The 67,165-nt window shown below is 31.5% G+C and overlaps 6 protein-coding genes across 10 annotated transcripts; 3 read left to right on the plus strand and 3 right to left on the minus strand.

Annotated features, from left to right (window-relative positions):
• The first annotated feature begins 13,538 nt into the window (after positions 1-13,538).
• Positions 13,539-24,653, plus strand: LOC129308328 (TNF receptor-associated factor homolog 1b-like). Of its 4 annotated transcripts, none has more exons than XM_054949409.1 (13): positions 13,539-13,666; positions 14,491-14,711; positions 15,360-15,471; positions 16,243-16,331; positions 16,435-16,503; positions 16,594-16,726; positions 17,723-17,881; positions 18,589-18,937; positions 20,157-20,269; positions 21,243-21,393; positions 21,492-21,970; positions 22,056-22,260; positions 23,097-24,653. In XM_054949409.1, exons 2-13 carry the CDS (start codon positions 14,534-14,536, stop codon positions 24,468-24,470), a joined length of 3,411 nt encoding a protein of 1,136 aa, XP_054805384.1. In that variant the 5' UTR covers positions 13,539-13,666; positions 14,491-14,533; the 3' UTR covers positions 24,471-24,653. The 4 variants fall into 4 exon arrangements, with proteins under 4 accessions (XP_054805384.1, XP_054805386.1, XP_054805383.1 ...); XM_054949411.1 differs by having other exon boundaries at positions 13,554-13,666; positions 14,531-14,711; XM_054949408.1 differs by having other exon boundaries at positions 13,573-13,666; positions 14,488-14,711.
• Positions 24,654-26,711: 2,058 nt separating this feature from the next.
• On the plus strand, positions 26,712-27,552 carry LOC129307645 (uncharacterized). Its single transcript, XM_054948498.1, has one exon. The coding sequence runs from the start codon at positions 26,789-26,791 to the stop codon at positions 27,119-27,121; it is 333 nt and encodes a 110-aa protein (XP_054804473.1). The 5' UTR covers positions 26,712-26,788; the 3' UTR covers positions 27,122-27,552.
• An 8,743-nt stretch (positions 27,553-36,295) lies between these two features.
• On the minus strand, positions 36,296-37,011 carry LOC129309977 (proteinase inhibitor-like). The gene is made up of 2 exons (XM_054951779.1): positions 36,854-37,011; positions 36,296-36,695 (listed from the first exon to the last, which is right to left on the minus strand). Exons 1-2 carry the CDS (start codon positions 36,870-36,872, stop codon positions 36,502-36,504), a joined length of 213 nt encoding a protein of 70 aa, XP_054807754.1. The 5' UTR covers positions 36,873-37,011; the 3' UTR covers positions 36,296-36,501.
• Positions 37,012-39,229: 2,218 nt separating this feature from the next.
• On the minus strand, positions 39,230-43,118 carry LOC129308754 (DNA repair protein XRCC4). 2 transcript variants are annotated; one of them, XM_054950097.1, is made up of 5 exons: positions 42,821-43,118; positions 42,585-42,727; positions 42,323-42,451; positions 40,053-40,175; positions 39,230-39,637 (listed from the first exon to the last, which is right to left on the minus strand). In XM_054950097.1, exons 1-5 carry the CDS (start codon positions 42,969-42,971, stop codon positions 39,419-39,421), a joined length of 765 nt encoding a protein of 254 aa, XP_054806072.1. In that variant the 5' UTR covers positions 42,972-43,118; the 3' UTR covers positions 39,230-39,418. The 2 variants fall into 2 exon arrangements, with proteins under 2 accessions (XP_054806072.1, XP_054806071.1); XM_054950096.1 differs by having other exon boundaries at positions 42,323-42,454.
• Positions 43,119-43,157: 39 nt separating this feature from the next.
• LOC129308753 (ureidoglycolate hydrolase) lies at positions 43,158-49,329 on the plus strand. Its single transcript, XM_054950095.1, has 12 exons — positions 43,158-43,477; positions 43,554-43,639; positions 43,990-44,064; positions 44,286-44,414; positions 45,369-45,455; positions 45,655-45,857; positions 45,939-46,041; positions 47,543-47,634; positions 47,722-47,784; positions 48,001-48,241; positions 48,646-48,686; positions 49,059-49,329. Exons 1-12 carry the CDS (start codon positions 43,286-43,288, stop codon positions 49,154-49,156), a joined length of 1,410 nt encoding a protein of 469 aa, XP_054806070.1. The 5' UTR covers positions 43,158-43,285; the 3' UTR covers positions 49,157-49,329.
• LOC129308755 (uncharacterized protein At2g34160-like) lies at positions 49,283-51,136 on the minus strand. The gene is made up of 5 exons (XM_054950099.1): positions 50,736-51,136; positions 50,273-50,321; positions 49,977-50,039; positions 49,820-49,884; positions 49,283-49,742 (listed from the first exon to the last, which is right to left on the minus strand). Exons 1-5 carry the CDS (start codon positions 50,946-50,948, stop codon positions 49,647-49,649), a joined length of 486 nt encoding a protein of 161 aa, XP_054806074.1. The 5' UTR covers positions 50,949-51,136; the 3' UTR covers positions 49,283-49,646.
• Between the last annotated feature and the right edge of the window lie 16,029 nt (positions 51,137-67,165).

Genomic DNA, 67,165 nt, shown 5'->3' on the forward strand with positions numbered 1-67,165 from the left:
CATGATGTTTTTAGGCATATCAATATAAAGAAAAGTCATCTTCTCAATAGAATTGAAGGGCTTAATAACTCAGTGAACTCGTGCTACAATGATGAATCCCTTGAGTTTCTTCAAAATAAGCTTTGGCAGGAATTTGAAGAAGTTATTCTCCAAGAAGATCTACTTTCAACTCAAAAAGCTAAATGTGAATGCTTTAATTTAGGGGATAGGACCTCTAAATATTTTTATGCTAGGGCTAATACTAGAAGGAAGAGGAACAGAATTGAGGCCATCCAAAATGACAATGGTGAGCAGACGCATGACTCTAAGGAGATTAAGGCTACTACTTTGTCTTTTTTCAAGAACCTTTTCTATGAAGATTCAATTCTCGTTATGGGTAATTCCACTCCTTGTTCTATCTCCTTCCCTTATATTGAAACTGGCTATTTACATAAGTTGGGTAGTAATTTTTATGATGAAGAAATTAAGAATGCTATTTTTAGTATGAATGCTTTCGGGTCTGGATAGTTTGAATGCGCTTTTCTTTTAAAGCCAATGGAAGTATATTGGTAATTCTATTATGAATACGGTTAAGTAAATTTTCAACAACCCATCTTTTGTCCATAACATTAATAGGACATTGCTTGTACTCATTTCGAAGAAGGACCATCCTGAGACCATTCGTGATTTTTGTTTTATCAACCTATGTAATGTCATATACAAAGTTGTGACTAAGGTTACTGCCAATAGAATTAAACCTCTTCTTCCTAGTATTATTGCTCCTAATCAGTATGGTTTTATTTTGGGAAGAACTAGCTCGGATAATATCATTATATCTCAGGAAGTTATTCATTCTATGCGTGATATGAAAGGGAAGAAAGGTTTTATGGTGATTAAGATCAATCTTGAAAAAGCTTATAACAGAGTTAATGGGGATTTTCTTATCTCATGCCTTTAGGAGATTAATTTGCCAACAAAGTTGATTGATGTTATTCAGCATTGTATAAGATCTTCTAGGATGTAAATTTTATAGGAAGGAAGTAAGATGGAAAAATTTAGACTTGCTAGAGGCATTGTCAAGGAGATCCTATTTCTCCTTATCTTTTTGTATTATGTATTGAGAAACTTGCTCATCTAATACAAGCAAAGATTGTTAAAGGTACTTGGAGGTCCATTCGCTTAAATAAAGATGATCCTCCTCTCTCCTATCTTTTCTTTTCTGATGATCTTGTTCTTTTTATGGAAGTGACTGTGGACCAAGTGTAGGTGATTAAATAGCATCTCGACCATTTCTGTGCAATGTCCAGATAGAAGGTAAGTCATTCTAAAATTGAGGTGTTTTTCTCTAAGAATGTGAATCATAATAGAGCTTAGCAGCTTAGTGACTTACTTGAATTTAATCATATGACGGATCTAGGTAAATATCTTAGGGTCCCTCTTTATCATAACCATGTGACCAAAAATACTTATCAATTTATAGTGGATAGAATGAAGCGGCGACTCTCTAGTTAAAAGGCTACTTTTATATCTTTTGCGAGACAAACAACTTGAATAAAGTCTATATTGAGTACCATTGCTTTATATTGTATGCAAATAACTCATCTTCCTGTGAGTACTTATGAGGAGATTGATAAATGTTCTCACAGTTTTCTTTTGGGTTCAACTAGGGAAAGAAAAAAGATTCATCTTGTTGCTTAGGATGAAATGTGTAAATCAAAAAGAAATGATGGCCTTAGATTGAGACACTCACAACTTTAAAACAAAGCCTTTATGATGAGAGTGGGATAGGGCCTTAGCCTTATACATAGCAAGGAAGCTTTATGAGCTAGAGTTATCAGGAGTAAGTATAAATGTGGGAGGGAGTTAATACCATAAGTAAATAGGATTCACCCTGCAATTCTTAAGAGGATTGAGAAATAATTGCGAGAAAGTCCAAGTTGGGGTGGAATTCATAACTAACCATGTGAATGAGGTGGCTGTTAGATGGAAACTTGAGAAACATGGTATGTTTACAATTCATTTTGCTCATAAGTTCTTGATAAATAGTTATGCTTGCCCTGATCAGATATAGACCAAGATTTGGAAACTTCAAGTGCCTTAGCATTGTAGATCTTTCCTTTGGCTCATGAGTCATGATTGTATCCTTACTAATAAATCTCATTTTGACCATTATTTGAGTAATCAACCATAGTGTGGTTGTTGCCTTAGGGAGGTTGAAGACACTTTACATGTGATGAGATAGTGTTCTAAAGATAAGGAAGTATGGATGAAACTAATACAGCCTTCTCAAAGACAAGCTTTCTTTGCTACAAACTTGAGTGAATGGTGTAAGATGAATCTTAAGATACAGGTGGAAGTTAAAAATTTCAAATGGTGTGATATGTTTGATGTTCTGTGTTGGGTGATATGAAAGCATAGAAATGATAGAGTTTTTAAGGGACGTAGATTGACATTAGCGAGTATCATTATTCAAACTACTGCTATACTTAACTGCATGAAAGGGGCTAACCTTCATTTACAAGATACATCTATTTCTAGCATTTATCCTATTATACAGGTAGATATGAATACTTTAGCTACTGGTGAGCTTTTTATTTATGTTAATGGGGCTTTTGTGGTTTCTATGGATGCTAAAGGTTGTGGAAGACTAGTTAAGGATACCAAAGGGAATACCATTGAAGCTTTCATGCTCCAATTAGAGAAGGTTGATAACTTGACAGTGAAATTATGGGCATGCTATATCGAACTGAAGCGTGCTTGGGATATTTAAACCAAGCATGTAAGACTTCATAGTGACTGTCGTGAAGCATTATCTCTGTTAAGAATGACTAATTACGATCTTTATGAGCATCGAGAAATTATAATAGAGATTTAACATTTACTTCAAAGAGACTAACAGATTGATATGATTTGCATTGGAAGGGAGTTCAACACAGAAGCTGATTCCTTAGCTTAATATGCCTTATCTCTCCCCATAGGTCTACACATAGTGGCTGGTGACTCTATTCCTTCATTCATGGAGGACTTTTAGTTTTCTATTTTGCTGCTTTGTTTTGTTTTTTTTTTCATTCTTATCATAAAAAAGTAGCTAGCAAACTAAGTGAGGTAGCCTAATTCGACTTGTTTTCCTATAGGTTACAACTCGATTTACTTTTTTAGAAGGTTAGACAAGCCGAATTGCAGAAATTGGCTCTACATTTTTAAAAAAAATTTAATTGTAAATAAATATATTTCCCAAAAAGATAATTATAAATAATAAAATTAAAGGTTAAATAATAATTTAAACCTTAAACTATAAGTTCAGGAATGATTTAAACTCTTAACTCCTATTTAATACATTTTAGACCCTAAAAATGAATTAAATTTGAGGCAGTCTTGCCCATGTTCATAATATATGTTGAAAGCAATAATAATAATAAGGAAAAATTATGAATGGCTTACATAAAGTATAATTATTTATAAGTAAGTCCTATAGAATTTAGAAATTACAATTAGATCCCTTAGAACTTAAGTGTAATTTAAAATTAAAGTGCAAAGACAATATTATTTTTACTTATAATGCATAATCAATTTAACTATTAAATATATGAAGTTATAGTTGTAAAAAAGTTAAAGTAATAATTATAACTTACTTATGAGTTAGTTGTAAATTACGTATGATTAGTTTAACTAAATATGTGAAGTTATAACTATAAAATATTGAGATGATCGTTATAATTACTAATGAAGTAGTTATAAATAATTAATGTTAAATTTTGTTAACAATGCATAATTGGCTTAATTATTAGATATATGAAGTTATAGTTGTAAAATGTTAAAATGATAGCTGTAAATTATTGATGAGATAGTTGTATATAATCAGTATTAAACTTGTAATACATGATTAGTTTAGCTATTGAGTATGTGTAAAGTTACAGTTGTAAAAAGTTGAAGTGATAGTTGTAAATTACAAATAAAGTAGTTGTAAATTACTTAATTGATGTAATGTATTTTTAATAGAGATATTATTATCTTTACACTTAATTTCAAATTATACTCAAGTTTTAAGATACCCAACTATGATTTTTGAATTTAGCTAGACTTATTTGTAAATAAGTTTATTCTACATAATCTATACATAATTTTCCCTAATAATACATGTCTATATTTACTTTCTGTTTGAACAAAGCTATCGTGTGTATGGAAATGTTGCATTTTAAGAGAAATGACACTTTAAATCCTAAAAGTTGTGTTTAATGACAATTAATTTTTAAAATATTTTTTATATTCAGAGTTTTAAAATATCTTATTAAAACAGACATAACAAATAGTTATTTAAATTCTTATAAACATGGCAATTTTTATTATAAATCATAGGAATGAGAAGGTTGTGAAAATGAGAATAGTTGCAAATCATGATTGTAAAATCTTTTTTTTTTTGCTAACAAATCATGATTGTAAAATCGAGAATTAATGAAATGGTTGAAATATTACTTAATTTGTCTATAAAAAAAGAAATATTACTTAAATTGGTTTAATTAATTTGACATAATCTCATCTAATAGGATTATATATTAGATTTTTAAAGGTTGAAATGTGCACCAAATCTAAAATTAAGCATAATCAGAAATCAACTTGATATCAAAATATCAAGCAAGATATTAAGATAAGTAAATGACTACAATGACTTGATGTAACTCTGAAACTACTCTTTCATGTATGATTGGGGTAAGATTAAACTCTGATATAATATCTTAGTTTAAAAGAATTTTTTTACCATCAATTTAAAAGGTTCAAATAAAAATTATCATAGTCATCTCTGTGTACAAAAATTATAAAAAAAGCTATTATTTACTCACTATGATGCTGGCACCTCTTAAGAATGGGAGTAAGTTCAAAAACAAAGAGAGATAACAAATAGACAAGAGTGGCAAAGTGAAGTTACATCTTTATGTCAAATACCAATACTCAATTTTACGTATTTTAACTTATTTATATAAAATATTAACTTTAATTATTAAATTAAGTAATACATATATATATATATATATATATAACCACAATGACGACATACCTGGTTCGATCAGCAGAGGCTCAACATCACTAGATACCTTATGGCTACTTTTTACGTCATTTCCCCCTCAAGAATAACAACCATTGTAGACCCTACCTGCATAGGGATAAGAGCTAACACTTCATTGCTGTTTCATGCAATGAGAACTCCCCATAGATCTAGATCCCTCTTCAAGGGCTAGGACTTATAACTATAGTAGCTCTAATACCATAACTGAAACAGTTGGCTATATACTACTACAGAATTTGACTGATAATGATCTGGGTTATGAAAGGTTCTTTGTCTTCTTTTGTATAGAGAATTACCAAGCTAAAAGTCTCTTAATCCAACACAAAATTTTTCCCTCCAAACCACCACAACACAGCCTTCCTTTGTTTCCTACTGGAGGCATAACTATGGCAATATATAACCAGTAATTCTCCTCATATGACCATTGTGGGATTATAATTTTGTTAAAGTTTAGATGATAATCCCTCCCTAATCTCTAAAAAAAAGTTGCTTGGCCATACCTAGGTTAATCTTCAAAATGCTTACAAAGATATAAATAATTGAAAAGATAATTTTATTGATAGTAAGAGGCAAATGTCAGAGGATTCTGATCTCAGATACCAGAGAGAGGATTTAGAAGAGGTGTTTTTTGCCTATGAAATTATAAGGCTTTATATAAAGTTGGCATACAAACCCTAGTTACATAACCAAAGTTAATTGAAGATAAAAACTAACCCTAATAATTATTAAAGACAAACATACTTTTAACTAGTTACAAAAGATAAAGAAATGATTACAAAAGACAGAATCTCTTTCGACGACTTTTCTTTTTGTCTTTTAGTTATTTAATCATGAGCTGACTACTTTTAATTTTGTCCGCTATCTTCAGCTGCTTTATTTTTGTCTTTATGTGTCGGTAGGTCTATTTCAGAATATTAAGGTTGGGTCTTCATAATCCTTTTCTGATTGTCTTCTTTCTTCATAGTATTTACACTTGTAATTTACATATTTTGACAATACTTGGCATATCTTCTTTCTAATGCTTTCTGAATTCTCCATTTGATTATTTTTAATCTTATCATACCATAGATTAAAATTCCTGACATTCTTGCTATTTTTTTCTACTGAGTAAATACATGTTGTTGGACTTGTAAAGTAAGCCTATCGGGCTTCATCTACTGCAATAGTCCTGTTTAATTCTTGAAAAATAATATTGAATTCTTATGCTCTTAGTGTTGAAACTTTATACTGAAAGTCTTCATCATTCTTAATGTCTTCCTTTTATCTTCTTCATATTCAAAAGGCTTCTTTGTTGTTCCAATTTGATAAGGTTAATAGGAGGATAAAATTTTTCTGAAGTTATTTCAACTATTGTTGAGTAATATCAAATATACACATGATATTGAGTTACAGTTTCAAAATAATGTTTAGTAGCTTCTTGGACTAACTTTAGAAGTTGGGATATTTCTGACATGTCATTAGAAGGATATAATGAGTGTAGAAGGCCATAACTAAATAAGGCTTTTACGAGTTCTGGAGATGTTCTTAGATAAACAGTTACTTTGTTGAAGGAATAATAAGAAACATATTTGATATTATTGGACTTGGGTAACAAGAAGTGATTAGTCTTATTGATGAGAAGTTTAAGGAAATTATACTAATTAAGGGTTTTAAATGATGGTGAGGATACTGGACTACTTCTTTTAGAAGAGGTTGAAGTAGAAGGACTATTATAAAGTGTTTGTACTTCTATTTGGGCTTGAGCTTTCTGGGCTTGTTTTGCTATTTTAGTGAAAGGTGTTATTGGACTAGATCTAGATAGGCTATGAGGTTGAAATAGAATTTTTGATGTTTGAGTTGAAACATCAACTACTGATCTTTTTGATGGTTCCTTTATAGAATCTACCCTATTTATCAAATTTTCCACCTTACTTGTTAAGATATTCAACTCATTAGAGAGTTGAGCTACTGAGTCAGCGAGATTATTAATATTTGTATTTACTTGTCCTGCCAGAAGAGTCATATTCATATCAAGAATATTTACCTTCATAATTACTTGTTCTAGTGGGGTCATTTCTCTTGGTGATTCGCTACTATTACTTGTCATACCTGTTAGTCCACTACTTGGCTCCATTTGGATAGATAATCATCAACCAAGTTATTCTTTCCTTTTATATACTCAATTTCATAATCATAATATGACATATTACTTTGTTATTTTATTAACATTTTATTACATAACTGAATAGTCTTTATTCCTTTATTTAACTAATGTTTTATTTAAGTATTATCAGTTCTTATAATAAATTTAATATTAACTATAAATAATTTAAGTTTTCATACTGCTTTAACTATTACTAAAAATTCCTTCCAATTAGAGTGATATTTAATTTGAAATTCATTAAATTTTTCACTTGCATATCTTGTTATTACTTCTTCCTCTTTTTCATTGATATGATGCAAAGTTGCTCTCCAATAATTTTCACTTGTATCGTTATAAATAATCCAAATTACATCATTATTAATTGGGATTGTTAATTTTTGTAATTTTTGACATAAATTTTTATTTGATTTATTATCTTTTCTTTTTCTTTATCACATATTCATATTGTTTTTTTCCTGTTAAATAACTTACTTTAGCTGTTAATTTTGCTAAATTAGGAATATAGTTTCTAACTTGATTTACTAACCTAGAGATGATTGTAATTCCTTCTCATTTTTTTATTTCATCAAATTCTAAATTTTTTTTACTAATATATTCTTATAATTCTATACCATTATTTGTTATATATTGTCCTGGGAATCCTATCCTTTCTTTTGTTAATTCAGCCTTTTTTGATGATATATTTAATTATTTTTCTTCTATTAAAGCTATAAATTTTTCTAAATGTTCTTTATGTTCTTTTTCATTTTTTAAAAATATTAAAATATCATCTATATAAATTACAGCAAAGTCTTTGATTGGTAATAATAACTTTGTTACATATTCTTAAAATATACTAAAGCTATTATGAAATTTTATAGGTAATATATTCTATTTATACAATCCTTCAGATGTACTAAAGGTAATATATTTTTTACTTTTTTCTTCTAATTTTATTTGAAAAAACTTGGATTTACAATCAAACTTGCTAAGTATATTTTTTCTCTTATTAAATTAAACACTAAGTCTATTTTTGGAATTAGATATCTATTTCTTATAACTAACCTAGATTTTTCTCTTTTTTCTTCATTATATTTAACTACTATTATAGCGGGTGATAAATATTCAGATCTACTTTCTCTTATAAATCCATATTATTTCATTTCATTTATATGCATAATAATTTTTTTTATCATTTTATGTCTATGGATAAGGTTTATAATTTATACTATAATCTCCTAGTTTTATTTTTGCTGAAGGTTTAGACTTTTCCCAATGAATTAAGGGTTTTTCACTATAATTATCTAATAATCTTTATTTAATAGTCTTCTTTTCTACAACTTTTGTAGTTCCTAACATGTTTATTATATTTATTACCTGATTTGTATATAAAGGTTTTTCATTGATTAAGAATTATACTTAATATTCTTCTATTTTCTTTTAAAAATTTTCATCTTTTCTACCATATGGTTTTGTTATTCTTAGTCTCCATGTTTCATGATTATACGGTGTTGTGAATATTAAAGCTTTTTGAAACATATGCAAGGGATAATATTATTCTATAAAATATATTCTTAATATTAAGTTACATGAGTTATCATTATATTGATTTAATTTTTTTATTTTTAACTCATATTCTCCTACTTGTATTAGAATATCTTTAGCTTATAATTCTATAATATTAATTTCCTTTCCTACTCCTTCTATTCTTAATATTTTATTCTTATTTTTTTATAATTTATTTAGTAATACATTTGCCTTTGCTACTGAAATATTAGCTCCTGTATCTACTAAAGCATGAGATTTTCTTGATATATATTTTTGGCAATTAAATTTTATAAGTATGTAATATAAATTTATCATTTATTTCAATTTTATTTTTGGAATTACTATAGCTTGGTAATTTATATTTATTATTATTCTATCTTGTTGTATTCTATAAGGTTTTACATTTTCTAAGAAATCTTTTTCTAATATTATTTTACACAGGTGGTTGTTGTTGTTGTTGTTATTATTATTATTATTATTATTTTCTACCCATAATATTATATTTATTATGTCTCTTTTATTTATTCTAATTAGTGAAGGTATTTTATTTCCTTCATTTGTTACTTGTAAATTGTCATCTGTTAATTCCATATGGATTGTGCTTTTTTTTAATTTCTAGGTCTACTAAGGATGTAACTTCCTTCCATGCTGCTTCTTGTTTTACTTCTTTCAATATATGATTATTATTTTCAATTACATCTATTTTAAGAGTTTCCAGTCTCACTGATGCTTGATTTGAATTTATTGGTATTTCTGCTAAATAATTTTGTGGTGTTCTTTTATTTTGTGATCTAGATATTTCTCTACTGGTTCTAGGTCTTTCTTCTAAACTTAAAATTCTTCTTGTAGGTTGATTAATATTAACATTTAATGTTGGAGTATTTATTTTTAATGATCTTTGTTCTATATTATCATTAATTATTAATCTTTGTATATCATTATTTTCAGAATATTGTATAGTTCTATCTAATTCTAAAAAAATTGTAATTGTTCACGTATTGTTATTTTTGTTGGGTCTAATTTAATTTCTTATAATACTGACATAAAATGCTTATCTATTGTTAATTTTTCCTTAGTTCTTTCATAAATTTTGTGTTTATTTGTAAATATTAATCCTATCATAGCAGTTATATTTATAGTTCTTGATCCTGGTAATAATTTATCTCCTAGTTTATGATATACTAAAAGTATTTTATTCATATTTTTATCTGCTCTTAATATACAAAACTTAGTATTAATTATAAATTTTAATTTTGATATATTAAGTTTTCAGTTAATATTTCAAAATGCTATTTTCAACACTACTTATTATTCTTCCATCAATTATTAACAATTCTATTGGGGTATTTCTTCATTCTTTTCTTTTATTAAAAGTTGTATTCCTATAATATATATTTCTGTTACTTCATCTTTAAATAATAATTTATTAATTTATGCATCTATTAATGCTTTACTAATTAAAGGTATTTTTAATATTCCTCCGTTAAAGTTCATTTTATAGGGTGTTTCGTTTCTAATACTACACATGCATATTTTTTTTAGTTTTTTTGGATTTTACTAACTTTCATGCTTTATTTATAAAACTTTTATTTTTTAATCCTTCAGGTTTTAAATTTAATCTGGTATCTCTTATTTTTTCATATTGTTTAAGCTTAAAAGTCATTTTTTTGCACTATACCTTCTTTTGCATTTATAACTTCTTTATATTCATCATATTCTTGTTAATTATTACTACTTTCAGCTTCTTTTACCCTATTCATCATATAATAATAATAATAATAATAATAATAATATTCATCTTCAGTTTCAATTTCACTACTACCATCTATATCACTTATTATTTTTAACTTATAAATTTTTATATCTGATTATTCTATTTTACTTTCTCTTTTAGATAGGTTTTCATCAAATTCTAATGGTTTCAAATTATTTTCATAAGCTTATTCTAATATTTTTATAGTTTTTTTGTCTTTACATTTTGGACAATTTGGTGAAATATGTCTTATTTCTTCACAATTATAACATTTATATTTCATAGGTTTTTTTTCTAATTTATTCTCCTTTTTCCTCTTTTTTTGAAAAATTTCCTTGATTTATATTTTTCATAAAATTTTTTTTGGTATTGTTTGAATTCATATTTAAATTTTCTTTTTTTTCCTTCTTTTATATTTTTGAGGTAGTTTACATCCCCATTTATGAGGTGTTTGAAATTCTCCATATTTTAATATTATCTTATTAATCTTATAATATTTTATATATCTCCATGCATTTTTACATTTTTCTGATAAATATTCTCTTAAAAATTCTTCTCTTCTTCCCATAGTATCTATTTTATTAAATACATTTATTAGTCCTCTAGTAAGATCATCTATAATTTCTTCTCCTTGTGATGTTGTCTTAAACATTTTATAATAATCTCCTAATATTGTATCAGCTATTAAAGGAGGTAATTTTCTATAAAATAAATTTAAATAGAATTTTTTTAGTCTCCTAATCTTACTTTATAATAATATTTTTTACATTCACAAATATTTGCACTTAAATATTTTGGTTCCAATAAGCATATTTCTCTTTCATATAACATTTTTATAGCATTAGTTTGTTTACTTATTTCATTAATTTCCTTACTCCTCCCTATAAATTCATTTCTGATAACTGTTTGATAATTTTTAATAATCATTGCATAATATTCTCTGTTATTAATATAACTTTTGTCTGGTTTTCTTCATTCATCTCTAAATTCTTGAGTTTTACTTCTCCACCAATTTTGTACATTTCTTAAAAATATTTCTTCTACTAATAAGGTAGCTTTTTGAGTATCTATATTTCTTCATATTAAAGATATTAAAGTTAATTTTTCCTATTCTTTTAATACTTTGTCATTATCTCTATTACAATCTAAATCTAACCATATTTCTGTATTTGGTATCTGTCTTAATTCATATTGTTTTAATGGTGTTGGTATAAATTTATTTCCTTTGGGTGTATTAAAAGTAACTTCAAAGGGTATACCATAATTTTCTTTATAATATTTATCAAATTTTATTACACATTCTTCTTCTCTTTCTTCTGGGTCTAACATGTTTTCGTCTATTATTCTACTTGATTCTGTGTTTATATTATTATATTCTTCACTTTCTAAATTTGGAGGATTAAAAGATTGTAATTGTGAACCTTGCATATTTATTATAGCGCTATTATATTGTTTTTAATAGATGACCATATTCTCTTTTTAATTCTTTTAATTTTTCTTTTTCTTCTATTTCCATTAATTCTTCTAATTTTAGTTGATTTGTTTCACTCACTTCATCATTTAATATTTTAGCCATATTTATGTTTCCTTTTTGATTTTTCTTCCTAGCAGAGAAACATTTAGAAGAGAATTATCTAGATTATAAAGTATAAGAACATCACAAAATTATTTAGCAAAAATATCAATAAATTCAAATCTAGCGTCATTAAGACTAAAAACCCTTAAAATAGAGGTAACTAAAAATAATAATTATATATTGATAAAAGTAAAACAAGAAGCAGTATAGAAGGAAGTTACATCCTTAGTAGACCCAAAAATAGAATAAAGTACAATACATATGGAATTAATAGATAATAATTTATAAGTAATAGATGAAGGAAATAAAACATCTTCACTAATAAGAATAAATAAAAGAGATATAATAAATATAATATTATGGGTAGGAAAAAATAATAATAATGTATTAGGAAAAGATTTCTTAAAAAATATAAAACCCTATAGAATACAACAAAATAGAATAATGATAGGTGATAAGCTCCAGGCCTAATAAAAATAAACCTAACTTGTTTGTCTAAATAAACTTGGTTAGTGAGCTTGAATCAAACATGACCTATTTATTAGATAAGTTTAACTGCAGGCTCTTATCATATCGTGTTTTAAGACTTGAATGGTTAAGTTGCCACGTTGAAACAAAAGTAGTTTGAGTTAATTTGTTAACTTTTTTTTTTTAAAGGAGTGGCTCACTTTAGACCGTTTTGAACCATATAGTTTTGATATAACTAAAATTAGTCTGAAGCTAAAAATAGATAGATTATTTTGAAACACTTTTTATTTTTATTATTATTTTTTGAAAATCTATTTCTACTATTATTTTAGTAATAAATATTTTTTATTCAATTTAAAAATATTAAGGCCAATTCACTTATGGGTTGCTGTAGCAAATTTTTGAATGCATGATTTGTTTATTAGAATTAGATAAATTAAAGTATAGAAAAAATTGAAAATTCATTTACTTTAAGAGTACAAATAAAATAAATAAAAAAATATACATATAAAAAATAAAATTTAATATATAATAACTGAACAGCTTAATATATATGCATTTAAATATTATTTTTTATTTAATTATTATGTTATTGATACACTGATTTAACTGTTTAAACTATATAAAAATTTTAAATAAATTTAGTGCATCATATCATTTGTAATTTATTCAATAAAAATAGATATTCTTAGATATAAATTAATTTTTTATAAAAATATAAATTAATTTTTATACTAATAATCGAAGAGAAATAAAAAAAATAATAAATTAAATAAGAATTTAATTATAAAAATAAAATTATTAAAAATAATAATAAATAAAATTTTATTTAATTGAATTGTTAAGATTTTATTGGATAAATATGAATCATCTAAAAATTTTTAAATAATAAATCTTTTCAATTTATAATCTGATTTGATTTTAAAAGCACTAACCGCAGCACCGTCCTCCTCCTGATTTCCCAACGAGAATCAGCTGATTTTATAAAACAAATAAAAATAAAAAGAGCTCTTTAGAATAAAAATAAATGCTATTTTCTTTTTCGGTTCCTTTGCCCTCTGCTGCTGCTGCTCACCTCGACCCCTTTTCCTCATCGTTTTTCTCTCCCTAAAATCTCAGGGTTGGCCCTTTGACAAAAGCTCTGGCCTTCGATTTTAGGTTTGTATGCCTAGTGGATCCGAGCGATGCCGTCTAAAATCCCGTACTCCGTCATAATTATATTCTGTTTATTCCTAGGCCTTCTTTTGCGTCATTCGGCGGATTTTGATCAATGGTTTTTCTGGGTATTATTGCCCAAAATCTTTTTCCTTTTTGGCATAGATTGTTTCGGGGTTTATCGTGTTTTTGGATTTCTTTAATTGCGCTCGTTGGACTGGGAACGTAATCTCGTGGTTTTATAGGTTTAATTGGGGGCTGTTTTTAATCCATTTGATTGATTTTGAACTTAATTTCTCATTATTTTGCATACCCATTTTAGGGCTTTATTGATACCATTTTTCTTCTCGATGTGGGTTTTTGGTTTTGGTTGGTGAAAATGTGGGGGATATTTTGTTGTCAGTAATAATCAGGAGGGGCATCAGAAACTGAAGTCTTTCACTTTTCTCCTTCACCTGGACATGTTGTGTGTTGAGTTTTGATAAATGAGAAAGCTGGCCTCCCACTAGGACACATTGGTTCCGTGGAGGATGTCAGGGTTTCTTGAGTCCTGATTGTTACAATTTCTCTATGGGCTTTTATATCTGTTCTGCTTTCTATAATTTGGAACGATATATGCTAATGACTTTTGAGGCTGTTATGTAAAACTGACAGGAAGTTAGTGGTAAGGGACTATAATTGACTTTTTATATTTATTATATTATAAGATATTTTGATGCAATTAAGCAATGATAATGGAAATGCTAGATTGGTTCACGATCTTATAAAGCAAAGTGGGGTTTAAGAGCTTATTTTGGCTATTTGTCTCTGTGCTTATTACCTAGCAGGTGTTACCAAAGAAGTGTTAGTGAAATACTTTCTGAGCAGGGAATGGCTGGGGTTGTGATTGAAGACGCTGGAGTTGGAAAGTCTGTTGAAGGAATTTCAAGTGGGCAGAGCTGTCAATCTGGCGAAGCATTGGCGGAACGGAGGTATTCCGAGCAGGTTGAAAATGGAACTCCATCTACTTCACCCTCGTACTGGGATACTGATGACGATGACGATGGTGGTAAATTTCTTTTTCTGTTTATGCTTTATCTAGTTTTGTAATTTGAATTGTTACATTGCAGAAAAATGTGTATTTTGATTCCAATACAGTGAAGTGAGCTGGAGAGATGGCAATCAGTGTGATGCAAGATTGTATTAAATGTGATTTCTCCCCCCTGAAAAATCATTTTCATTCTGATGATTTAGTATTAGCATTTTATTTTTTCATATTATTTGATTTGATTAGCCGGTGTAACAAGTAAATATATCATGATTTTGCAGCTTGGACTAAGTATGCTATTATCAATTAATTCTATTATTTTATTATTTATTGCTGCTCATATTGATAGCCATGGTTAAAATTTTTTTTCATATAAAATATGGAGAGAAATTTTGGAAATAATCACAATCTTTTTTTTACATAAAATTTTAGCTGTTCAAGGTATGTGCATGTATTGTGAATGATAGAATTTTTAATCCAGTTTGCCTTTCAGCCTTCGAGCACGGACTGTTCCCAATCTTTTTTTGCATAAAATTTTACTTGTTCAAATATCTAGTTATTCTTCTTTACCTTTCAGTTTGCCTTTCAGCCTTCCAGCATGGACTGTTCCCAATCTTTTTTTACATAAAATTTTACTTGTTCAAGTATCTGGTTATTCTTCTTTACCAGGACCAAAACCTTCTGAGTTATATGGGAAATACACATGGAAGATCGAAAAATTTTCTCAGATTACCAAAAGGGAGCTTCGTAGTAATGCATTTGAGGTTGGCGGCTACAAATGGTATGAGGCTTTAAGGGAAAAAAATATTGCCTTGACATGTATGCATGCTTCCGTGCTTATTTTTCTCTGTTGTTTCTTTGATTTCCATTTAAGCTTTTCTCAATACATGCATGCTTCAGCTTCTTTTCTTGAAGTTTAAACTCTTTCATCATCCATTAGTTCTCTCTCCTTTTTCATTAGATGCAGCGTGATTATGATTGTTTTGTGGTAAATTTCAAGACGCATACACTTCAGGTGAAATTTTACTATGAAGGAATGACAATCGGTTTCTCCTTTTATTGATAAAAATACTTTTAAAGGATGATGGCTTTCTTTTTGTGTTTGGTTCATGAGAAAGTTAACCTTTTAATCCCTCTCCCCCACCCCCACATTGTTCGTGTCCCATTTCTCTATGATAGCCTTTTTGTCAATTTGGATTTGGCCTTTGATCAATAATGGCTGAGTGATCTTGAAGACTCCCAAATTTGTGGCTAGGGAATTATATGCAATTTCAATATTATAATTTCCAGAGTTCATAGATTATTGAGTGCTGGAGGACCCTATGACTGTATCATACATCAATTTGTCATCCTAATGAAAACTTTTCTTTTATCCCACTTGTGTAGGTCTTGTCATATATCATAAATATTAGAAAATAATCAATATTTATGGGCCCTACCTTTTGTCTAGCATATATTTATGATTTTCTGTAATGGTACTTATGACTTAAAATTCGTGCACTTGTTAGTTTTCACTTTCTGATGGACATAACTATGATATGGTATGTGGCAGGTATATTTTAATTTACCCACAAGGTTGCGACGTCTGCAATCATCTGTCTTTGTTCTTATGTGTAGCTAATCATGACAGGCTTCTTCCAGGTTTGATTATTGAACTTTCTACAATTGCATTGGTGATCGTGTGTTTTACTTGTCGGTCAATAATGCTTGACCTTTTATTTTCTCCCTTCCTGGCTTGGTACAGGATGGAGTCATTTTGCACAATTTACAATAGCTGTGGTGAATAAAGATCCAAAAAAATCAAAATATTCTGGTCTGTTATTTAACTTTCATTCTTCACAATTATTGTAGTGTTTAACCTTTGATTCAGCCCTTTTTAGTAACTTGAACTTGAGTTTTCCAGATACACTGCATCGATTCTGGAAGAAGGAGCATGACTGGGGTTGGAAAAAGTTCATGGAACTTTCGAAAGTGTATGATGGATTTGTAGACACCTCTGACAATCTGATAATTAAAGCTCAAGTTCAAGTCATCAGGTGTTCTATGGTTTATTCATGATTTTATTTATAATCTTTTTTTTTAATGCTATTATCTTGTGTAATTGTGCGGACCATAAGTATGGATGCGTGCCACTGCAAGTGAAGAGGAAGGCAGCTACTTTCTTGATGTCTGCAGTGTTTTTTCTTCCAAAGTATTTTTTTTTTAAAGTAAAATTTGTGGAACTATCGTCATGACTCCATAAAATTTTTGAATCTCTTTTTGCTTCTTGCCTGATGTTTGAGGTGATCTATTTTCCTCGCAACAGGCTTAAACTTAGATTCATGAGTTGCATGCCTACTCCCTCTAGTCCTATTTGTAGGATACCTTCTAGAAGCAATTTTTTATTCAAAATATAGGATATTTGGTGATAATTAAACCACTTTTTTCAATTTTATCCTTTCTTGATTAGCGTGAAGGTGATTAATGTAGTTGTATTATTATTGAAAGCCAAGGTAAAAATGAAAGTACATGTGATTTTTTTATTGATATCAAGAAAAAACTAATTTTTTCTTAAGATGTATAAAATAGTTGAAAGTGTTTTACAATAAGGATCGGAGGGAGTATATATTAATTGTTGTGGCAGTAGGTAGGAAAGTGATAGGAAATAAAGTTAAGAGAATAAAGTAAAATCAAATGTTAGATGATAAAACATTAAATTTGTAGAACTATGTTGGAGGCACAAGATTAAATGGAAAGCTTTCATTCTGTGGGGGGAATTCAAGTTCAAGTTTTATGGTAATTTAGGAATGAAAACATAATTATTCTCATGGGTGCGTTGAGATTTATAACTAATGATTTGATCATTAAAGCAATCCAGAATTCATGCAAAGTCATGAAGGCTGACTGAATGCCTATAACGATTCTATAAAAAAAAATCAGATTTTTTTTTTTAACGTTGATATCTTGCTTCTCTCAATAGACTGAGTTTTCTTTGCTGTTTGGAACTTTGAATTCAGACGCTTAATCGTTTCTTGTTTGTTTCTGATTCACAGGGAGAAAGCAGACAGGCCTTTTCGTTGCCTTGATTGTCAGTACAGGAGAGAACTTGTTAGGGTATATTTGACGAATGTAGAACAAATCTGCCGGCGTTTTGTGGAAGAGAGAAGAAGCAAGCTCGGGAAGTTGATAGAGGATAAAGCAAGGTGGTCAAGGTATTTTATGCTTGCTTTTGAAATTTTGAAGCATGGGGTATGGAACATGTAATTGTGTATGCAACAATGACAATAAGCCTTCTCCCACTATATAATTGTGTATAGTGGGAAGAAAAAATTGTTACATTGTTGTGCAATGTATGCATTGAAATGTGATACATTTGGGTACTGTCATTTCTTACACAACAATAATAACAAACCTTATCTCATTAGGTTGGGTTGGTTATATAGATTGCACAATGCATATCCATGTGAGATTCAACAAAATTTTATGTTAGCTATTGAGGGTTTAACACAACCCTCCTCCTTTATCCGCATTGGGGACTGGCTATAAACATAGGCGGAGTTCCTGTATGAACTGAAAAATTAATGTTTGAAGTGGCTGAATACCCCTATAATCCTGGAAAGTGACTGATGGTGACCATATCGGAAAATAACAGATGATAGGAACTGGATGGATGTAGTTATACCTGGTTTTTAGACCTTATTTTGTCATCTTCCAATTTCATGTTGATATGTAATCTATGATTTTGTATATGTGTATGCTATTTGTATGTTGTAGATTGGATTTTGAAAATCAAACTTCAATCTGCAGATTGTAGGCTGTCACTTCTTTTTCTAGGTATCAGGATTGGTTGTACTTATGCTTGATCCTTCTGGGGTCTGATTTTATTTTCTGATCAAAGTAGAATCTTCAACAACTGCAGCTTCTGTACTTTCTGGCTTGGTATTGAGCAAAACTCCAGGGGCCGCATGTCTAGGGAGAAGAAAGATGTAATTTTGAAAGTAGTTGTAAAACATTTCTTTATAGAAAAAGAGGTGACCTCCACCTTGGTGATGGATTCTTTGTATAGTGGATTGAAGGCTCTTGAAGGCCAGACTAAGAGCAAGAAAGGTAGGATAAAGTTCTTGGATGCTGAAGAAATGCTGGCACCGATTGTTTGTGTCGAGAAAGATATGTTTGTACTGGTGGATGATGTTCTACTGCTACTTGAGAGGGCTGCTGTAGAGCCATTGCCTCCAAAAGATGAGAAGGGTCCTCAAAATCGTACAAAGGTGAGATGCTGAACTCGTGTTAAGAATAGCTGAGGAATCATGTGGGTAAATGATGATGTCGGGCAGGCCCTTTAGAAATCTGATGGCAATTTAAGAGATGGTCAAAGAGTAAGGAATGTGTAGAAGAGATCAGAAAACTTTTGTCTTCTGTTAACCTCGGAATAGAATTATTTTTTTAGTTCATATAATCTGACTTAATCAACTACAGCCACAAAAATCCTTTATTTTAAGAACCCCAAATCCCAAATTAATCCAAAAACCTCACAATCCTTTGTTTAATCTTAACCCCTCTAAAACCTTGCAAGTTGACATGAAATAGCAATGTAAGAAACTTTGTGAGTTGAACAGCAGTTCATCCTAATTTATTGTAAATGTTTGGTATAGATTGCATGTGGATTGTTTTCTCTTTTGTAAATGTTTTGAGGGTTTAGTATCCGTTGTTTAAGTTGTGATTGATTGTGTCAGGGATTGTTGGTGAGACTTCTATGAGTGCTTATTTTGGAAATACAAGTTTTATGCATGGAATGTTTGCCTTGATGTGAAATGGGCAACATTTATTTTTCTGTGTATTGCCTGGCAAAATTGTATTAGTCAGATTTAAGCATATGAAAGTACTTTATTTTATATGGATTAATTATAATTGTTGGTGATGATATAATTTTAATGCTGATTTAGATTATTAGGGATGCTTTGTCACTGATTTTGTTTGACGCTGAAGCAGCTAGTGCAAATGATTTTTCTATACAAAGCTAGACATATAACATTTTGCAAGGAAAATTAATTTTGGCCACAGGAATCGATTTTGAAGTGGTCCAATGGAGAGTAACATATCAATTGATTAGCATAATCGAAATTTTTTCATGTGCATGATTGTGAATATGCTACTAGTTCACCAACATTTTATCTGCACTTTTCATTTAGTTCTAGATCATACTGCTTTTTCTACCAATGTTGCTGTAGAATACAGATACATTAGATTACTGCTGTTGTGGACCCTAGAAGCTATGCCATTGTTAAATGAGAAACAAGGATAACCTAGTTGTTATTTTTTAATTTTTCTTATGGGTAGAGGATTCATATATGATGCACCTATAGAATGGTATTGTTATTCATCCGGGAAATTTTTATTCCTTGAAGGATATGGGCATGGCACCTGTTGGATTTATCTTTTCTGATTTATCTTGATGACTCTCGAGCATTTTCCACCTTTTTTTTGCAGGATGGAAACTCTGGGGAGGATTTCAATAAAGATTCTATTGAGCGTGATGAAAGACGTCTTACAGAATTAGGTCGCAGGACTGTGGAAATATTTGTCCTTGCCCACATATTCAGGTAGGGTGTGCTATTAGTTGAGACTTCACATATTTTGGCTTGATTGCCTGTTGTTTGCTTTTCCTCTTTGACTATTAGTTTGTGTCCCTGCTTGAATGTTTTTGGGACCTCACTAAATGTTCTCGAATACTTAAGAAATAGAAACTTTCAAGTCTCATCAGCCTGATTATGATGCTATCCCATATGAGGTATTTTGGTAATTTGTAATTTTGTATATTGTCCTTTCATTTTCATGGAGGTTTCAAAATGGCATGTTTGTCTTCAAAATAATGAACATCTAATGTGATCTCAACTTTCACATCAAGAACATATCATGGTATGATGGGTATCCTTATCGTTGATTTTCATTTAAGAATCTCATACGTTATTTTCTTCAGATATTACTCATTTATTATCAATTACAAATGAGGATTCAAACTGTGTGCTTTTTAGTATCATAGAATGGGTATTTTGGAATATGTAGCATTTGCATATGCGAAACTCTTGTAGCTTGTTTTCAAATTCTGTTTTTTTTTTTTGGTTTATTTATCAACTGTTCTGGGAGCTTATGTACTTTCAATCTTGTGTTGTGTGCAATTCTTCAAAGAGAGGGAGGACCTGTTTACTGCAAATTTCAGTCTTGGTCTTCCATTGCTTATACTAGCTATATTGGGCATAATGGATATCAAATCATTCCATATTGGCAACCTGATCCATATTTCTCACGTTTCTTGTGTGAATTTGACCTTTGTGTACTTTATGATGTTGCTATTTCAATGTAGAGTTAAAATTATGGAAGATATGTAATTATTGAGAAAAGCTAACTGCTGCTTTTGTCAAATATGCATATTAAGAGGAAAACAGTGGTGCAATTATTGCTGTCCAGTACTTATCTTTTATATGTATAGTGCACATGTTTATATTATTTGATTCTTTAATTGTAGGATATGCTTCTTGGGTTATGATATGCTAATATTTTTCCTCATTGATGCAGCAATAAAATTGAGGTTGCTTACCAGGAAGCTGTTGCTTTGAAAAGACAGGAAGAGCTCATCCGTGAAGAAGAGGCAGCCTGGCAGGCTGAATGTGAACAGAAAGCAAGGCGAGGAGTGAATGACAAGGAAAAGAAGTCAAAGAAGAAACAGGTCTTGTATCTAAATTGCAGTTTTCATGAGGTTTATAAGAGCTGTCTGTGTGTATGCCTTTTAACTCCTGACAGGCAGTCCTTTCTTCTTGGTTACAGACCAAACAGAAACGGAACAATCGAAAAATAAAGGACAAAGGGAGGGAGGAGAGGCCTATTGTTGCTGTAAATGAGAAGCACCTAGAAGTCAGCCCTCTTGATGAGAAAAAAGATTCTAACATTGAGGATATGCAGGCTATTGCTGAAAAGCCTGATATCCTGGAAGATGTTTCTGATGTCTCTGATTCAGTGGATGGAGTTGCTGAAGTGCTTCAACCTGATTCAGAAGACAGAGATGCTTGTCTTGTTAATTGGGACACTGATGCATCAGAAGTTCATCCACCAGCCGAGGCTAGCGGCACTGGTATCATTGGTCTTTCATCGGGACAAAATGGTGGCACTGAGAAAAGGGGCAGTTCGGTGATGGATGATAGTTCTTCAACATGTTCTGCTGATTCGATGCCATCAGCGGTCATGAATGCTCCTCCCTATAAGCAAAATGCTCTCACAAACCACAAAGTCCAAAAGTCACCTAGCAGGTAAGTATATAGCCTAATTTTTCTCCAGGTTAGATGAATATCAATGATAGGCGATAATATAACGGCTTCCACTTTTTATGTGTAGAGGCAAAAATCAACGGGGTAAAACTACAAGTGATGGTGGGAGTTGGTCAAGTGAGATTGAGATTCAGCCATCTGGTTCTGCTCCAGATTCTGGGGATGCTAATGAAGAGTCAGGAAGTAGCAAGGTTGGTGAATCTGAGTGTGAGGGTGCTGAAACCTCATCACAGGACAGGATGAAGTTGCTTGAGCATCATGTTGTGAAAAAGGTGGCCTTATCACTGCCTTTGTTTAAACACGTGTATCTAGTACAGATATTATGGAATGTTCGCAGATTTTTATTGCTCTTCTACATAAGCATTACTCTATCATGAGATATTTTGAAAATTTGTTTAATCTATTGTTCCAATTAGAAGTCTGCTTATGGAGGCCAACTTCAAAAGATTTAATAAAGGGTCTTTTATGTCTGACTGAAATTCGAAGGGAGAGATGAAACACCTATTTTTTTCTTTCTTTTTAAATTAAAACGTGATAAAATAATTTTATGCTCAAGGAATAAGCTCAAACAATTTGGTGATATTTTCATTCCCCATCGTGTGCAATGATTTGTTGGGTCTGGTAATCATAGCGAGAGGTGTTTGGTATATCTATTTCCTGATTGCAAAGGACAGAGATGTACTTTTCCAATTCTTCCATCATTCCTATCAGGTGCATAGAGGCGAAAATTGATAGGGATCCTTCTCGAACTTTTCATTTCTTTCATTACTGACTTGTGCTACATCAAGCAGTGCCCAAGTAGAGATTTGCTGTAAAATTCTGTTCATGAAGAAATGACACCTAGAATGGTCTGGAAAGGGGTTAAATTTGTTATGGCAGTAACATTGAATGTTCATTCAGTTTTTTTGGGGTCCATGTTGACTGTATTTTGTATTAACTTTGCTATCTTTTACTAGTAAATTAATTTATGCCCAATTTTATCTTGGAAGTTTTACTAGTAAATTAATTTATGCCAAATTTTATTTTGAAGTTTCCTTTTTTTTACCCTCCTGTTCTAGTGATTATGTTCTGAACCTGATGCCAGTGGCATTTTCTTTTCTAATGATAGGAAGAAGATTTTTCACTGCAGAAGAAACTTAGCATTAAAGAACAGGTTGACATTGATAAAGAGAAGACATCAGCAGTATCATCCTCACCTAATAGTCCGCCAAGAAGTCTGCCACCACCTGTTCCTGTAAAGTTAGAACATCGGACTAGTGCTACCATAGATAATGTCCATGTCAGAAAAGCATCTTCAAGTGGCGCCCTGCAGTCTGATAAAGATGCTTCTGCAACCTTCGCCTCTGCATCCCCGACAATTATTGTGCCCAAAACTGAGATACCAAGGACAGCAACTGTTAAAGGTAGTGAAAGATCACAAGTCCCGATACTGTCAAGGCCTTCCAGTGCTCCTTTAGTTCCTGCTCCCAGGCCAACTGCTCCTGTTGTTTCTATGGTTCAAACAGCTCCTCCAATTGCACGCTCAGTGAGTGCAGTTGGCAGGTTGGGTCCCGACCCATCACCGGCTACCCACAGTTATGTTCCCCAGTCCTACAGAAATGCCATAATGGGCAATTCTGTTGCCTCAACCGCAGCCAGTGTCCCTCATTCCAATTCTTCAACTTCAGGAGCTAACTCATCATCTGTCTTTTCACAATCACCTTCTTTGGCATCCTCGTCATCAATATTCTTGCCGCAGGGCTCTGACAGAATTGATTCTAATGCTGGCCATCAGGGGGTTCCTTTTGGCATGGCCACGAGAGATGTTTTACAGAATGGGTCCCAGTGGATTGAGAGTTCTCAAAGAGAAGGCACCAGGAGCATGCACCATGATCCGCCTTCCCCACTTGATGATGTTCAAAAGCTTGACATGTACAAGCTGATAAACAGTAGATCTCTAGGCAACATCGCCAGTGAGTTTCCAGCTTGCACATCAGGCCGCCATGCCCAAGGTTTGTTGGCGGATGAGTTTCCGCACCTTGATATCATCAATGACTTGCTTGATGATGAACATGGTATGGGGAGCGTAGCCCAGGAAAGCTCAGTCTTCCAGTCTATCAGGAATGGACCACAGTTGCTAAATCGGCAGTTCACTTTTCCCACGGACTTGGGTACACGTGATGATTTAGGATCCTCAACCAGTTCTTGCAGGTTTGAGCGGTCACGGAGTTATCATGAACATAGGTTTCAGAGAGAGTACAGCCCATCGAGCACACGTTTTGACACGGTTGGGGATTATATTCCGCAGAGAAGCACACTGCCCTATTTAAACGGGCAAGTGGATGGGTTGATTGAAAACCAATGGCAGGTGGCTGGTTCTGATCTGCCATATCTTGGCATGAGAAACTGTGAGAATGATGGGCACCCATACTACCCAGATTATTCAAATATGGTATGCGGTGTCAATGGGTATACTGTATTCCGGCCGTCAAACGGTCCTTAGAGAGGCAAAAGATGGAGGTTGTCCCCAAAGTAGCGGGCACTGAGGTGTAATAATGTATTCGAGGAAATTGTTGGGTCTTTTAGATTGGGGTGAGGCTGAAATCCCCTTTGATTAGCACACATTTTGTAAAGATTGTTCCGAGTTTATTTGGTTCTAGCGTTTTCTTAAGCTTTACTTTATTCACATGCCGCCTTCTTGGTTCAGCTTATTCGCTTGAAGCTACAGTAGAATGCGTAGGCTCGCATTCAAGTATATCCAATATGCTCTCTTTCACCACAAAATCTTTCTCATGGCATTCTGGAGAGAAGGGAACACTCCATTCAAGATAAAGTTTTCAATACTCTCTCTCTCTCTCTCTCTCTCTCTCGAGGAATATTCTTCGTTCTAATTTCCCCTTAACTTCCAAACGTGACATTCTAGCGCACAGCATGAGATAATCTTCACGTCGAGAAGGGAAAAAAAAAAAAATTGTGGATGAACCCTCTCAGCTGTTAGTTAAAAGCTCATTCCGTGGAGAGAGTTTGAGTTGCGGTATGAACATTTATGCGTAGTTCCTTTAATGCTATGTTTGGATGTACATAGATTTGAATTTGACTCATATTTATTGTTTGAATAATTAAAAATATATGAATTTAGATTTGATTCAAATTTAAATTCAAGTTCTCCTTTAATCTCTTTGTGATTTGAAATTTTTTTAAAACTTCTATTATTTTAAATTCGAACTCAAGTTCTTTTGTAATTTGATCTAAATACATGAGGGCTTGATTGACCTATCAACGGTAATTGGATCAAACCATTAAAATTGATGAAAACAAGCTGCCACCATTGATTTAGGTGGCATGGCTGACTTTCATCGGGACTGGACGGCTGACTTCCATCAAGGCCGGACTGAAGGTGACAACGGGGACCGGATGGTTGACTTTCACTAAAACCAGACTGACAGCCATGACAAGGATCGGACGATCGACTTCCAATGAGACTGGACTGATGGCAATGATGAAGACTGAAAATCCAACTTCCATTGGGCGAGGACTGAACGGTTGCCTTCTATAGCCATCCCTTCAATTTGGTTGCCATCGTCATGGCCGTTGGTCCGATCTAGTCTCGGTGGAAGTCGGTTGTCCGATCTCTGTCGTGGGTCCGGTGCCGGTGAAAGTCGACCGTCTGGTGCCCGTCGTCGTCACTGATCTGGTCTTAGTGGTAATTGGTCATCCCGTCCTTGTTTAGCTGTTAGTTCAATCCTGGTGGAAGTCGATCGTCCAATCCATGTTGTCACCGTTTGGTCCAATCTCGATGGAAGTCGGCCGTCTCGTCCTCGTCATTATGTTAGTCCGGTCCCAATGGAAGTCGAAGGTCTCATCTCAGTCGTCACTGATGCCATAGTCCCATTCGGCTTTGTTTGTCTAATTCAATTGGTAGTTGGCCATTCGAATTATCGAGTTTAATTAATTTTTTAAATTTCTTTGAAATTCAAATATATAATTTGAAATTTGAAATTTCACTTTACATTTAAACAAAGAATTTAATATTATAATTTAAAATTTTTTCTATCATCTAAACAAATAATTTAAAATTTATAAATTTTAAATGTGAGATTTTAAATATGAAAATTTAAATTTAAATTTTTAACTTAAATTCATCCATCAAAACACAACCATTGATTGTAATTGTTTATTATTTTAGGTTATTAATGGCCTTTGTGTATATAAAGTTACAAAACAGGAACTGGCTTTCATATGCATGGCGTCATGTTATTCAAACTTTTTAGGCACTCTGGTTTTTGGCTTCGCTCCCAATTATGCATCGAATTCAAATTCTACCATTCATTCAATAATGGATTCATAAGCCAAGAAATCCTTCATGCAAACCTACGGGGACATTTTTATCACGAGTTGGGTACAAATCCAGGGAGCACAATCCTTCAGTAACTGACCGGCGACCATTTAATTTCTTTAGTATTATTTAATAAACGTGTTCGATACGCCTATGTTCAGGAATATTGTCCCGGCGACTCCATAAACAAATAGACTATATTTTGAATTGCTGTTTTCAAAAATTGACATTAATGGATAAAGATCTTTTAATTGTAACGTGGAATGCAGAATGAATCTCAAGGTCAAGTTAAACTGAAATTCTTCAATGCAGGTTCCAGGTTATAACCGAACAAATTTTGTAGAAAATTTTACGTACAAAAACAAACAGATTGAGTCTCAGCTGGTATTCAAAAGTCAAAATCATTGAACCAATCAGAATCCCTGGAAAAGTCACCAAGCATCAAGGCTGTCATCACTATAAATACTTAAACCCGTATTGTGATTATGCTTCATCCATTGGTATGTGTTCCTATTTTTGAATACACAATGAGTGTTTTTCTCAAGCTTCTTTTGCTGCTACTTCTTTCCCTAGTTCATGTCCAACAAAATCAGGCTGGTAGGATTTTGGATATGGAGAAACAACTCTGGATGCAGTCTCTTGAGAAAGTTCCTGTTCCTCCATCTGGGCCTTCCGGTTGCACATACATCCCCGGAACTGGCGGGAACCGCTGCCCTCCGGTGAATGAAATGAACGTTGCCGGCAACGCTTTCCGCCATCATGCTGCTGCTGCCTATCCTCATCACATAGTCCCATTAGGCTTGGCAGCCAATCATTGAAGTTATATCGGAGCCAACTAGCTTGTTCATCCAACAATTTCAAAGGCACACAAAGATAATTGATTTATTGATTGTTTCTTTATTTTTTATTATTTGTGTTTTTGCATTTTAAGTGAGAAAAATATAATAGAAAGCTCAACCTCTTAAGAAGTTGAGCCGTTGAGGTCTCTCCATGTGTGTGTGTGTGTGTGTGTGTATGCTCGCGCTCTCTTTTTAGCTGTTTTAATTTGTATCATGTATGGCAGTAAAATTTTGCGCAGCATGTAGATTGTATGTATATATTGCAGTCTATATATACAGCGTTTCATGTGCCTGCTTTAAGGTTTTGTTATAAGCACAACATCTCTTGTTTGTAGAGTTGAAGGAAGATAATTTTTGTACTTCTGATTTTTTTTCTGTTAAAAAAAAAACAAATTTGAAGTTATTGTTCAGGTGATTGGGATTGTTAGATTTTGATTAAGAGATCATAAAGTTAATCCGCTTCCGTGACGTGTGTGACTGCATATATAAGTATATATAGTCCACTGTGTATACAAATTATATGAAATTAATTGTGCCTAATTCTTTAATTTGAGTTAGGTGGATACGTATATACTCGGATATTTGCGTGCTTATCGTCGGGAGTTGCGTGTTAATCAAGCTTGGATTTGGACAAATATTAACTAACACGTACATTAGCGGAGCAATTTGACCGCAATTCTCCTAAACGAAGGTTCTAAACTCTTAACTAAATGAACTCTTAACTTTCCCAAGGAAATAATAATCAGTGGCTTATAGTACAAAGTAAATTTATCAGTTCAAGAATACCTCTTTTTTTTTTTTACCTGAAAAATACCACGTTATTGTTCATTACTAATATCAATTAGAAATTAAACAGATTAAAATGTGAAGCATTTAATTATTGATAGAAACTTCCTCTTGTGCACGGCGAAAATAAGTCAAGATTTGAACCCAAATAAAACTTTACCTTCAAAAAATTGACTTTTTTACATGTGTGGTATATTTAGAGAGAACATGGGGGGGGGGGGGGGAAGCTAAAGGAGTGGAATTATCATAATATGTGAATCTCGTACGCTGGCATTTTTTTTTTTCATGACCAAAGAAAATTTGTTTGGAAGAAATATATATATATATATATATATATATATTACATAAGGTATACGGGAGCCTTCCCATAGCTTTCTATGGTAAGTGCTCATGTGCAAACAATGCGAGAGCAAAACTAGATTTTGGTTTGTGCAATGTATGGGATATATATATATATATATATATATATTGATATGTAGGCATCAAAAAATCATCCTCAAAAATTATTAGGTACTACATGTAAGGATTTTTTTTAACATTTTAAAATATATTACTGTCATATGGATTTAAGGAGGCAACACTACTCATGTTCTTCCTTCAATCAATGTAAGGGATAACTTTGAGATTGGGTTAAAAATATTTTTTTTCATTAAGTTCTACTATTTATAATTAATTAAGAAAGAAATTTTACCCTCAACAAATATTTTAGATATTTCACTATTTGTTCCATGTAAATTAAAAATTATAACAATTAGCTAATTCTAAAATCCTGCAAAATAAAATTAACTTATTTTATTCTTTTTTAGAATTTGTTGGGCCAAGCATAGAAAAATAGAACAGGTAATATAATGAATCATGCCTTATAATTTATGTGATAATAGTATTTATAGATCACAATTATAGCCAAAAGTAAAACTAATTATGAAATAAAGATTTTAAATGAAGCCAATATAAAAAATTGATATTATGATACTATTTATTAATCATATATATATGCCTATGAAAAGAAAAACAACCACTAATTAATAGATGTTTAGGAAGTGCGTAATGAAAATAAATTCATCAATCGCATATGATTAATTTTGAAGTACATAATTGCAATAATATTTTTATTATAAGCCATAATATACTTTTATATATTAATAATAAACTTGTTACTTCATATCTTTTTTTTTTTGCAAGTATAAGAAATAGGTTTAGTTGACAATAGAAATTATATCTGTCAAGATATTGAAGGAAAAATACTTTTCAATTAAATTGCTACATACTATATAAATTAAAATTCAACCAATATAATAAAACGTTTTATTTTATTTTGTTGTTTAACTTTTTATTTTATCCTCTAATTTATTATTTTATACGTACATATATGAAAGTCAATCAACAAATATTATACAATATACCAATCATTTTTCCTATAAATCTCTTATCTACTATTATCTTTCATCATAGGTCTTACATTTATTTTTCATTGCGAGCCTTCACATGATTTTTCATTGCACAAACTATTTTTTTAAAAAATATATTGATACTGTTCATCCAACCAGAAATGAACAGAAACAATTATATACTTTATATATGTAGATAGATTTTTTTTTTTGAAGCATTTTTATAGGTTTTTTAGTAGGGAGTGTAATTATAAGGCCTTGCCTGAGTGCTTGCAAACCGCTTTTTTGCTGATATGAACAGCTTCTCTTTTATCGGAATTAATTTCTTGTGGCTTTTATCTTCTCTTTGTTATTGTGAGTCTATGTGTCAATCATCTGCTGGTAGAATTTATGATGATTTGAGATGAGTTCCACTTGAGTCCAGGTTGTTCCTTTATAATTTTGTGTAACGTTGAGTTGAATTTGCTTAGAAATGTACTGGTTTGTCTAGGGCATAATCTATTTTGCTTGGGATATTCTGAACGCAATCATGATGATATATGTTTGGATGGTGTGAATGAGATTTTGCAAGATGTATCGATGTTTTGAGTACCACTCTTGGGCTTTGACAGAGATTTAGCTTGTCCCCCATTAATTAAAGTGTTTGAAGAGAAAAGAATGTGTTCAGCCTGCCCAACTTGTAGTGTGCATTTCCTTATTAATCTTGGTGAGTCACTAAGCGTTTGCAGTTTTCAGTGGAACCCAAGTTTTCTTTACTAGACTACTGTATGGATTATATGCACTGCAATGATAAGAATGTGCCCTTTGAATCAGGCTGATATGCCCGCATTCTCTTGGGTTTCTCTTCTAAATCATTTGCTTCCTAAATTTAAGAATCTGGTTTTCTCTATGCTTTTGCCACTTATTTTTCTTCTTCTTTTTTTTTTTCTCGCTAAGGTTTCTCTATTTTTTGTGGACTTGGTGTTGCTGCTCTATTTGAGCATTTCCTTTGATTTTATTGAGTTTCTTTTGGTTGGGGGTGGGGGGAGTGTGTAATTATAAGATGTGAATTTTATATTCAGTCACATCTTTTTATGTCACATATTCTTCAACTCCAAATAATCAATTTTCTAGAAGTTTCCAACCCCCATAAATTTCTAAGTTATAATTATGTTGTTAATCAATTTTGATAATGAAACACAAACGGTTCTTGAGAATAAACGATTTTGAATTTACTTGTTTGTTGGGATATTGAATTGAGGAAGGTTTGATAGAGAACTCTGGCTATGTCTTTTGAACTGGGGGGAAAAAAACAAATACGGGAAGCATGAAATTCAAAAGGTTCAAATTAGATGAGCTTGCAATGGTCAAAATAAATAAATAAATAAATGAGCTTGCAGGCATGTCATTCAGATTGACTTAGTTATCGGCTGATTGATGGCTGACGGTTACGGAAAAGAAATTCATTCGAAGGTCCCAAGTCAAGTCAGGCCCACCACATTGGCCAGAGCCCACGTTAATATTTTCGCCTGAAAAACTAATGCGCATAAAAATCTGTGGTTATCGTTCGTCTTTGGATGATCAAAGTCCCCGTAATTCATAGATACTTGTGAGATGAATACGTAAGTATTACTACTAAACAAAATTAAGTTTGAATATTTTTTTAAACATTAAAAAATTAATTATTTAACCATTTAATTATGACTCAATTACAATAAAATTACAAGAGTTTTTTAAGTGCCCATTTGGATTAGTGTTGAACAAATGAGATTATAGATAATCATAATTTTTAAAAATGACATTAATTAAAAGTGATGTTAAATCATAATTTTTATTTGGGTACTTTTTTTTCAAAAGTGATTATGAGAAAAATTGTCCTGTGTGGATCGTATTAATCAAAATCACATTTAAATATATATAAACCTGTGATTTTTATAATTTTCTATAATTATTATCAAATACGATTTAATAAAAACTCAAATGTGATTTTTTGAATGTAGAAGCACCTCCTAATAGCTTATACTCAACGCATGGTAAAGAATATAAATCACAATTGATTAAGGTTATCAAAAAATTATCCAAAGAGTGTAAGTGAATTTCATACTAACTTTAAATGAGATTGTATAAACTTTCACCTCCAAATCAAATAGGCACTGGTTTTTCAAATTTCAATCATTTAATCTATTGATCCATATACTTTATATTTCGGTTACAACTCAATGAAAAATTATATATTTCTAAAATTGTATGAATAGATTTGTTAAATGAGTGAAATTTGAAAGACCCACTGAAATATATTGGCTAGTTAAATTTTAATTGTAATTGAATTAAAATTATGAGGATTAAATTATTAATTTTTTCCTTTAAAGAGGCTAACTTTGCCATTTGAATTGTTTATATTTGAGCAGGTATATTATTCAAAGTCAGAAGGGAGGACATTATTTTCTTAACTTTTGCTTGGGTATCTTAAATTCATTAATAAAACGAAAGAGCTGACATAGATCATCCCGGCCGAACTCATCCATTGTTTATTCGAAGGATTGTGGCAATGACTTTTTGTTTCGAATTCTTGAAACAAACAAATCAATGTCATCATAAATATTAAATACTTTATCAATTTATTTATGTTTTTTTTTTGTAATAACAAATTTTAGCTCAGTTGGGCTTGAGATTCTCGTATTAGTAATAGAATTTTACTCAAATTTTATGCAGTGCGCAAAATCCATTTAATTTATTTAAGAGAAAAGATTTAGGTACTTAACGTTATATATATAATATATTTTTATACAATTAAATTCAAAAATAAATTTTAAATTATTAATAATATTAGTAATATATTTTTATGATATGCTTGAGTCGGTTTAATATGCCTATACTTAGCTAAGACATGCTTTGAGTTTTTAGATTTTAATGTAAAGATTACTATTAAGCATGTATTTAGCTAGGGAAGGTACTTTGTGTTTGGACTAGCTAGCTACGAAGTATTGACCAATTTGAGAGTTGCCAAGTGCTGGAGGATCCTCGAGTGAGGTTTTCTCTCGGTTGCATCAAGACATTCTAAAGGCTTCATCCCTTCTCTTATATCTAGTAAAAAAAAAAAAAACCATTAATGGAAGAATTTATTATAAGACAAGTAATACTTGCATGTCTTGATTTAATTATAAATAATTACTTTGAGTATATAAGGTTTTTTTTTCTTATATAAGTTATGTTATTTACAATATTATAACAAAAATAACAAGTTTTTTTATACTAGATAGAATAAGTTATATAGATTGCACAACATCTTATATTATATCAACAATAATTCTGCCTATGTTTTATAACCGCTTCCAAACACGAATGGAGGAAGAGGAAAATTGTATTAAGTCATTGATAACTAATGTAAAACTTGTCAAATTTTACATGAATATGAACAATAGCCTATTACAAATAAAGAATCATATGAATTGATTTTTTGACACTTTATGTAATACTAAAAAAAAAAAAGCGTTCAATTAGCTGCACATAGTTGTTTGAATCATTTTTCGGGGGGCCACAAGTTCATAACAGTACTCTGGTTTATTAAAATGTTTTGCTTACAAAAATATCAAGCAAGTTAAGAAACGTACCCTACAAAATTATTTACATAATAGTCATCAATAAATTAAAATGTCAAATTGACATTTATTTACAATTGTTTAAAATATTTTGTGACTGATTAAAGAGTTGAAGTTATTATATATTAAAATTGTTGGGGGGAAAAGAAAAATGTTGTACCCTCTTATTTTCTTTTTCATTTTTTTTGCCAGAGTTACACTGGTTATTAATATTGTTGATAAATTTTCAAAAATTATTAGACCGCTGAAAAGGAACTTGCAGGATGAATCTCATTATTTTCAAGCTAACAACACACATTTGAATAAACTTTGTTTGCCAATAATACGTTCGTTCGAATATGTCATTGTAAAGGTCAAAAGAAAAGAAAACAGTAGTTTCATTCTTTCCAACAGTCTGGTCTGCTCAAATGTATTATTAGGATATCGCTTTCGTCTGCTTAACCCAAAAAAAAAAAAAAAAGATGTTGTTAACTTGCGGATTATATATATATATATATATATATATAACTTCCTTTTCTTTTGTTCTTTTTTCCTCACAATCTTGAGCAATATATGAGAGATCGATTTTCCCCATTTCCGGTTGGTTTTGAATATATTGATCAGATAGATTCAATTAACAACATTTTTTTTTTGGATCAATATTCAAGATCTCAACTTAATGCATGGAAATCATTCATTGAGCTCATGCATTACTAAAATATATAATTTCTAAAATGTAGTTTACGTCACATAAATAAGACGGAAAATTAATAGAATTTAAACTATAATATTTTTTTTTGGGGCGAACTAATAAGAGCTGACCAAATAAATTAAGAAGGATTGACAAGTGGACAAAGTGGAATGCAGGCGTGAGCGTAAAACTAATGAAAAGATTTATAAAACATGCCAGGAATTGCCATAATCGATAATGAATAATATGCAACGTTTATTGAATACAGGAATAATAAAGCAAAGGTCACTCTGACGATGATAATAATTATAGTAACCCATTTTGGGGGCTTGGGTGACAATGCGGCGGTTGTTAACGAAGACTCGCACTCGGTCGTCGCAGCGGAAATCACCGGTGACCACAGATCCTTCTTTCACGGTGGTGGTCTCACTGCTGGATTTTCCCTCTCTATTATCACTTGGCTGCTTCTCCATCTGTCCCCACCAACTCTTCCCTGCTGTATATTCACATTATTCAATCAGCTCTCACGCAGAGAGATAAGAAAATGCTTTAGGGAAAGAATTAACCTTGGCAACTTGACATCTTCCTTTGATGATGCAGTAGCTATTCAATTTACTTGTCAAGTGTGTGCTTCTACTTACTCAACATGCTTGTTTATATATATAGCAGATCAGATGGAGATTCAATTTAATGACTCGTCTTCTTCGTTTATGAATGATTGTGTGCACATGGCCGGTTATTTTGTCCTCTGGATTTGATAAAATGAAATTCCCACGTTGAAATGATCGAAGTGGATATATATCACCTGGGTGCTTCTAACTTGTTTGCTTCCCCTTGTCCGTGCCTGTTGATAGCTATTGCTACTACAACGGGTGCGCCATTATTTTTCGATGATGTCCACGTAATTCAATTTACCAACTCTATCCCTCTCTCTCCAATCTCAATATACTTTCATTCTCTAGGAGTTTCGCATATTTTCCTCTAATGCAAAAGATGTCATTACGAAAATAATCTACAGAGTGCTAATAATCGTACTGTCCAGTGACACACTGTTCACCCCTGCTAGTCCTCGATGACGAGTTTGATCCCGCGTGCCATTATTTGTACTAAAAGTCCCATAGAGGGATAGCCTTTTATCATAATAAGAAGGGTCAAACTTGCACCCCCATGAAATATATCTAGCTAGGCCCATAAACTACTTGGGCTTTCTGAGGCCTGAAAGAAGCAGAGCCCTGTTCAAGAATCTTTAAATATATATATATATATATATATAAAATAAAATTTGACCCATTCTGTTCAATAAATTTTCATCAAAGTATTCAATTGTATAGTTTATGTAGTCTATTATGTTTATTTAATATTTCTTAAAATGTATTGATGCATGAAGTTTTCAATATAATTATTTTATATTTAACATTTTTATATTGGGTTTGAATATTATCGAGTCAAATTAAAAAATTTAACTTCCATAAATACTTATTATTCAAATCTGTCCTTATCACGTAGAAGGATTCATTTCATCTCTACTAATCAAAATTTTCATTTTTCCTTTACTTGTCTTCTATATCGTTTGGTTAGATTGGAATGTTTTGAAGTCAAATTGTTGTAAAGATATTACTAGTAAAAAGATTAAAAATTCATCCAAACAACATTAAAATTTGCATTGGAAAATAAACAAACCAGCTATATGGTCATAAAACAGCCAAAAATGCGACAAAAAGGCCGGCCGGCCGGACGAGATTGCGTACGTGCCATAAAATTACGTAATGATAATGATAACAAAATTAATATAAAAAAAAGACAACAAATTAACAATTGTGTACTTTGTTAAATATCCCAGCTAAATTTTTTTCCTTATTTTTGGGTATAAATGAAAAAATTCTTTTCATATCCTGGGATTGTAAACCGTATGACCTGTCACATGTGTGTAAGCCACTTTTAATTATTTTATCAGAATTGAGCAAATGTAATTAAATCATTGATATTCTCTAAAAAATAAAGAAAATTTTTAATTTTTCTTTTACTAGATGCAAAATCTTGCAAAACATTTTCTCTCTTATGCAACCTCTTATCTTACCTAAAAAATTTGAAAATGGTAAAAGTGGAATGAAGTAATAAATGTTTCAACCTTTTCATGCAAAGTAACTTATAAAAATATATCCCAATTTATTTTAAAGGATGATTTATATATATATAGGACCGAAAGAAATATGATGAGATAATTGCATCTCAGCAATCCTTGGCTTGTTTGTTTGTTTTTGTTTTTGTTTTTTGTTTTTTGTTTGGACAGTAGGGGGGAAAAAATAACAAAGCAACACCAAAAAACGAAAAGGAAAAAACACCAGGGAGGGCGTAACAGCTCTAAATTAGACAAGCTATTCGCCTCCAAAGCATAAAACCCGGGAGAAAGCCTTGGTTTGTCTTTCCATCAATCTAGTGGTGTTATATTTTTAAAAAATAAAATAAAATAAAGCATAAGATTAAAATTGTTTTTTACTCGCATCAGATAATAGTCATCACAATCAAATGACTTTTCAACTTTCACATCTACTTCACACAACAACATGAAGCTAGAAAATTCGTCTTATTTTTATGTCTACGTATATGATAAAAATTAGAAGATTATCTTTATTACATATTTATCTTATTTTTAAGAAAGTAACGAATTTTGTGTAATTTATGATCGCGCGAACGTGATTGTACATACAACAAAAGTGTAAAGCTTTGCACAGAGATTTCAATAGTTACATAATTATTGACCACATCGTACATACACAGCTAGCATACAACAATGACAATAAATTCATCATCACGGGGATAGAAAATAAGAACTGAACAATGAACTCCTTATTCCATGGCTATATATGAGCCGATGACATGGAGGTGTTGAAGAATAGATAACAACGAATAGATCAGCAGCAGTTGAGGTTGTTCGATCTATCCGATCTTGGGAATCTCAGTGACAACGCCATCACCATTCACCCAAACCCAAACCCTGTCGCATCGGAAGTCAGTGGTGACGATGGATCCTTCGTCCACAATTATGGCATTCACCAACGGATTCTCTCTCTCTATTGTTGCTTCTGCTTTCTTTCCTTTCTCCCCCACCAGCTCCGGCCATGAACTCTTACCTTCACTCACAAACAGATTCATGTAAGTATCACTTGACACATAAGAAATATTTGATTTGTACTGTTGAAATGACACTGTAATACCAGCTGCAAGAAAGAAAAAGAAATAAAAGATGATGCTGGCTACTACATTATGAATTACAACGTTCTCTGTGTACCTTCGCATTCGTCAGACATGTCTTCAACTTGGGGATTTTCCTAATAAAAGCTTATTTATGTCTTTTGTTTGTGATAATTGTGATGCGTTGCTCTGTACGTTGGGGTGGCTATTTATAGTAATGGGGATCTTGACTTTGTCTCTCGCGATGCTGGGAAGTTTCTAGGTGTTCTCGTTTATCGCAAGCATATTGCTGTACTTTGTGTACGTATGTTAGTTCAATTCGATTAGTCAATGTTCAAGTTTGACACACTATTCTCCAATCCTCTTGTTTTCAACTTTCTCCATTTGGTTTCTTTTCATGCTTGTGCATATAAATAAATGGGAAAGCTTATCCGATCCTCTACATCTAGCTGGCTAGCCTCATTTTTTTGAATTTTTTTTTTGAAAGAAGATATATAGACAAAAAGGAATATGCCAATATGCCAATGATAAAATTACAACGTACTGAACATGTTTTCTCATTCATAGATTTTAAAAAATAAGTCTTATTATACCTTATGTGGTTTGTTATAAATTTTATGTTTTATATTAGACTAAATTATTTAAAATTAATATTCTGAATTTCAATCCATGTGCAAACAACCCCTTAACCATAATTGATCCTATAACGGCAGCGGCTAATAATTCAACCAAACTATCAATTACATGTACCAAAAATCGATGTTTAATAAATTAGAAGTCCTTAATCCATGTATACATCACAATGAAGGAAAAGTATTCGTGTGGAACAAATAATAGATGGACCAGTGATTTGTACTCCTTGCTCATATGTATATCTTACAACGAACCATAATTGATCGGTTGCTTAAAAAATAGATGTTTAATTAAATTAAAATCATCATTTAAGACTTGCTAAATATCAGTAAACAAAACAGCCATGCCTTCAAACTACACTTTTAAATATGCACTATACATCACACAATTGCTTTAATTTTGGATAACTTCTTAAATAGATCAGATACACCACATTATTTATAATTTGCCTAATAAAAATATAACATTTATATAACATTAAATATAAATTAATTATAATATTAATAATAATAGAGAAATAAAAGGTAAGAAATTAAATGTATATTCTATTATGAGAATAAAATTAATTAAAAAAATATCATATAAAATTTTATTTAGATTATTTGAAACATTTTAATTGGATAAATTATAAATGATGTAGTGTATTGATCTATCTAAGTATTTCTCTTAATTTTGTGCTTATTATTGCCACTAAAACGGACGAAATTAATTAGATTATCTTGAAACTTATAAAAAGTCAAATATCTCTAGCTGTTAATAGGATTGGGAAGGGCGAAAACTTTGACTTGCTCTCCTCTCCCGTTCAAAATATTTAAATGAACAGTTTCAGTTCAATTCAAAAACGCTTTCCTAGTTCATGATCATAGCTTGTCATTTCATTCACACGCACAAATTTAAATCGGATCCGTTGTCAATGTTAAAATCATGACAACTATAGTGAAGCTTGCAAACTTAATTTCTTTGAATTAAAACAAGATGATTTACGACTCCTACTTGGTCTTGTTTAGATTTTAATCGAGGATGGGACTGGCATGCAGTCTAACAAATGCGTATTATTTTCTGAAACTGTTCTAACCTTTGAAACTTAATGCAATAGCTAGATTTTAGTTTATACTCAAGGCTGCGGTAATCACCATACTCTCCCTTTGTTTCCGTGAGTAGCTGGTAATTGGTATGGTGGTAGCCTTATTCCATGTTTGACTCCAGATTGCAATCAATGGTCATCAACTCAACTTGCTTGTCATTGTCACATAATGCTGCTTAGCAGTTTTTAACCCAACTTGGGCTGACAAATATTGGGGTCATTTTGCACAGTTTAAAAATTGCAATAGATGAAGCCAACAAAGATTCAAAAGAAACCAGACTATTCTGGTCTGTCGATCGATGATTGGCTCAATCATTTATTAAGTTTTATGTTTTATGTAAAGGCATTGTTGAGTGACTTGAGCTTTATTTCTGCAGACATAGCATAAATTCTAAAGGAGAAAGGATGGGGTGATGGCAGATCACGAAGCTTTTAAAAGTCTATAACGGATTTGTTGAAACTCCTAACAACCCGATAATGAAACCTCAAATTCAACTCAGCACAAGGGTCTACGCTTCATGTAGTAAATGAAAAAATGCATCTTAGTAATGTGATGTTAAATCTTAAAAAGCTTGACTGTCATTGGATGATAACTTTCGCTTAGGATATGATACCAGATGTGTTATCTCAGATACCAAACTATCTTGTATCATATAACGACATATCAAACACAGTCATCAGTCCAGCATCTAAGATATGATGATATGTGATGTGATAAAATCAACTTGAGATCGCGATTTCAAACAAGAAGGCAGATCAGGGATATTCAACCATTCATAATCTAATATGGTATAATTAGTAAGTTTCTTCGTGTAGAAAACACAAATAAAACCCGGTATGCTAAAGAAGACTAACAATATTTACAGGATTCCATTGCCATATAGAACAAGTAACGGGAAAATAAAGGTCAATTCAGGTGGAAATTTGCTCAAACTAGTGCAGGCATTATTTGCGTGAAGTTCTCTTTCGGTGTGATTGCGAAGGTTTACTTGCTGAAACATCCCTTGAACTGAAAGTGGCTTCCTCTTCATCGCTTTCATCACCAAAACTCTCAGTTTTGTCTGTGTCTTGCTCTTGAGGAGATTTTTCAGCAGCTTCTCCTCTAGAGATCTGATCTCGAAGCTCCCTCAACTTCGCTTTCTTTGAATTCAAGACTTCTAGAAACTGGAGCAGACAAAAACCTGGTCAGTCAACTAATAATGTGCGGAAAAAGGAAAACAGAGAGCAAGAACCCGTACTGCCTTCTTTGGGATACTTCAAATTGCCCAGTAACCAAGCAGAGCAATACTTTGAAGGATCAGACTCGAGTGTATTTTCTTGTATCTTTATTATCAGGTTCTCTAATTATAACATGACAAGTTTATCATTTTATGCTAATACCAAAATAAATGTATAGCTTCATTGAAAAAATATAGGAAAAAAAAAAATCAAACACTTGTCATGACATCATTAGAGAATCATAAAATCATCATATTTTAATTTAAAAACCTAGTAACAAAGATATGAGCAACTACATTTAAGTTTTTCCTACCCCAAATCAACCAGCAGAAATGTAAATAAAATAGAGTTCAGAAGTGACCTTTGCATAGATTTCAGATTCAAATTCTACTTTTTCATTGGCAAATCTTTCACTCTGGAACAAACACTTCTCAGCCTCCACTTTCATCCTCTCAAATGACTCAGTCTTTCTGACAACTTCTTCCTGTAGTTAATGTAGACACGCGTAATTACAATGTTTAAAACTAAGGAAATGGAGAGGCTTTGTCTGAACCGATCCTACTTGCTTTATAAAATGGCGAATCATACAAACACCCCACAACATATTGAACAAGTGATCTCTTTCCCTAATCATGTTCTTAAAGGACATAAATTTATAGCGGCAAAAATGGGAAAAAGCAATTGATTTCCTACTATCATAAATCTGTTCAATCCTTTTGAACCACTAGCCTGGATAATTTGTTGAAATGAAATGTTGATCCCTTCTATCTGTGATTGAAACTCATCAGCCACATAATAGTTTTCCAATTTATTTGCTTGTTACTCAAATGCCCCAAAGTTATATATGCTTCCCAGTCCAAACAAATAATGTGACATACATGAGAAATGCATCCAGCTGTACCATGGGAAATGCTCCTTGATAACATAGCACATCATTGGAAATGTTTTGTCCTTCAGAGAACTAAAACTTCAAATTTCAGATTAAAGAATGAATATAAGAGGCCTTGACATGCAATCAGGCGTGTTTGTCAGAGAAAATTTCCTCATAAAAAGTTCAGACACATGGCAGGACATCCAATAAATGGCACCACTCCCTCCACCCCTTAATATAAGACATATTCTAGAAGCTTTGTTTGACACTAAATATAAGATACCTTACAAAACTTGACAAAGCATTAATGAGTTATTTTCAAAAATGCTTACACATCGAATTGGTTCATTTGGTTGGTACGTTTGACTTTTAAGATTTAAAGATAAAATTAATAATTTTAATTAAGGGTAATTTGGGATTTCCATAAAAAATTTCAAAAAAAAAAAATCAAAATACTCTAATTTTAACATCCTTTCTTAATTTGCATGATTTGATTAAAAGTGTTCCATAAATAGGACTAGAGGGAATATATACTAAAGTTGCAAATATTATGAAAAAAAAAAATCTTGAGGACTTTATTTTGCTACGTTGTAGGCAAGCCTACTTACAAGATGATGAAAAGAACCTCGGCCAAACTATCAAGGTAGATCCACTCAAGAATTGGGAATCGTCAAGCCATGCCAAGCCTAAGTTCATGAGTCACAGCAAAGCTGATTTCATTTCACATGGCTTTTGGAAAAAATATTTGGTTCAGGATTGCCCCTTGTTATGTTCAGGGCAACAAAAATAATGCTGTAAGAAAATGAGATTAGACGTGTTACAAATGGCAAGAAGAGGGCTTAAAATATAATACATTAAATGGGGGAAAAAATAAATGAAGCATTCTAGTATGAATGTTTATCAAGATTATGATCATTCCGATTTCTCCATTTTACTCAACCCAACTGTCGTGGGTGCTTTTCTCCCCTTTTCAACTAGGGCACTAGGCAACAAAACATAAAGTCATTTTTCGATAAATCTTTCCTTCATTTTGACCTGATACCATACCAATGAATGAAACCAAAATCTCTTCTTTTGCCTACCTTTCTTGTTCAACTTTCCTACTCCTCTTCCTGCCTTTTACTTATCTCACCATTATAGTCTTCAAATTTGTTTTCAAGAATTTGAACTCATGCTCTTCTTAAGTTTTAGGTTGCATGGGAGATCCACAACCTGAAGGGAAAGACAAACGAATGAACTCAAGGACACCAAGCTTGCCTCAATGAGGCTAGTACCACGAGTTATTCACTTATTGGCTAAACTCATGCTCTTTTAACTTCAGGAAGTGATTGGATAAGTCAATCTCTTCCTAGACAATAATAATTAATTTGATGAGTTAAACTGAAAAACTTTACTCAAGCTGTCCGTCAATTAACGCAACTTTAGTGCTCTTCCCCTCCCTCTCTCAATCATCATAAAATTTCTACTAGTTGCTCACAATTCTAACATAGATGTGCCCTAAAAAGCGTGGCAATCAGTATAAAAGGAATGCTGCTACCTACGTTTGTTGATCGGAATGTTTTAAATAAGACTGATACCAGAGAGGACAACTGAATCTCCATGTAACAGAGCTAACCAAATATGCTTAAATATGACATCTCCAAAATAACGCTCACCACAAACTATTAAAAATGTCCAGAGGAGTGGATGCCATAGGGTGACTGAGATAACATTCCTGTTAAGTATGCATGATGATTAATAAGGGTAATGCAGAGTCTTACACTTAATGTTATGTTGGCATCCATAAGAAAGTCCAGTATTTCCACCGTGGTTTTCTTACTATTAGGAGACTGCTGGCATTTCCATCTCCATTGCAGCTTAGTTCCTTCCTTCTCGAATGTCCATGACAACTGCTTCACATTCAGAGAATTGAGGAATGGGAAAAAGTAGTTTTTTGGTCAAATTGGATGCCATAGAATTTTCAACCTTTGAAGACAAACAACATAAGCAGTTACTGATGGCCAAAAAAATATAAGCACTTACTCTTTTATGCCCATAACCGGCATCAGCAAATCCGTAGATAGAATCAGGTTGCTGAAACCCTAAGTATCTCTCAGCCAGGTGCACATACTCCGATACCGGCTGGTCCCACTGAGCAGCCCGATCCTTCACCTCCTCCTCCGATGCTACCAAAAACATTAAGAAAAGGAAGCATAAGAACTTCACTTTATAATTGCTCTAAGCAATTAAAGACTCTAATTGAGGAAAGAAATCGCTACCATGACAAACCCAAGCATTGAGGCCATCTGTTATGGAGAGGTCAAAGCGGGTATCATACCAAGTACCCTTCACAAATATGGGTTCAGCATCAGTGGGGTCGCCGGTATTAGGAATCTGGATCTTCAGGCATGTGTGCCTCTTTGTCTCCATTTCCGAGTCGTCGTCTTCCCCTATAAGAATCTGGAAATTGAAAAGTTTGAGGCTTTTCCCGCCTTCTGTTCCTTTCCGGTTCAAAAGCGGGCAGTAACTACGCTCACCGTCCCTTACCTTTGCGCTAACGCTGAGAGCCGGGTAGTATATCTGTGAGGGCGCTATTAAAGTATTAAGCAGTAACTTTTTTATATTATAAATTTTTTAGGTATTTTCATCTCATAAGGGCATATCCCCAGGGCCCACGTGCAAAGGAATCTTATAGGCCTTGAATTGCTGATGATCAGTTCAATTATCATCAACAAACTCCGAAAATGATGATAACTCCAGGGCTCTCACTTCTTCTCTTGCTATGTTCTTTCTCTGCAATTTCAACTCTTGGAGATGAAGACCCATCAATCAGAACAATGGAGGAATTCTCCGGTTATCCAATTCACGAACCTCATTCTTCTATTCCAAGGTCGGTTTCTTCACTATCCGTTGATGCCCAGAGTCTGCAGAAGCAGGTAGTGAACTAATATTCGATGAATTGACTACAATGGTTGGTTTTCTTCTAACATTTAGAACTGCATTTGTCCATAGGTTGATGAGCTTTCGACCTTCTCTGAGACACCTGCTCCATCAGTAACCAGGGTCTTGTATACTGAAAAGGATCTTTTAGCTCGCAGGCAAGTAAAAATAGTTTCCCGTATGCTATTTTCTGTGATGATTACGATGAGCAAGAAATTGGTATAGTTTCTTGTTCGTGTAGAAATCTCCAAAAACATGTATCTTGATGCGTAAGTTGTACATAACATGACATATGGAAGCTTATTTAGCTTAGTCAAATATTAATAAAATGGGTGAAACGAATATACGATACAAAACAAGATAAATGACAACATACATACATGAGTGGAATTTGTGGTCTTTTCTGCCCCGTGCCCGTTGATAGGAAAAAATGGTAAATTCCTGTATATTGTGTATCTTCTTTGAACGTATATGTATATTAGGCCTTGTTCTTGTCTTCCATCTGTAGGTATGTAAAAAACTTGATGGGACTTGCTGGTCTTTCAGTTAGAGAGGATGCTGTGGGTAACATATTTGGTCGTTGGTGAGTCTCTACTTGTTCTTCAAATATGGTCCATTATATTTAAAGCGGATAAACTTTTAGCCAAACAAGCCTCTTGCTCAAGATTTGGAGCTATAAATATCTCTGATCTCTGTATTCATATTAATCATCCCTGACTTAATCCTAAAGCTCATGTAAACTTCAGAATCTTCAGTAACCTTAGTTATGGAGTACCTGTAATTAATTAGCTACTTCTTATGCAGGGATGGCCAAGAACCCAAGCTTGCTGCAGTTGCAACAGGTTCTCACATTGATGCTATACCTTATTCTGGGAAATATGATGGAGTTATTGGAGTTTTAGGTGCCATAGAAGCCATTAACGTCCTAAAAAGGTTGTTATATTTTTCTTCTAACTGCAGATATTTTCTTTGCTCAATTGGAAATGCAAATTTAAGATCTTGTAAATTGTGTGCATATGAAACAAATAGTAGTAGGGTGTAGTAGTAAAAAACTCAATACTCCTTAAGCAAATTTGGGCCATGTGGATGAAAAGGGTCACGTCAGGGAACTTCTTTTCATTTGGGGCCTGATCTAGCTTAAATTCAGATTAGCCAATTGTATTGGCACTGAATGGTTTGGTTTTCACTTCCTAGTGGTAAGCAATCCTAGAATCTCCAGCATCTCAGTTTCAACTATTATTTGACCTTTCATTGTTTTTCATTACCAAAAAAAAAATTGACATATTAACTGCACTATCAAGCCTTAACCCAATGAAAACTGTGATTGAGTTGATATTTCTCTTTATCATATTTTTAAACAAATATGAGATTTATTGGTTCCTCAGTGGTGGTAAGGTTTTTCAAATTTAGATGCCAATTTTGGGTTTCACGAGGACAGTGCCTATGAAACTTCAATGTTTCGCTGATGCTACTTCCACGCATATTTTGTGACCATCAGTTCTTCTTCTTTCTATTATTGCAGATTTAAGATGTAAAAAATGATTGATGTTGTATATTTTAGTGATAAAATATTGCATGTGAGTGGACTTGTGAAAGAAGCAAGAATTTTAGGCTTGATTTTGGGTGTCAATCATCCAAATAATGGGTCCAAATCACTTTATCAACAACTTAATGAGGTTTATGCTTGTTATGCTCTTGCGAGTAACTATATTCTAATATCAAAATATACAAGAAGAGGAAAATGAGAAGTTTAACTAATAAATATCTCCTTTTGGATTTACTAGTTTTAGGAAGATCTGAATTCTGGAGGTATTAATTTCCTATGTCCATTCACTGTTCACTTTGGTCAAGTAGTGATAATGTTTGATGTTGACTTAACTGTCACAGGTCTGGGTTTAAACCTAGAAGGTCGTTGGAAGTCATATTATTTACATCCGAAGAGCCTACTCGCTTTGGTATCAGCTGCTTGGGAAGGTCAGTAACACCCCCAATTATTATCCCATAATAGGACTCACACTTTGAGAAAGTCTTTTTATCTAATTTATAAATCTCTAATTCACTTCTATTCCAACTTATAATATTTTCACCATTTTCAGATTGACTAGTCCAACATGGGTGGACGTATCATTTTATTGACTTGCATTCTTGTTTGATTTTAATTGTTTATGTACAGCCGCTTGCTGGCTGGGAGCGAGAATCTTGTAAAAGCTCTAAAGACAACAGTTGATAGTCAAAACATATCTTTTTTAGATGCTGCCATATCTGCTGGATATGCAAAACATGAAGATGACTTGTCTAGTGTATTCTTAAGCAAAGGAACATATTCTGCTTTTGTAGAACTGCACATAGAACAAGGTCCTATTCTGGAAGAAGAAGGTACAATTAACTTTTAATAGCATATCCTTGCCTCAGCTATAGCTTCAGTGACCATCTATAATTTTTTTTTTCTTGATCCAGGTATATCTATAGGCATAGTTACAGCAATTGCAGCTCCAGCAAGCCTGAAGGTCGAATTTGAAGGCAATGGTGGCCATGCAGGCGCTGTCCTAATGCCTAATAGGTAGTTACTATGTTTAAATGCGATTTCTTTTCTTTTCTTACTGGGGGATTGCACTTTGAATTAAATTTCTTTTTTCTTTTTTCTTTTTTTGTTACAATCAGTAGAACCAAGAAAAATTTCTTCTTTTTAATGATTTATTGAATCCTTCCATGATTGTCGAGTGAAAGGATTGTAGTTTTCAGTAGCTTACCATCTGGTTAGGCAAAAAACCTACCATCGCCTGATCCCTTTAGGTGTCACACTCGGTTATTTGAATTTTCAACTTTCTCTCAAGGGAAAATGAAAATTAAGGACCCCATAAGACCTTTAATTATAATTAGAGATCCTAAATTATTGAAATCCTAATAATGGACTATTGTCCTTACTTAGAATTGAAAACATACTCCCTCTAATTTTTATTTTGGGACACTTTCAACTATTTCACGCATTTTAAAAAAAATTAATTTTTTCTTAATATAATAAAAAAGTGATATGTACTTTCATTTTTACTCTTGATTTTAAATAATAATGCAACTACATTAAATACCCTTACATTAATCAAGAAGGGATAAAATTGAAAAAAGTAATTTGATCATTACAAGGTGTCCTATATTTTGGAACAAAAGTTACTTCTAAAAGGTGTCTTATAAATAAGATTGGAAGGAATGTACAGGTTTACAAAATTGCCCTCGAGTAAACATGAAAAATAGCTAATTGTCTAGCTTGGAAAATTAAGAAAAGACACTATTGAATTTACCATTATTAATTGGGACTATTTTTAATCTCAATATGGAAAACTAGGATCCACACTTGGGAATAGGTTGTTTTTCAATGTAAAATTAAAATTCACTTATAAAACTTTTGAAAAGCACTTGTGAATATATGATAATTACTTGAAAATTTACTAAAGTCACTTCTGAATATGAAATCAATCAGTTGTAAATTTTTATGCTTGTCATTATATAAGTAAATCATTTGAAAAATCAAGAAAAAATATTATTGAAATTACTATTATGGGTTGAAATTATTGTTTTCACTTGGAAAAAAATAAGATCCCAATTGTTATGGGTTGGGATTACTAAAATTACTATTATAGGTTGAGACTATTATTAATCTTATTTTCAAATGTGGATAACTTGGTTTTCCCAACTTTACAATAGTCCTAACTCATAATAATAATTTAAGTAGTGTCTTTTCTTGATTTTTAAAGTGAGACTTGATCAGCTGTTTTCAACATTAAATCAAGGGCAATTTTATAAACTCATATATGTTTTTAATTCCAAGTAAGGACCATGGTTCATTATTGGAATTTCAATAATTTAGGGTCTTTGATTGTAAGTAATGGTCATATGGGATCCTTAATTGTCATTTTCCCTTCTCTCAAAGAGTACTGCGTCACCTTTACTCAAATATGTCTCCTTAATCAAATTGTTGATTTGAATAAACATGATGTACCAGCACCTGTTATTAATGAACTCTCTAATGCTTTATTTATAATTTCTCTAAACCTCGTATGAAGCAGAAATGATGCTGGACTAGCAGCTGCTGAGTTAGCGCTTGCTGTTGAGAAACATGTATTGGAATCTGGTTCTATTGATACTGTTGGTACAGTTGGTAAGTAGTATTTCCTTCATACATAAGCATATTCTTACATACTTCTAAACTGACTCCACACCATGACGTGTTCTCCAATGTCTAAAGGTATCCTGGAACTGCATCCTGGAGCAATCAACAGCATCCCTAGCAAGTCCCACTTGGAAATTGGTATGTATCTGAAGGACAACGCCGGCATACTTGGCGTAGTTACTGTGTGATTAATTACTAGGAGTTTTTCCATGTAATGGCCTGTTTCTTTCTCTGTACATTTAATTGGGATATCTAAATATGTTGCGGTTTTGCTTAATCTTCCAATGTAAGATTCAAGTCACTGATACCATATACTTTTTTTTTTTTCACATTTTTGAATTTTTGTTGTGGCAGACACAAGAGACATCAATGAAGAACGAAGGAACCTAGTTATTGAGAAAATTCACCAATCAGCAATTAGAATTGCCAAAACTCGAGGTGTAAAGCTTTCGGAGTTTCATATCATCAATCAGGATCCCCCGGCAACTTCTGCTGCTGAAGTCATAATGGCAATGAAAACTGCAACAAGAGAGCTCGACCTAACAAGCAAGCTGATGATTAGTAGAGCCTACCATGATGCCCTGTTTATGGCCAGGTAATTACTTAGATAGACACGTTTTTAAAAGTCAGAGCTTGTTATATATGTATTTGGCTGAAAAAAAAAGTTTGTTATATATGTATTTGGCTGAAAAAAAGTTTGTTATATATGTAACAGCCTAATCTTAAATTACATTTTGGCCACTTTATCTTCACCCGAGGGCAAGAAAAATATAAATTAAATTTAGTTGGGTGAGAGTAAGCGAAGAAGGAAAATTTTCTTTAGAGCACCACGCTAATTGTGGATTTAGTTGTTCTAATCCTGCTCAATCTGAACTGACAGGGGCTAACTGAACTGCTCTAGCGTAGTTTAATGCAATTATAGTATTGTTAACTATACAAAGCAATGCTCATATTATGTTAGATATATATCTGATGCTAATTTGTTTCATGCTATTGCAGGTTATCTTCAATGGGCATGATCTTCATCCCTTGTTACAGAGGTAAGCGCACTCGATTTTTTTTCCCTGATCTATAATTTAGGCTAATGGAAGAGGAAGAAAAAATATTTTGTGCTTTTCTAATGTAATAATTGATTTGAACATGAATAACATTCGAAAAGTACTTTCAGTTTTATGTAATTTTACTCGTGGAAGAATGGATTGCCATGACATGCAACCTATCTGCTTCCATCTATAACGTGGAACCCACTATCTGTGATCCCTTATTTTGAATGTTGATACATTCACGTGGATGCAGACTTTGGAGTCCGAACTTGGTGAACAGAGAGCCTATAGACAAATTATCTTTTTCTAATTTTTAAATCAAGGAAAAAGATTTATCATCATTCTCATCTATCTTGTTTATACGTGCAGGATACAGCCATAAACCTGAAGAGTTTGCCAGCATTCAAGATATATCAAATGGCGTAAAGGTTTTGGCTCTCACCCTGGCCAAATTGTCCCTTCAATAAGATCTTTTATTAGGGTTTTTGTATTTCCTCCTATCATAAGATTTGAGATGTAATCTTGTGGTGATACAACCTAATGTTTGAAGCATTATTAACTTGAACGTGCCTGTAAGTGACCCAGAGAAAGAGTGAAGGGTCCAATCCTCATAAAATGTATTCCATCGTATTGGCAGTTATCTAGAAAGTGTATCTATAAGAAACAAGGGACACCTCATACACGGATAAAATGGAAACTGGAAAGTACATTTACAAGGAGTAGCAGAAATGAATTGCCCCTGATCAAGACACAAAAACCACACGGTCAAACAAAACGATCATGTACTGATTACTGTGGTGATAGAATACAGTTCATGTGCTCCAAGCAGAGGTCTACCGTATCTCTTCATAACTAGGATGGAAGAATCACTAATCGTGATTTCCTTATCAGCTACTTAGTTGTATATCTATTATACGATTTAAACGGTGAAAGACAAGAATATGAAGCTCCCCGGCTCTACTCTGTTATGGCCTTATTGTCGGCATCTTTTTCAGATGTTGTTGCATCAGTACTTTGGTCCACTTGTCCAGCTTTTACCAACAGAATCTCAATCTGTGGAAAGGAATAATAGAGTTAGCAGCATTTTATGTTTGAAGAGAATTTATACATCAGTGGAGCAGATAAAGCACCTTAGCCTTGTAAAACAGTCGACCTGTTTTGTCTCCCTTAGATGCAACAGTAGATATTGTGACATCTGCAATATTTACCATAAGAAAAGCAATCCCACTAAATCATAAACATTGTCACTGGCAAGTTTAGAGGGTGGGTATGGAATAGAGATCTTACTTTTCTGAATAGCCAAACCATTACGTTTCAAATTCTCGGAGATGATTATAAGCGTTGTAATAGCTGAATTCAGTAGTTAAAGAATGAAGTCAGTCAATGAGAGATAATGGATTAACGAAAGTTGAAACGTCATCTAACAGCTATTGATATAATACTCTTTCAAAAACACGATTTAGAATTTGAATATTCTCATACTACTTTATATACGCGACTGTCAAGACAAAAGTAGATGTAGGTTGATGTAGGTTGAAAAGGAAAATATTGATTAGATGGCAACATAGTTCAAGATATCATACCCGTGCCCAGTGCAGAGAGCTCAACGACTTTATACTGGTTTAGGAATTTCTACATTCAAAAGAAATGCTATATCAAAACCTTAGCAAACAATGAAGAAATAGTCCAATCCTTCATGCTCTTAACAGATCATCTAGAACCTATTATTCTCAAGAGGAACAAGAAACTGTCCTCGAGATCACTCAATTTCCTTTAATTAAAACGGAAAAAATGACTAAAAGAAACGGAAATCACCAGATATTTAAAGAAAAAATGGTAAATAAGCGACTCCTAAAACATGTGATAAGCAGAAAAAACAGAGACGGCCTTCGATTACATCTTAAACTCCAATAAACAGAGATAAACAAGAACAGATAAACGAAAAAGAAAATTGAATTAAAAAAAAATAGATAGCCTTGTATCTTTCTTTGGTTCATGGCGCCAGGAAAAGAAGATGCATAAAATGAAGCAAAGAATTAAAAATACCTTGGCAAGATTGACGTAAAAGAGGAGGGGTTTCTTGTTACTGGAAACATGAATTTGGTGATCCTTCCTGTGATAAGACTGGGGCTCAGCAGTAAAGGCGGCAGTCTCGCTCTCACTGCCTGCATTAACAGCGTCATACTTCTCGTGCACGCCATTCTTGAATTGTTCGGCAGCAGCGTTCTTGCTCTCGGAAACAACCACGATCGCGTCCATTGAATGACACTCTGATCTTCTACTTTCCCAGTAGCTCCGTGAAGAAGGAAGGAAGTTACGAGGAGGAGGAGGGGGCTATTTGTAGGGGACTGCGACTTGCTAACGACGCCACTAACCACTTAAAAACAGACTGGTTCCCTTTCGCCGATCATAATTTTGGCGGTTGATACCTAACAACGCAACAGAACTGAATTTACTGGAAGCCGCAACAAGCCAATAACATTGCATGCAAATGTTTATTTTTTAAAAAAAATAAAAAATAAATAAATAGACTATGACTTTAGCTTCACTTTGTATGACTATACAGTAGTTCATGATTTATAAACATGGTGAACTTGTACATAGGATTATAGGTAGATAGATATTATTGGATATAGCATTTATTGGTAAGATGTGAATATAATGGTGGTTACTTGTTAAAATGAGCTTTGAATGGTTCCCCCCACGATTTGAACCAGTTAGAATGAATCATTTAATGAGAAGGTATCAGGGCATTATCAAAGAAAATGATTTCCATGGATGAGCATGGAGTGGTTATCATTAATTTAGACCATATGGATTGAATTTGAGTGATCAAAATTAGATTTGATTTTATTTTTGTTACTTTAATATTTTTAATAACTGTAAAAAAAATAATATTTAACTTTCAATTTTTTATTTAAAAATTTTAAATCTATGTTTAATTTCACTCAGATGTGAATGTTTTAAATATTATTGCAACAAGGAGCAAAGCAAACATTGCTAAACTGAATATTAGAATTAGGAAAATAAATTAGGTTTATTTGGTTGTTTAAGCCCATAATTAGCTAGGGTTGGATTTATAATTTAAGAGTTTTGGAGGGTGACCAACCTTAAAAGGGTTGGCCTTAATGAACCTAAAAATAAAAAGATCAGCACTTTATGGCTAAGGGCTAATCTATTTAGGTCAATTCATATTTTATGAAAATTTAAAATACAAAATTATATATTTTTAAATACAAAGCCATGAATAAGCCATGCAAAAGAAAAGTAATCATGTCATATCAAAACCCAAAGTGTTTTTGCACCCAAGACGTTGGTCAAAAAAATACAAATTAAAAAAGTAAAATAAACCCTAGCACAATGCACACTACACAAACAAACAAAACACTACACATTGGTAACATTAAACATAGCCACACGCAAGCAGTTCACAGCTCCAAATCGTCAATCTATTGACGTGATCCACTTGCATCATAGATCCATTTTAGTTCACGGTAGTTTTAGGCTCTAACTCCATCCGTCCCTCACTCAAAATTAAGTATAAAGATGATGTTGCTAATAATACTGCATGTGTTTAGTCTTTATTGTATTATTATAATACTTGAATAATGCATATTATAAGTGTTATGTTATTGATTTATGGGTTAAGATATAAAAATGCCCTCGATGTTTTCACCAAAGAGCACCTCATATCCTAAAGTATTTTTTAATTCAATTTTGTCTTGATATTTTTTATTTAGGTGCAATGTCCTCTTGTGACTCTTTGACTTCTTTAATCGTTATCTTTTAGATTTTGATCGTTTTCTTCCATCTGGACTGCCTACTCATCATCCACATAGGTATGTGTAATCTATATTATCCATTCAGCATTTAACCCTATCCTCAGTCATTTAACTATATAATGTTAAATCATTTAACTAGATTTAACCTTTTTCTCTCCTCGAGCCTTGCTTGTAACCCTGAAGTGTTCAGATCAAAGTTAGGACCAGAGGTTAATTAAGGCTAGAGTTTGAGTAGAAAAAGTGGTACACATGTGATCATGGAATCTTGCAAGCTTTGGAGATGACGACAAAGACAAGGTCCAGTGCGAGGCTTATAGGTGAGTAATTTTTGACAAAAACTCTTCACTTTACCATCATAATGAATTTCTATAAAAGCCCTTGTTTATTTTTTTTAGGGTAACTTTCATAAATGGCTTCTAGTAGGTCTGATAATGAAGTTGGAGTTGGTGATGGTAGTAATAAAGGGTCATATGGGGTCAATAGGGATAGAGTGGTCAATTAACATATAGTAGAGGATTGATTCATTGAGCTTGAGTGTAGCAAGAAGGACTAGGAGGAGACCCGTGACCAATTACGTGGTAGGTACCCATCTATTGTTGAAGAAATTTTAAATTTTGATCCTGGGGTTGAGCGAGAACATAAAAAAGATAAAGGTGATCATTCGAGGATAAGGCTAGTAACAAAGGCCCTTTATCAACCTTTGACATTGAGATAATAGAAGAAGATGATATTGTGGCTAACAAAAGTAAAGATGAGGGTGTTGAAGTCAAAGTAAATGATGAAGAAAAGGCTGTTGCAGAAGATTATTCCTACTTCCAATTGCAACTTGATGTTAGCATGTGATAAATTTGATGAATCAAGTAAGGAAGAACATGAAAGTGATGATAATGCAAAGAGACTTAGAGTAGCAATAGAGATTCTGAGGACAACCACTATGAGGGGGATAAGCATAAAGGAAACAATGAGGAAGTGTTTAATGAATATGAAAAGGAAGATGTAGGAGATATTGGGTTGGGCTTTGAAGATGATGATGGGCCCATTTAAAAGAGAAGAATGTTTAAAGAGAATGATGGTAGCACCTTCTTCATGTTGGGCATGACTTTTACCAATAAAGAAGAGATATTGAGGGCTATTAACAAGTATGTTAACGCTACTGGAGTAGGGCTCCACTTAATAAAAAGTGAGCCATAGAGGGTGAAGGCCACATCTGAGGAAGGGTGCCTTTTTCCTCAGTATGCCTTGAAGGATGGGTTTAAAGTAAAGGTTCTTTTCTATGAGACTGATGCCTTAAGATTTACAACATTAAAAGAGCTACAATAAAGTGGCTAGCTAGCTATTTCAAGATGAAAGTGTAACAAAGGCCTCAATACAAGGCCATTGATATAAAGAAGGACGTACAAGATGAGTTGAAACTTAAAGTTAGCCTAGCTAATTGTAAAAGGATGAAGAAGATGATTATGGAGGAGATGGAAGATAGTTATAAGTTTTACAAATCTTGAAGCTTACTGTGCAACATTGAGGGAGTGAATTCTAGTACAGATGTGTGTGTTTAGCTTAGTAGAAATGCTCTTAAGTAAGGAAGAAGGGTGTTTGGCAAGCTGTACTTGTGCTTTAATGCTTTTAAGATAACTTTGTCATTGTACTTAATGTTTCTTAACTTATTATACAAACTTACTCTTATTCTAGCTTGCTTTTCTTCACAAGTTGGTTGCAAATTAGGGTGCAGACCCTTCATTAGATTAGATGGCACATTCTTGAAAGGTCATGCAATAGGGATGTTATAAATAGTAATTAGGATGGATGCATACAACTCAATCTTTCCCATTGTTGTGGATTTAGTTTAGAAGGAGAACATAATCAATTGGTTATGGTTCATTCAGTACTTGCAGACTTTATTAGAGCTTGGAGATGGAAGAAAATAAATTTAATGTCAAACATTCAAAAGGTATATTTATGGTTGCATTTTTTTCATGATGATTGCATATTTCAAACTCCAATGCTTGCATTTTTTCATATAAGGGTTGAACTCAACAATGTAGATAATGCTTCTGCAACTTGAGCATAGGCTTTGTGCAAGGCATGTTTATGCTAATTGGAGCAAAAGGTAGAGGGGAACATAATTGAAGAAGAAGGTTTATGCGTGTGTGTGGAGTACATTCAAGGAGAAATTTTAAAGACAACATCAAGAAATTGGGAAGTCTGAGTAAACAAGTAGCAAAAGCTCTAGTTACATATCCCCCTTAGACTTGGGTAAGAGCCTAATTTACTAATAGATGCCAATCTTGGTCTATAGATAGCAATATTAATGCGTCTCCTAATGCTTAGATATATGATTATAGGTATTTGTCAATTATTAGGATACTTTATGGAATTAAGGTTAAAATGATGCACAAGTAGGCCCTGAAAAGAATAAGGAAAGGTGGCTTGAGAATTTCAATCCAAAATGTATTGAGCTCTTTGAGAGTAATCAAAACCTAGCAATGCATTGTAGGTTTTTTTTTTTTAATGGAGATAAGGGTTATGAGGTCACAAAAGAGAAGGATAGACAAATAATTGAGATTGGTTTTAGAGTTAAAATGGATAAAAACACTGCTAGGATTGTATTTAATGTAAGTGGATAGTTTATTAGTCCTATAATTTGTTTGCTCTGACGAATTTTGCAATACAACTATTGATGCATAATTTTAGGTTCCTATTTTTTATCTCAGGATAAGGTCTGAAGTGGTAATTGAAGAGGGGACCTCACAAGAGTACATGGTTAACCATGATGATCCTAAGACAAGCTACCTAATCCTAAGTGAGAGATGATTTAGGCAATAAGCTATACCTATGAGCATAAATGGGTTAAGGATCCAACCAATAGATAAAATGGTTTTAAAGAAATATCTAACTGAGTAGGGATGGCGCTGATGTACTTCAACCTTCTGAACTACCCTATAAACCCTTAAGACTCATGTGGATGAGGGAACCAAGCTATACCACTTTGAGCATTCTTATTGAAAGGGAGAGGAGGATACACCAACTAGGGAGAAGGACAAGGAATTATGGAATATAGGATATCATAGACTTTTGTTATGTATTAGTTTGTCAATTTTGTCTATGTACTAATGGTTCTTATTTTAAATGCCAGTATTCTTAATATTGATTGTAATATTCCAAATTCTTAATCTTCAAGTTAATTAAGTTAAAAATATTTTAAGAGAGTTTGAGAGTGTTTAAAAACATTGAAAAATGATTTATAATCGATTTGGGCTTGAAAAAAGATAAGAAATAAGTGTCTTTATAATCAAAGATTTTCAAAGAGCAAAAGATAATTATTTTTGAGTAAATTTGCATTAAAATGTAGACATCCCAAAATTTCTAAAAAGTCTTAATTTATAATTTTGGAGATGTATGAAATTAAGTATAACTTTTTAAAATTAGGTTAGTAAAATTGTACTATTAGCCATAGTGGATAAAACTCTTAGCTATGAAAAATAGCGCATTTTCATATGTAAATGTTCTATTATGAAAGAGAACGATAAAATGGATTTTTTGAAATTTTGAAAAGCTCTACTAGGGTTTTGGAATTTCCTACACTGTGGCATGAATTTTAGCTATTAATCACTCAAAGTAACACTTCTAGTCTTTCTCCCACCCTCTAGTCTTCTCTTTAAGCTAGTTTATTCTTAGATCAAGCATAGTTTTTTGTTGTCATGGGTATCCAGTCATTGGGTCTAAACTCTGAAATGATTTTAAGGTTAAATAAGTTAAGTTTAGGTAGTTGTGATGATGATTATGGTAATATAATGCTTAATTTCAAAAACCTTAAACTTTTTGAAGGGGTAGATGCTGGATAAAGGATATATAAATGGAAATATGATTATGTGATTAAGTTTAAGCTAATGAAAGTTAAAAATGGGATTGTTATTATTAATATCACTAATTAAGGTTTTAAATCTTAATCATGATTAAGATCTAATTAATGACAATTGTTGATAATGGTAAATTACAGATTGATGGTCTTTGGAAGTATTCAAGCTTGTTGGAAGCCGTCTCTTGGAACCAAGTTGTACTCTTAGAGTAATAATCTAAGAGTCGAGCTAATGAGAATTTAATTATTGTATATTATAATGTCTGCAGTTAGAGCTGGGAATACGGGCGGGCCCGACCCTTATGGGCTTGGCCCTTTAGGGCCTGAGCCCTAAAGCCTGATTTCTCATTTTGACCCCCATTTCTCAAGCCCGGCCCTTATACTCAGGGCTCAGGGCCAGGCCCGTAAGCCCTTTTTTAAAAAATAAAAAAATTAAAATAAAATTAAACATTATAAATAAATTAAAATATTTTAAAATTTAAAAAATTAAAATCATCATAATTTTTTAAAAATTAAATAACATACATTAGAAGTCTAGTAATAAAATTTAAATCTTCATTTAAAAAATAGTTCATTTTTTTATAAATATACAAACATAATAATTATAGAAAAATAAAAAATATCATAAATTTTATACTATACACTGATATTTATTAAATTAGATTAAATTAATTTTAGAATAAATTAAAATTAATAATAATATAACGTGTGTAGGATCAAGTGAGTAGGTCATTGATTTCAAACACGTGTTTTACTAAAAATAATAATAATAAAAATAATATAACAGGGCTTGAAGGGCAGCCCGGGCCCGAGCCCTATTTTACAGTGGTTATCAGGGCCAAGCCCTCAAGCCCGATTACTTTAAAAAAATTATTTTTAAAGCTCAAACCCTTATTTAAACAGGGCTTTCAGGCCCGACCCTTATTTCCGACTCTAGCTCTGCAATTTAATCTATGTTATACCATCAATGGCTTGAAATGAAAAATATAGACTTGTTGGTAAACCTGTTGACTATGAGTGAGTGTTAAATAGTAAGCATACCTAATAGTGATAAAATGTGCAATGACTATATTTATATGAATGCTATGTGATAATGAGATGTGATATATAGGCTTAGATTGTCTACGTATTATTAGTGTTAATATGATGAAATGTGGGCCTAGATTGACTACATATTATTAGTATTAATATGATGAAACATGAGCCTGAATTGGCTACGTATTGTTAATGTTAATATGATAAAATATAGGCCTAGATTGGCTATGTATTGTTGATGTTAATATGAAAAAATATGGGTCTAGATTTTGATGTTAATATGATAAAATATGAGCCTAAATTGGCTATATATTGTTGATGTTAATAAGATAAAATGTGAGCCTAAATTGGCTATATATTGTTGATGTTAATAAGATAAAATGTGAGCTTGGATTGACCATATGTTGTTGATGTTGTCATGATGGGTTGTTGTGATTATTATGTATGAGATGTGATAATCATGTAAGTTCTAATGATTATGAATATGCTAAGTTACTATGATATGCATGAATTAGATTTGCATAAGTTAAATTGAAATTACATGATTATGAAGGGTAAGAGTTCACCTTAAAGTAGTAGACGAATAAAATAGTAAATATACATGGTGTGGCCTTTATTGAGTTTACGCACAATGAATGGCATAATTTCATTACTAATGTGCTTAATATTGCCAACAACCAACTAGTATGGCATGGGTCAAGCACCATGCTCGATATTACTGATCTTAGAATGGACGGTATAGTTCGAGTACTTATGATATCCTAGAATTTAAGTAAAGGGAACTCATGATCTGAGAGTAAGCATGAAAGTCTTGGTCAGGTGACCCTCACAATTGGAGAGCAAGGCTAATCCAATCCCACAGATTAGGCATAAACAAATCAATAACCCACCATGGGTTCGATTGGATAATATAAGAAGGAATATAAGGCAATTGCATAAATCACGCGACATATTATTTTGTGATAAATTGTGCTTAATGAGTGGTTTGTCTAATATGATTTAGTTTGGCTACTTGAATGTAACTGTCACATTTTAATATGCTTTAATTATATTTCTTAGTTATGGATATTGTATAATCTCACCCCCATTTATTAACATTTTTTCAAAAAACACTAAGAGTAAAGCTAAGGAGGGAAGCAGTAGAGACTAAAGACACTTAATTCCATAGTAAAGTCTCTAGTTATTTTAGTTTGTGTAAATAAATATTTAGTATCACCAACATTAGGAGTTGTACTATTAAAATGTCTATTGCATTTACACGAGCCTAAGCATTGACTTGGGCAATCCTTGTTATAGCATTACTGTAGTTTTGTAACGAGAATCAACCATGTAAGTGTGAAATTAATTTATGATTGTCAAGTGATTCAATAGTTTAATAATAGTTTATGTTGAGAAAGAAATTTTAAAAAACTTTATTATAAACATAGTAGTTAATTATTCTTATGTCATGAAAAACTAATGAGCAAAACTTAAAACATGATAATATATATTTATTTTTATTTTGTGTATGTGTGTGTATAAAATTGAATATAAATATATAAGTTGAAATATTTATATTATGTTAGTGATATATATAAATTAAATTTTCGTTCGAATATCATATATGCTTTGTTATTTTGGCCCTCTTAAGAAAATTTTCTAGCTCCACCCTTGTGAACAAGCATGATTGTGCCATTGCCATTATCCTAGTCCTTCCCCAACATAACATTATCTCATCAAGGAGCCAAGTTCTTCACAAATTTAGAAAAAAATAACAAAAAAATAATAATCAAGACATAATCAAAGCTATTTTAAACATCTTCATTTTCTTCTTTGTGTATCCAGCGTCAACATGAGTGCTCCACAACTTCCTCACTTCCTCCAATATCAAGTCAATCTCTCCTACAAAGCTTTGCCTACCCTCAACACGTCTTCTTAAGGCCACCATTTCATTAGTAAAATTATCTACATGTTTAATGAGCTCATTTATGACATCCTTGAACCTTTGTTCAATTTCACCATATGCCAAGTGAAATACCCACATGCTCCCTATCACACAAAGAAACTCAAAAACAATGGCAAATTCAATGAAGAAGAGAAGACCGATAGTTGAATCTCTACTAACATGGTCATAATTTGGGCACCCATAAAATCATGTACTAAGGTTGTTCTGGCTCCATGAAGTCCATTGAGGAGCAAGTAAACGACAGTGAAAGTACCTTGTCAGAGCTTCATGTTCCATTTCGTGACCTTGTCTCAACACCAAAGCCCTCTTTATAAAGCTCGCCGTCGAGACCGTCAATGATTCATCATTCCTCCTTGTCCTGCCATTCCTTCCATTATCGTTGACCAACATCTTCCTTTCCTCAGTAGCTTTGATGTGTTCAGCGTCTTGGTCTCCTCACACTCTTTGACATTTTAGGTTAGAGGATTTAATGTTCCATACCAAACTTTATCAGGGAAGGCATAAAGACTTGAATGCCCTATGTGGATGACGAGCTGGCAATCCAAATGGAAGATAATAGTCAAAGGATTATGGAAGGGTGATGTTATACCTAAATAAAAAATGCCAAGATAAAATTACACCAAAAAATATTTTAAAATATGGGATGCACTTGGGTGGAAATATTAAGAGCATTTTTGTACCTTAACCATTTATTTATTGTGATATTAAGGTCATAGTTTTTATTGATTTTACATTTACTGTAACAATTTTTTAACAATAAATTTTGCTTGTTTTTAGTGTTTATGTTGAAAAAGGGAGAAAAAGCATATTAAGATCATAGTCCATAAAGCCAACTTTGTGAATCAAAGGACTAGAGTCAGGTTTCAAAAATCACAACCTTAATATATATTTCCTCGAAATCATAATATAAGTTATAGTTAATTAATTTATAATTTATGAACAATGTTAATTGAAATTTTAAATTCTGCAAAATGTTTACATCTTTTCATTTATACTTTCACTAAATATTTTATATAAAAGCCTTAGTAATAATAATTAAAATCCCAATACATAACTTTTTCAAAAAAAAGTAATAACTAAAATAAAGGTATAATTAAAAATAAATATAAAATTTATCTAATATTTTATATTTTGAATATGTAAGATTTTTAAAAAAAAAAAAGCGTTAAATTATGGTATGGAGGGAATATTCAAATTTTTCAAACGCGCCTAGTTCCAAACTCCACCAAACATTGTTATGATTTATCCAAAAAAATATTGCTACGAGGCTATGAGGATTGAATAACTATTTTATTTCTCCTTTTTTTAATAAAGAAATAATAACTTTTTTTTTTTTGCCGATAGGTCTAATCAGTTATTCTTTTTGCCCTGTTCACTGTAAGTCTAATCAATAATTTAGAGGGAGATGTTTTCTTTACGATAAAATTAAAATAATTAGTTTTGCTCAAAAAAAATTAAAATAATTAGGTTTTAATCTCACTTAAAGATGAGCTAATTAAGCTTAAAAATGTGGGGACCGAAATGATTTAGATATTATAAATGAGATTCAGACAGATGAATGTATGGTTCAGTGGATAGAGGACGACAATTTTTTTAATCAAATATTCTGTTTCTCTTTATGGCCAAAATACAGTACTTCATTTTTTAAGAGAAATTATTTTGATATCCCACATAACACAATTAAATATTATAAAGTCATTGATAATTGAGTAAAAAAAATGACAACTGTTATCATTTTCTTTTACTAAGTTAGTTGTTAATAAATTTTGTGATATTTAAATGTATTGTATGGTTTTTATATGTAATTCTCTCTCATTTTTTGTTATGCATGTGGCTTTTTAAGTTTTAAACATCACAAAAAGGAGGTGCGCAGTTTTCTTTACGTGATTAAATATTCAACTTTTTTAATTAAAAAAATTCAACTTTCAATAAAAACCGGTTTCTGTCGGAATTCAATATCTCAAAAAAAAAAAAAAAAGGGTAGCGTGAAGGCATATTGGCATGTTTGATTGCACTTTTCAACTATTATTTTTGTTGTTAAGAATTAAGAACGAGACAAAACAATTTGTCTAAGTAGATGTTTTCAACTCATTTGTCCACAAGATTGTTTTAAGATAAAAAAGGTAAAATAATAATAATAATAAACAAGCTTGTTTTTACAAGATTTATCAAAAGGAGTACTATTGAACATTAAGGCCTTGTTCAGTGTATTAAAAGGATTTTTTTGAGGAGGGGGGATGAGTAGAGGAAAGGAGATGAAAGATTTTAATTAATAAATAAATATAGTTTCAAAATTTTGATAAAAAGGACATAAAAATTAAAAAAATTAATTAAAATTTTTTAATATCATTTTTTTATATTTTAAATCAAATTTATTGGAATTTTTTATTCCTTTCATTCTTCTCCAAATTAGGGGGGAGTCTCCCATGGCTTCACGCCCAAAGACGGAGGGAGAGGGAGGCACCGGAGGATGACGGAGACGTAGCAGTGGGAGATGGCTGATGCGACAAATCTATCGTCTGTGTGTTTACCAAAAGAAAAAAAAAAAAAGAAAGAAAAAATCTATCATCTGTGAGAAGATGCGTTGGTTCAAAAAGGTAAAAGGGGGAGGAGGAGGGAGAGGGGTTAGTAGTCAATTGTTTGGATTGATTGAGATAGTCAGATAGGAGAGGGACGAGATTTTAATAAATTTTTATTTAGTTTAGGAAGCGACCAATGTGAAGGATCAATAATAAATTAAAAATTTTATTTTTATTAAATTTAAGTTGATTTATATATTTTTCTTTGATTTCTTATTAAAAATTAGTTATGTTATATTTTTTTTATTTTTCATATGTATATTCCTATTGAAAGTAATTTTATTGATAATATTATAAGTATTAAATATAAGTACTTCTTTCAATGAAAATTCGAACATTGACTTATTAATTTTTTATTCTCAAAATATAAATTTATATTAATAACTTTTTTATTTTAAAAAATGAGATGTTCAATAGGGTAAGTTGGTTCAAAAAAAGCTTCTTAGAATAAAAAATATAAGAGACAAGGTGGGCTCAAGTCCATAAGTCTAATTACTCCAAAATTAATTATTTTTAAAGTTCAACGCTCTCTTATATTATTTTTAATTTTTTTTAATTTTTTAAAATTAAAATTTTTCATATTCTTTTTAAAATATGACTTATAATGTTCAAAAATTTAAAATAAATAATAAAAATTATAATTTTACAATATAAACATATATTCTAAAATTTAAATTTAATTTATTTTTTAAAAATAAAATAAAAGAGAGTCTAAACGAGTTGTCTAAATAAGTCTATTTTTTAGGATCTGTCAAAGCTGGCTTTCAAATTTAGTTTTATTTAAAAATGTCACTTTTTAAACCCAAATTTTTAAAATCAAGCTTCAATCAGCAGTCCCTTAAGCCTAACCTTTATTCTGCTCTACGAAAAAACGCTCCATTTGTGGAAAAGCAAAGCTGCTGTTCAAAAGGGATACTGACTGGCGGCTTCAACGTTGTAGAGTTGAGTTTTTAGGGCAAAACAAAGTGATACAAAAATTGATGTGTTCTTTATTATTCTCTCAGGTTGTAGCGTTATATTTTATTCACTTATTTATTTTGAAAAAGAAGAACCCCAGTTGTACTACTTTTGAACAATGTTCCTCTAATCCTTTCAACTTTCAACCCCGCAGTTCATTTTACGTCATTTACTGCTTTATTTCATAACCATTACCGCATGAGTTAAAGTAATAAACTCCTGCTATGAAATTAGTCTGTGATGCTGTCAAGGAAAAGCTAATGTTTTCTCTTTTTAACTTTATTAAAACAACAGACAATTACTGCGTACGAACAACCAACCACCGTACTGACATTAACAGCCCAAAGAAAACTAAACAAATAGAAGACAGGAAATAGAACAGGAAGAATTACTCTAAAACCTCACTCAATGTGATTAATAACTCCCTCGTTCATTAACAATTGAGTTTAAAAGAATGACAATACATCATTCTCTTAAACTTACTTGTCAATGAACTTAAAAAAATTAATTAATTATATTGAGTGAGATTTATATGTAATTTTTCTAATAGATTAGGAACCGTGATGGCAGAAGAGTTCATTAATTAGCAATGTGCGCAACATCTTATTACAATTATAGAATATAACTCACGTTTGTGTTTATATTTATGCATTCTTAAATTAAATACATGGCGATTCATCACATATTGTTTACGTCATTAGAAACGAAATTTCTACATGCATGATTCTTTTAGCTTATTTCATAAAAAAATCACTTATTTTTGTTTAAAAAAATTTATTTTGTGAATTTTTAAGGTGTTCATTTAAACTCTTAAAAATAATCAGAATAAAAAAAGCATATTTTTAATTATTTTAAGAAGTTATTTTGAATAGTTTTTAAAAATAATTTAATACAGTAATTGATATATAATTCACGTTTGTGTTTATAATCCACGTTTGTGTTTATATTTATGCATTCTTAAATTAAATATATGGCGATTCATCACATATTGCTTACGTCATTAGAAATGAAATTTCTACATACATGATTGTTTTAGCTTATTTCATAAAAATAAATCACTTTTTTTGTTTAAAAAATCTATTTTGTGAATTTTTAAGGTGTTCATTTAAGATTTTAAAAATAATCAGAATTCAAAAAAAATATTTTTGATTATTTTAAAAAAAATTGTAAGTAATTTTTAAAAATAATCTAATGCAATAGCTGATATATAATTCACGTTTGTGTTTATAATTCATGTTTGTATTTATATTTATGCATTCTTAAATTAAATATATGGCGATTCATCACATATTGCTTACGTCATTAGAAACGAAATTTCTGCATGCATGATTATTTTAGCTTATTTTATAAAAAAATTACTTATTTTTGTTTTAAAAAATTTATTTTGTGAATTTTTAAGATGTTCATTTAAATTTTTAAAAATAATCAGAATCTAAAAAAAATATACTTCTGATTATTTTAAGAAGATATTTTGAGTAGTTTTAAAAATAATTTAATGCGGTAGATGACAAAGAGTATTTTAAAGATGTCGAATTCACAAAAATATAAAAAAATTTAAATAATACAATAATAAATTATTTCTATAAAACAAAAATCAAGAAAAATATCATAAAATTTAAAAATAATGAAGTAATAATTACTTTTTTCTTATCATAACCAAATATAAAATATTGTTTGCTTTTTATAAAATCTCTAAACTATATAAAAATTACTTATTTTTTAATCTCAAGTAAGCGGGCCCATAGTCAAATGGAGACAATAATTTTATCAAAAAAATAATAATAACAAAGATGGAGACAATAAGTCAATAATCTCAAGCAATTCAATATCATCATAGAGCAAAGAAATAATTAGTCATTCATAACATAATGAATTAATATTTACACTCAGATTGGTTTTAAAGGAGGGGAAGGGGGAAGGGGAGATGGAGTGATTTTAATGAAAGGAAATGGAAAGGGAGAGGGGAAGGATTTTTAATGTTTAATATTGCTTTATTTGGTTTATGATGAGGAAGGGGGAATAGAGGAAAAATAATTATATATAAATAATAGTACTCTTATTTTTATAAGAATTTTTTCCAATCTTTTATAAATAATTAATAAAATTTATTTGCATATAGCTTTGACCCTTTTAGCTCATGTGATATCCTACTCTTCCCTTAAAAGGAGAAGGTTGTGAGATCAAATCCCATGTGGTGAGGGTGAGTGTGTGTGTGAGTGTGTCATAGGGGAAGGGTTATGTTAGGGGTGAAAATATAAATATACATACACACACACACACATATATACATATAAAGTTTTAAAAAATAATGATAACAACATAATGTGAGTTAAATTATAATTACAATTAACTACAATCACAAAACAGTCCGCAGAACCAATTTTTTCCAAGCTAAAGCATAAGCAAGAATATACTCCAGCAATCTTTAAATGATTCGAATGGCCATTTCAAATCTTGGCAAATCCAATCAATAAATAATATAAGGAAAAAAATGAAGGCAAAACTTAGATAATTCGCAGCACCCATTGATTTCCATTCATCTTTTGACATATTTTTCTCCAACAAATGTGCACGAGCTAAGGTGATGTTTGAATCAATCTAAAAGTTATCAAACACTGGCACAGAGTTGGAAAAACAGCTCTTGATGGACTCAAGTTTAAAAAGATCAATTTATTTAAGATCACATACTATCTAAGACCCTCAAATGTTAAGCTCAGCTCTTAATATAGTGAACTTTGAGCCCTTTTACCTTTTTTTTTTTTACATTTTTTATTAAATTGAAAATAATTCAACAGGTTTAAATAGGTTTAAACAAGCTTAGAAGGTTTAGTTTATGATTTTTTTATACAAAAAATAGATTAAGCTTAAACGGACAATTCTCGACTTATTTAGGTTAACCTGTCTAAACCTACTTAAAATGAGGCCCATTAGGGTTAGCCCATTTAAGCCTGCTTACAATTCTAGAATCCTATATGTAAACTCAACCCTCATGTTAAATGGACTTAAATGGGCTAGCCCATTTTTTTAATTCTAACTATGCAATCAACGATAGTGTAGCATGATAGAAGGATGATGGAAAAATGAAGAAGAATAGGTTTAATTTAGAGAGGGGCATTTTTGGATTTTAATAGTATAACATGGGTAAATTAGTCAAAAATGAATTAAAATTGTACAATCCCCTCCTTAGGCCCCCCATTTTGGAGGAGGGGAAAAATTTTCTTGTCCCATTTTAACTAAAGTTAGTAATTCAAGTGGTTGAGTATATTTGAAAAGTGTTCGATTTGAGTTAGATTTATTTGAGTTAGATTGAATAAGATCAAATATTCAAACTTATAAAAAAGCCTAAATAGCCAAGCAAGCTTAAACCTCTTCGAACTTCAAACTTATTCTTGCTCTCTCAAAAACCAGAATCATCATTTTTCTTTTTAAAATTAATTTTAATTTATTTTTTACTTTAGAATAAATTATTTTTATTGTATAAAAAATATAAAAATATATTTTTGGGATACTTAAATGATTTAGAAGACTCAAATTTTTTTTAAAAAAATATGTGGGTCTTAAAATTTAAAAATTAATATTAAAATATATTTTTAATATTATTTTGAGATATTTTATGAATTAAAAATAATAAAAATATGATAGTATAAATATTTTTAATATTTTAAAAAACATGTCTATAATAATATAATCAAACATATGATATTCCCTCTGTTAAAAAATATAAAATATTTTTTGAGGAGTTGAATATTAAAAAATATAAAGCATTTTTAGTCTTTTAAGGTGTAATCATTGCCTTTTTTTTTAAACGTGCCCTTATTGATAATGATTTCATATTTATTATAGAGTATTTAATATAAATAAATATAAAAATATAAGGTTAGTTAGAAAATAGGTAACTGTTGTATTAAGAGTTGATATTTAATTAAAAATACCTTATATTTTTGAACGAAGAGAGTATCTTAACATAAAATGAAATAAAACTTAAAGAAATAATTAATATTTATATATTTTATACTCCCTTCATTCAGAAATATAAGGTATTTTTTTAATCAAATTTTACCTTCTAATACAATAATTACTTATCTTCAAAATAATTTTATCTTTTCATGTTTATCTCTATTTAATAGGGATGTTTCATCTTAAAATAAATATAAAATAATTCATTTAATAGGGGCACTTTTGAAGAAAAGATAATGATTATATTTTAAAAGATTAAAAATATCTTATATTTTTTAAAATCTAACCCCTCAAAAACTTTTAAAATGTAATTTTTTTATTTAGGTAATTTGAGCAAAGACCAAATGCTGACTAAACCAATTTAAATA

This window comes from Prosopis cineraria, unplaced genomic scaffold, assembly GCF_029017545.1.
Source record: "Prosopis cineraria cultivar Desert tree isolate PC_DT_omini unplaced genomic scaffold, ASM2901754v1 PC4, whole genome shotgun sequence".
Classification (NCBI taxonomy): Eukaryota; Viridiplantae; Streptophyta; class Magnoliopsida; order Fabales; family Fabaceae; genus Prosopis; species Prosopis cineraria.

Coding starts and splice junctions, on each gene's coding strand:
- LOC129308328 (XM_054949409.1), top strand. CDS start 14,534: ATGGCTGGGGTTGTGATTGAAGACGCTGGAGTTGGAAAGTCTGTTGAA. Junction 16,727..17,722: donor GCTCAAGTTCAAGTCATCAG/GTGTTCTATGGT, acceptor TCTGATTCACAG/GGAGAAAGCAGACAGGCCTT. Junction 20,270..21,242: donor GTCCTTGCCCACATATTCAG/GTAGGGTGTGCT, acceptor TCATTGATGCAG/CAATAAAATTGAGGTTGCTT.
- LOC129307645 (XM_054948498.1), top strand. CDS start 26,789: ATGCTTCATCCATTGGTATGTGTTCCTATTTTTGAATACACAATGAGT.
- LOC129308754 (XM_054950096.1), bottom strand. CDS start 42,971: ATGGAGACAAAGAGGCACACATGCCTGAAGATCCAGATTCCTAATACC. Junction 40,176..42,322: donor ATGCCAACATAACATTAAGT/GTAAGACTCTGC, acceptor CATTAACTACAG/GAAGAAGTTGTCAGAAAGAC. Junction 39,638..40,052: donor AATCTGAAATCTATGCAAAG/GTCACTTCTGAA, acceptor TGTCTGCTCCAG/TTTCTAGAAGTCTTGAATTC.
- LOC129308753 (XM_054950095.1), top strand. CDS start 43,286: ATGATGATAACTCCAGGGCTCTCACTTCTTCTCTTGCTATGTTCTTTC. Junction 44,065..44,285: donor GGTAACATATTTGGTCGTTG/GTGAGTCTCTAC, acceptor CTTCTTATGCAG/GGATGGCCAAGAACCCAAGC. Junction 48,687..49,058: donor CTTCATCCCTTGTTACAGAG/GTAAGCGCACTC, acceptor TTATACGTGCAG/GATACAGCCATAAACCTGAA.
- LOC129308755 (XM_054950099.1), bottom strand. CDS start 50,948: ATGGACGCGATCGTGGTTGTTTCCGAGAGCAAGAACGCTGCTGCCGAA. Junction 50,322..50,735: donor TTTACGTCAATCTTGCCAAG/GTATTTTTAATT, acceptor TTTTGAATGTAG/AAATTCCTAAACCAGTATAA. Junction 49,885..49,976: donor TGGTTTGGCTATTCAGAAAA/GTAAGATCTCTA, acceptor TAAATATTGCAG/ATGTCACAATATCTACTGTT.